Source organism: Rhinatrema bivittatum, chromosome 19 (genome assembly GCF_901001135.1).
Source record: "Rhinatrema bivittatum chromosome 19, aRhiBiv1.1, whole genome shotgun sequence".
In the NCBI taxonomy this organism is placed as follows: domain Eukaryota; kingdom Metazoa; phylum Chordata; class Amphibia; order Gymnophiona; family Rhinatrematidae; genus Rhinatrema; species Rhinatrema bivittatum.
In genome coordinates, this window is record NC_042633.1 from 17926293 (window position 1) to 17998381 (window position 72089).

General features: G+C 45.7%; 1 protein-coding gene across 2 annotated transcripts; it reads right to left on the bottom strand.

Annotated features, from left to right (window-relative positions):
- Positions 1-15209: 15209 nt before the first annotated feature.
- Positions 15210-48984, bottom strand: LOC115081185 (vomeronasal type-2 receptor 116-like). Of its 2 annotated transcripts, XM_029585709.1 has the most exons (5): positions 48825-48984; positions 33322-34125; positions 22408-22635; positions 19781-19907; positions 15210-16483 (listed from the first exon to the last, which is right to left on the bottom strand). In XM_029585709.1, the coding sequence occupies exons 2-5, from the start codon at positions 34096-34098 to the stop codon at positions 15588-15590; spliced, it is 2028 nt and encodes a 675-aa protein (XP_029441569.1). In that variant the 5' UTR covers positions 34099-34125; positions 48825-48984; the 3' UTR covers positions 15210-15587. The 2 variants fall into 2 exon arrangements, with proteins under 2 accessions (XP_029441569.1, XP_029441570.1); XM_029585710.1 differs by lacking the exon at positions 22408-22635.
- Positions 48985-72089: the final 23105 nt, after the last annotated feature.

A 72089-nucleotide genomic window follows, 5' to 3' on the forward strand; every position in this document is an offset into this window, starting at 1 on the left:
ATTAAAAAAAAAAAACAAAAAAAGAAAAAAACAGGGATGGGTTCATGGGCTATAGGTATTACCAATTATTAGGCTTTTCAATATTTGATGATAGTTAATGTGACTTTCAAGGCATGCTTCACTTTCGGTGCATGTCCGGCATGACTCCCTGCTTCAATGACAGGGGAAAAGAAAAACTGATACTTCACACATTTCCAGCATTGCCCTCTGCTTCATGGCAGAGAGCTATGCTGCCGCTTACCCAACTAATCAAACTTAATATTTCACTTGGAAGCAGCTCCATCACTGCTCTCTACATTAATAGTGGGGGTGAAAAGGGAATTAGAACATAAAGTTACTAAGAGCCAAGAGAAACAGATAAGTATAAGTGTGAAGCTTGCTGGGCAGACTGGATGGACCAATTGGTCTTCTTCTGCCGTCATTTCTATGTTTCTATGTTTCTATATCTCTTCTCCAAGCTGAACAGCCATAACCTGTTTAGCCTATCCTCATCATGGTGTTGTTCCATTTTGTTTATCATTTTGGTTTTCCTTCTCTGTAACTTTTCCAATGCAGCTATAACTTTTTTGAAATGCAGAGACCAGAACTGCACACTACTCCAAGTGTGGCCTCACCATTGTGCTATAAATAGGCTTTATGACATTGACCGTATTATGCTCCATTCCTTTCCTAATAATTACTAGCATTCTGTTTGCTTTGTTGACTGCTAGGGATGTGCAGAGGGTACAGATTTGTCCGATTCGGTATTCGTCGGCGGGCAAATTCGTTGCATTCGTCCAATGGCGCCCCTGATACATTGATACGTGCATTCGTTTTCAGGTTCCCATTAAAGTCAATGGGGGAAGTATTTGCGGCCTATTTTTGGCTGCAGAATTGGGATTTTCTTATCAATTTTGATGAAACTTCTGTGGAGCAATCATCAGAACAACAAAAGAGTTCCAAGGTACTTAGACTGTGGCAAAGTGGCACCAAAGTGGCATGAATAGTCTAAGGCACTGTAAAGGAGCAAAGGGGTACCAGGAGTGGCAAGAGTGCTTTAACAGAGCCACAAAGCAGTAGCGAGAGTGTCAAAAAAAAGGGACCATATCACCCCGATCCTCCAGCATCTCCATTGGCTGCCCATCAAATACAGGATTCAGTTCAAAACTTGCATGATGATTCATAAGGCCCTACATAACATCTCTCCACTCAACTTAACCTTCCAGCTTCAACTACACTCTTCTAAAAAACCAACCAGAAGGGCATACCAGAACAGAATGATCACCCAACCTGCAAAATCTACCCTGAGGAAACGCGCTCTATCCACAGCGGGCCCGTCTCTCTGGAACTCCCTACCACCGGACCTCCGCCTTGAGCAGTGCCATACTACTTTTAAAGTGAAACTCAAGACTTGGCTCTTCCGTCAAGCTTTCCCAGAGAGCTAAAAGCTTCTTACAGCAATAATCTAATGTTTATATTGCGTCAGTTATATGTTCCAAGTTGTTTTCTAAGTTGATCTTAGTTGTTTCATAATAGTTTGTACTTTACTATAGATTATCCGTTTTTATTCGATATGTTCCATGTAAACCGCCTCCCCGGCGATAGTTATCTCTGTTAAATGTGAACCGGAGTGATATGTATTGTATACAGGAACTTCCGGTATATAAAAACCAAAAATAAATAAATAAATAAATAAAAACACATCACAGCTTCAAAAGAGAGCACCGATAACAGATGCATGAACCCTCAAAGGCAGCACGACAGGCAAAGCGGCAAGATAAGTGGCATCAACATCCTACAGCACAGTGAAGAGGGAACATAGCAAGCAGAAAGACTAGCACCAACACACTGAGGAAGCATGATAGTGGCAAGGACACCACAAGGAGTTGAGTGAGTCATCTGGTATATGGCAGCAAGGCAGAGTGACAGAAAGTAGATAGGGGCAAGACAGGCTGGCAGAACTGAGGTAGTCAGGTCGCTGTGGTGTTGATAAGGGAAAGACAAGGAGACAAGACAAGATGAGGCTCAGCATGTGGCGGGACTGTCAACTGGATGTACTGTGCACCCGACCCATCATGAAACAGGGACCAGGGAGTCTAACACGAGTGCTAGGGCCTGAAACATGATGAACTATGCCTGGGTGGGGTGGAGCATCTGCAGATTTTGGTGGTAGTAGCAAATATTCAAACAAGAGCCCCGGGGTGAGTTTCCTTTATTTTGCGCAGGAAAGGGCTCCCTAGAATGGGTTCGCCCCTAGAGTGGGGTGCTTCCATTGGCGTCTAGAGAGCTCTCGCTGGTCTTTTAAAATCTGGTGGACGTAGCAGATATACAAACGAGAATTTTCAAGGCCGAGGCGGAGGAGGTTACCATGTAAACAGCGGTTCAACATGAGTCAGAGGGTAGATACAGGCTGGCTACACCCGGGGAGAGTTCCCTTTCCTTTGCGCAGGAAAGGGCTCCCTAGAATGGGTTCGCCCCTAGAGTGGGGTATTTCCGTTGGTGTCTAGTGAGCTCTTGCTGGTCTTTTAAAATCTGGTGGACGTAGCAGATATACAAACGAGAATTTTCAAGGCCGAGGCGGAGGAGGGTACATGTGAACAGAGGTTCAACATGGGTCAGAGGGTAGATACAGGCTGGCTACACCCGGGGGAGTTCCCTTTCCTTTGAGCCGGGAAGGACTCCCCGGAATGGGTTGGCCCCTAGAGTGGAGCACGAGCCTTCAAAGCGTGGCAACGTGGAGGAGGTCTCACTGTGAACAGCGGTTCAACATGGGTCAACAGGTACTAAGAGAGAGGCTGCAACACCGGGGACAGTTCCCTTTCCTTTGAGGAGGAAAGGGCTCCGTGGAATGGGTTGGCCCCTAGAGTGTATAATGGTACAAATTGTTAGGATTTAAGCATTTGAAAACAGCTCATGACTTCATAAGCAAGACGGAGGAAGTTATCTTCTCTGCCCTGAAACTAAAGAAAACTGTTTTATTTAAGGTTCCATTCTGTGAAGGATTACTAGTTTTAATTGCCAGAGACTGAGGTTTCCCTTTGCAACGAGGGTTCAGCCATTAGGACTGGACATAAGGCCTGGATGAACAGGCACAGCAGTCAAGGACAGAGGTCAAGCCCACATAGGGACATAAGGCCTGGATGAACAGGCAAAACAATCGAGGTCAAATCCTTGAAGGGACATAAGGCCTGGACGAACAGGCACAACAATACAGGACAGAGTCTAGCCCACATATGGACATAAGGCCTGGATGGACAGGCACAGCAATCGAGGACAGAGGTCAAGCCCACATAGGGACATAGGACTCTGGTGCCAGCCTTGAGCGGTGAGAGCGTATGATATCCCCTGTCATTGAAAAGACACATTCATTGGGTACACTGGTTGGTGGACATGACAGATATCGCTGAGCCACTTTGGCTAGGTGTGGCCAGACAGTGGACTTGTGTGCCCAATATGCCAGCGAATCTGTCTGCATGTTCTCTGTCGGCTCAGAGTGCTGGTGTCTCCTTTGCTTGGGTGGGCTGAGAGTCACTCATGCCAGCTGCTTTCTCTCTCGCCCATCGCACAACAGATGAATCTTTATGGGCAACATACCTTTGGCGAACATAAAAAGCTAGCACAACTCTCTGAAGTGCCTGCTGTTTCCACCTCTGCTTCTCGCCTAATCTGTCTTTGCCTATGAGCTCCTGTTCACAGACTTTTGCTAACAGCAGGTCCTTCACCAATAAGACACAATTGTACTGTAGGGTGAGTTTCCCTTTCACATGGGGATCACAGACTGTGGCGAGCATGTATGTATTCTGTTCTGTTAAAGGCCTTAATCTCTCTTCCACCTGCTGCTGCAAAACGTCCAGACAATGCAGCACCTCAACTGTCATTCCCTCTTCCTGTTTAAAGGCCTCCAAATGTTCATCCAGGAAATTAACTATAGGGATGATGTCAGCCAAGGTGGCACTTCTGGAACTCAGCTCTTCCGTGACATCCTTGAAGGGCTGCAGGATTTTTACCAGCTGACTCATGACTAACCAATCATGATGCCCTAGAGGATTCTGCACACCTATGTCCATTGTACCAAAAAGTTCATGAAGGGGTGTCTGCAGCTCCACTAACCTCTCGAGCATCATAAAGGTGGAATTCCACCGGGTGGCAATGTCTTGAATGAGACGCTTGTGAGGCATCTCCAAATCAGTCTGCTTTTGTCGGAGAACCTGCCCCGCCTTCACACTTCTGTGGAAGTGCGCTGCTATGTTCCTGCACTTCTGTATTAACCTATGCAGGCATTCATTCTCTTTGTCATTGGAATCCAACCCCAGAACTGACTTCACTACCAGGTGCAGAGTGTGTGCAAAACATTGGATGTTCTTAAAGCGCCTGTCGTTTATTGCCTTAGCCATGTTTGTACCATTGTCTGTGACAAAGAACCCTGCCTGAGGATTCCTGTCTCGCTGGTGTAGTTGCCAGCCCTCCAGATCTGTCTGATGCATGCTAGTATATTGGCTGATGTATGGGCCTCGTCCGTCAGGTGGGTGTGCAGTAAAGCCCACCTCCACCCTGATACTTGTTCATTAATAGAGCTGCTGCCTGCCCCTGCCTCAGCCAGGTCCCACCAATGTGCTGTCAGGGAGAGGTAAGAGTGTGCAGCATTCATGGCGGTCCAGGTATCACAGGTGAAATGCACTCTCCCCTCTGCCTTAGCTAGCAGTGCTTGCATGTGACTGTGACACTGCTTGTACAGGCTGGGGATGACCTTTCTGCAAATGTGGTTCTGGAGGGGACTTTGTAATTTGGAACTACGACCTTCAGAAAACACTTGAAACCCACATTCTCCACTAACTGCAAGGGCTGCTCATCAAGGGCAATCATTTCCCCAATGCTCCTCCTTACAACTTTTGAGGCTGCCTGCCTCCTACCCCGGGATAGCGTTACTGCACTCCACCCCATTTCCTCCATGGTGGGTTGTCGCTTCTGCCACATGTCAGGGTGTTGCTGGCCTGCCACCTGACTGCTAGAAGGTGATGAGGACGTGGGCTGACACTGTTACAGTTCTGGCCGCGAGCACCGCGACCATACCCTTGCCTCCGAGTTCCTGGACCTGTTCCCGCTTCTGCTAGCGTGGTTTGCGGCCTATTCGGCAGCGTCCCCGCGGGGACCGTGCCGCCGGGAAGCCGCCCGTGGACGCCCTGCCTCTAGGCGCGCACGCGCGCTACTTGGGTGCTTATCTAGGCCACTTTCCGCCAGTGGTGACTCCGCCCAAATCCTGACGTCAGACGCTGTGGCCTTGATAAGCCGGCCGCGGACCTTCAGTCCTTGACTTGCAATGGGGTTACCATCCGGTTCCAAGTTGCTCCGTGTCCCGGAGTGGGTTGCCTTGGAACTCGCTCCATTCCTGCCTGCTTGCTGCAGTACCTGCCTGGTTCCTGCCTGCTTGCCACAGTACCTGCTTGGTTCCTGCTTGCCTGCTACAGTATCTGCCTGGTTCCTGCCTGCTTGCTACAGTACCTGCCTGGATCCTGCTTGCTTGCTACAATTCCTGCCTGGTTCCAGTACCCGAGCCTTGCTACAGTTCCTGCCTGGTTCCTGTACCCGAGTCTTGCTACAGTTCCTGCCTGGTTCCAGTACCCGAGTCTTGCTACAGTTCTTGCCTGGTTCCAGTTCCCGTCCCTTGCTACAGCGTTGTTCGCTGTTCTTGTCTGGTTCCAGTTCCAGTCCAGTTCTCCAGTCTACTTGCCTAAGTCCCAGCGGCTGGGCCCCTAAGGGCTCCTCCCGGGGGGGGGCTTCAGCTTCCAGGGGTGAAGCCTCACCTAAGTCCCAGCGGCTGGGCTCCTACGGGCTTCTCCCGGGAGAACACCAGCTTCCAGGGTGAAAAGCACCATCCACGTCCTGCCTGACATCTGCCTCCTGACCTGTGGATTACTAGAGACACTGAACACCTTCTCCCAGTCTCTTACAGGTCGGCCCAAGGGTCCACTAAACTGAGACTCCACAACAGACTCTGCTGCTTTTGAACCACTTTACGCTGCTTGGAAGGGGTCCCTTGAATGGTACTGCCATCTTCCCCAGATGGCAATACTGTTGTTGGTTGTTGCCTCTTCATATGATGCGTCATGCCAAAATTAGATAGATGTCCCATTGGCTTGCCTTTGGTAATAGCCCTGCCACAGTTATTACACCGAGCAAAACGTGGGTCATCCGTCACTTTATAGTGGCTCCAGATTGCATATATCTTTTGTGATCCTCCCTTCTCTAAAGCCTTGGGGGTGGATGCTGGCACTGGAGCTGAAGTAGTGGGTGCACCCTGAGAAGCAATGCCAGGGACCTCAGTCACCCTCTGTGCCTGCGCTGACTGCTCTTCCTCCTCATCATCAGTTTCATCTCTCCCCTGCTGCACTGAAGTGGAGGCTAAGACAGGACTAACTGATTCTCCTAAAGCTTCATCAGCTATTACTTCTTCCGTTTCTAATGAGAATCCCACACAAGATGATTCTTCATCTGAATCAGAAGCAAACAGTGACTGCGCTACATTGTCAATGCTAAGTCTCAGTCGAGACTTCTGTCCCCCTGCTGCTTTTGGGTGTCAACATTTTGTCTGGCATGACTCAGCCTCCCCTTCCCTCACCTCCAAAACTACAGGGTCAGAAACAGGTAGTGGCGATGGCGATGCATCATGATCAGATTTCATTTTTTTCTGGATGGAACTGCCTGCCTCTCCAGAGAGTTTAGATTGCAACAGGTCCCTTTTTAACTTTAATGGGGGACTGGCACTAGTGCCTTTTGAAGTGCCTCCTCTGCCAGTCCCAATCACTCGACCACATCTAGCTTTCCCTAACATTATGGATTTAATGTCACTGCCTAGTGCCTCCTGGCTGCCCGTTGTCACAGTGCCTTGCTATGCACTAATGTAATGTGTGTGGTGTGCACACACACACACAGCTTGCTTATAAGCAGAAAAGAGGCAGACTGGAGATTTCACTGCACAGACTGTCCCAATAATAAAGTTCAGTCTGTTAAACTACCCACTGCGGGGAGACTAAGATGGCCGCCGTGCTGTGAGGAGGGGAAAGCAGCAGCTCTCGGGGGGTTGAGATTTTCTTCTAGTTTTTCATTTGAAATATTACCTGTTTAAATGCCTTACACGAAAAGAAAAGCTCATGTGAGAGAACCCTTATTATCATCTGGAATGGATCAGCGGCAGCTGGGGATAGAGGCTGCTTTCGCCAAAATGCCGACAATACCGCCTGGAACCGGGGTTGCTGGGGATGGCAAGGAGCAGCTACCGAGCCCCCTGACCTTTGAAATATCCTTAAGCCCGGGTGCTCCAACAATACCGGACCCACCAATGGGGGCAGGAGTGGAAAGTTCATCCTTTGGAAAGGTTTCAATGGATACCTACCTGAAAGTCCCTGGCATCCAGAGAGGAGTGGAAGGATTACCCGTTGCCTTGGAGAACCCAGAAGAGCCAGGTTCCAGGAGCCAGGGCCAAATGGCACAACAAAGCCCGGATCAACGAGCAGAAGGCCATGAGGAGGTAGGAACTGAGAATGGACATTTTTCTCTTGTGTGTTCCACTCGGCGCACCGTCATTATAAGAAATATTTTGATTTCCATTCAATACCTTGACTAGGGGGGTCATTTTCCAAGGAGTTACCGCAGGAGATAATTCCGCAAATCGCACTAACAGCCGTTAACACGATTTGCAAATTTTTTATTCAGGGGGTGGAGTATATGTTAAGTAGGAAAGAGTTATTGTGTGCCGTGAAACAGCTGCAGTGTTAGCGTGGCCAATAGCTACACCTCTTTCATTTGTGGTATGTTGTGTGCTAGAGGCTGGTAAAGGTTTATCACGGTTCACGATGTTTCCAGCCAGCCTGTTTCAAGAGAGAGAGAGAGAGAGAGAGAGAGAGAGAGAGAGAGAGAGAGAGAGAGAGAGAGAGAGAGAGACTGCCTTGCTATAGTGTCTCTTCCCTAGACAGGTATTTGTATCCCTATGAGAGGCTCACCTAGTAACTTGAGGTGGGGATTAGGTATGAGTGTAGGGGGTTGGGGGCCACTTTCACATTCAACGTGAGACGTACGAACAGAACAGTGGTCTCTTGTGAAGATTTGATGGCCTTCGGAGTGAGGAAACTCACTCCAAGATGAGATTTGGGCAATGTTCTCTCAAACTAGCTTGATGGACACTCTACCTGGGCAACAACAAGCTAGTTTGAGAGAACATTGCCCAAATCTCATCTTGGAGTGAGTTTTCTCACTCCGAAGGCCAGCAAATCTTCACAAGAGACCACTGTTCTGTTCGTACATCTCACGTTGAATGTGAAAGTGGCCCCCAACCCCCTACACTCATACCTAATCCCCACCTCGAGTTACTAGGTGAGCCTCTCATAGGGATACAAATACCTGTCTAGGGAAGAGACACTATAGCAAGGCAGTCTCTCTCTCTCTCTCTCTCTCTCTCTCTCTCTCTCTCTCTCTCTCTCTCTCTCTCTCTCTCTCTCTCTCTCTCTCTCTCTCTCTCTCTCTCAACATCTGCAATATACACTCACATTGTAGCCCAAATTGGGTTGATAGTGCTAAGAGCATGTTGTAAGCTGTTATTGCGATATGCATGCTTATTAGCATAAGGTAACACCCCTTTTTGGTATCCCATGCGATATTGGAAAATGAGGCCCTAGGATTGTACAAGAGGCTTTAACTAAGACAAAAAATACTGAAGAAAATATGGAAAAACACTTAAATGTAATGGAAGAGAAAATAAATGGTTTTGAGAAGGTTCAAACAAATTTAATAAAATCAGAAGGAATACATGAAAATAAATTGGAGATAATGGAAAATTAAATGAAGAGGGCAAACCTCAGAATACTGAATTTTCCTAAAACGAAAATGTTAACTGCAAATGATTTGTTTAAAAGCTATTTGTCCAATATTTTGAAGTATCCAGAGAAAGCTATGCCAGCTATCTCTAGAATTTATTATTTACCTCAACAATTTTCTTCAGAACAAAGTGTTCCACAACAAGATAATCAGATGGACATAAATTTGAACCTGACAAATCTCTTGGAGAAATCCTACGACATGGATATTAACACAAGATCAGCCTTGCTTGTCCAGTTTGTATTTGTATCGGAGAGAGACGCTGTTCTAAGATCTTATTTCAGATATCAAAAGTTGAATTTTTATGGTCACACTATACAAATATTTCCAGACATTGCAAGAGACACCCAGATAAAAAGGAAAAAATGTGTAGCAATGAGGGAGGAGGTAATTGCTAGAGGGGCAAAATTCATATTGCGATTTCCGTACAAATGTATGCTTTTTCATAAAGATTCAAAATATGCATTTAACGACCCCAAAAAATAATGTTTATATTTAGATTCGCACTCTCAGTCCTAATAAACTCCATTAAGGAAGTTGGACAAGATAAATGTTTAGGCGAACCAAGCATGGCTAGATATTAGTTCTTTTTACCTTAGATGAAACTGCTTGATTTTTTATTGGTCTCCCCTGTTTACCTTAGTAAATGTTCAATGTGTTATAGACCAGAATGTAATCATATATTTCTTTGTAAAGTATAAAGGAATTATACGGAATTTTCTTTTCTTTAATTATTAGTTATACGGAATTTTCTGTATTGTTACACATTGTATGCAATTTCTCTCTTTTTTTTCAAAAATCCAATAAAAATAAAATAAAATAAAAAACTGCCCACTGTCACAGTGCCTTGCTATGCACTAATGTAATGTGTGTGGTGTGCACACACACACACAGCTTGCTTGTAAGCACAAAAGAGGCAGACTGGGGATTTCACTGCACAGATTGTCCCAATAATAAAGTTCAGTCTGCTAAACTGCCAGCCCACTGAAGCCCAGTGCACAAAGAGACTGAGTGAGTTGAATTAAATAAATTCAGTTTAAAAAAGCTGGAATTATTGGCACAGCAGGAAAATCGATGAAATATATTTTCCAATGGAAATTCTAGCAAACTAGCTAAAAATTGAATATATCTCTCCCAGCCACAACACCCAAATGGTGCCTGCTTGCAGCCTAGCCCAGAGGGTGAATTAAACAAAATGGCGCTGCTAGCAGCTTCTCTCCCTGGCACAGAGAGACCGTCTCAGATCACATAAATAAACTGCTTAAAAAACAATCAGGGCTGCAGCAAAATAAAGAAATATCTTTTTCTCTTAAGTAACTAGCCTAGCTAGCAATTCAATATAGATTTCTGAACTCAGACTACCTCTGAGTGCAGCCACCCACCGCAGAGACCACCTCCCCAGACCACCCCTGCAAAGAAAGTGCTTGGCATGCTGCGTGCTTAAGTATATATAGTGCTGGGTCATCAGGAAAATCATCACCGAGCACTGAATGACAGCACGATTGGCTGCATTCAGTGCATTTCACAAAATGTTATCACTGATACGCTGCATTCCGGTATCCATGCCAACCTGTCCGACCCACTCTGACAGGGCTGTGAGGTCACTGATAACTCACAAGAAAGGGCTGGTTTTTGGCTCTGGATACACCCAAATGGCGTCCTCCGATTGCAAATGGCAGCGAAGGAAAGCATGTGCTGCCAAACTGATGAAACGGATAATACATTATATTCATAGGGAGTCGCGATACGTTTTGCTTCCTCATGAATACAACGAATAGGGACATATACATTGCGGATTGCCAATACGTCGAAAACGAATGCACACCCCTATTGACTGCTCCAGTACACTGAACTGAGGATTTTCAAACTAATGATATGTTTTATCATTTAGTTGTTAGGATTTGTGCATGTGTGGGCCTCTGGGCCGAGGTGAGAAATGGCACCGCCCACGGGAAGGAGCCCCGCAAGCCTCACCGTTGGGGAGGCAAGGTCTCAGCTGTGAGATGCATAGCACAACAGAGGTTGGAGAGAGAGAGAGTGTGTAGACAGAGAGAACAGAGAGAGCTGGAGAGGATGCCCCAAGGGTTGGAGCCAGGGAGCGTCAGTGTAGGGAGCTGACATAGATACAGCTTGGGAGTCCTCGAGTCTCTGTCAAGAAGTGGTACAGCACTCCCCGGGGAGCGGGGAGTGAGGTTTAAGGTCGTACAGACCTATAGATGCCCTGAGGTCTGTGAAGCAGGAACACCGATGAGGGGTCCTCCGTAGATGTTATGGCAAAGGTCTGCAGAGCGGGGTACACCGATGAGGGGTCCTCAGTAAATGGTACGGCAATGGTCCGTGGAGCGGGGTACACCGATGAGCATGCCTCAGTAGAAGGTGCAGCCAGGGTCTGCAGAGTGGGGTGCACTGATGAGGGGTCCTCAGTAGAAGATGCGGCCAGGGTCCACAGAGCGGGGTGCGTTGATGAGAGGTCCTTAGTAGATGATACAGCAAGTTTCCGCAGAGTAGGGTACTCACTGAGAGTAGCGTAGGTTCCAGAGAAAGCCCCGGGGAACAGGGCAGGCAGCAGTCTTAGATGCAGGGCCCTCCGAGGAGTGGATAGCCAGAGACGAGGTAATGGCCCCCGAGGAGCGGGTACCAGAGGCGTCTAACGCCGAGGAAACTGGAACTGGAACAGACGTCCTTAGCGAAGCGGATTCAACAAGAGGGAACTCGTTGCCAAGTTGTAGACAGAGAGAGCTAGCTGGCTTAAATGTCCCAATAGATTGAAGTCATCTGAGGGGGATGCCCCCGAGGTTCCGCCATGATGTGGATAAAGCTGGCCCGAGCGCGCACACGGCTAATAAGTTCTGAAGGCAAGATGGCGGTCGGCAGCATCCGGGCCGGCCCGGGAACAGGAGTAGACAGGCCAGTGATGACTGCCAGAGGCCGCAAGTCTTCCCAAGGCAGTGGTGCCATGAGGCATGAGGTGAGCAAGAGTGGTGGCAGCCATCTGCAACCGACAGGCTAACATTAATTACTTTCTCTTAGTCTATTTTATTGTTTTTATGATTTTTATGTATGTGTAACTATGAGCCGCAACTCATACATTGTGTTCTATGGTCCATACATTGTGTTCTATGTTAATTGTGTAACTTTGTTTTTCTTTGTAAAAGTTACACAATTAACATAGAAAACAATGTATCAATCACAGTTCATTGAACATTGTTTCACTTATAACCCACTGAGACAATATATAACAAATGAAAAGCAGATTTTCTAAAGTGTTATTGACATTGTATTGTATTATTATTGAATGATATTTGTATTGCAGAAATGGTAACCTTCTTGGTAGTGGTGGGGTGTGTGTGTGTGTGTGTGTGTGTGTGTGTGTGAGAGAGAGAGAGAGAGAATGCAAGAGTGAGAGCCTGTGTGTGGGTGGGAAGGAGTGAATGGGTGTGTTGGAGTGGGAGCCTATGTGTGAGAATGAGAACCTGTGTGTGTGTATGTATGTATGCGAGTGGGAGCCTGCATGTGAGAGCATGTGAGAGCCTGTGTGTTTGTGTGACAATATGAAGCTGTGTGAGAGAGATTGTGTCACTATAGGGGGAGGAGGGGAATGGAAGCCTGAGTGTGAGACAGCATGTGAGAGTGTCATCCTGTGTGTATGTGAGAAATTGGCAGCCTGCATGTGAGAGTGAGAGCCTGTATGTGTGTGTACATATGTATGGGAGTGGGAGCCTGCATGTGAAAGCCTGTGTGTGATAGAGCCTGTGTGTCTGAGGGGAATGGGAGCCTGTGCATGTGTGTGTGGTAATGAGGTCAGTGTGTGTTTGAAAGCATGTAAGAGTGAGAGCTTGTGTGTGTGTGGGAATGGGAGTTTGCATGTGACAGATTGTATGTGAGAGAGAGCATATGAGAGTGGAAGCCTGTGTGTATGCGAGAGAGAGCATGCAAGAATGGGTTCCTGTGCGAGCGAAAGCTTGTGTATGAGAGCGCACATTTCTACTGGAGTCAGACAGAGACTGGATTCTGACAATGTTTTTTTCGCCATCGTTTGGAAAGTGTTCTAAACTTAAAAGTTAGAGTTTATCCGGACCTTGCCAGACAGACTCAGAAAAAATGGAGGCAGCTTCTGTTAATGAGGCTTAGGGTTCTTGAACTGGGTGCCTTTTTTCTTCTTAAGTTTCCTTGTAAATGCCTTATTAAGTGCCTCTTATGCCTTTTTTCAACCTTCCCACCTCTCAGCTTTTTTGAGGATAAGCTTTCTCCTACTATAGTCTCCTCTGCTTTTACTGCCACTTGAGTTTCTGATGCCCAGATATGAGTCTGTTCAATATTTGTCTATTGGCTCCCCTTTCATCTAGCTATTTCCTTATTATAAATGATGTAATATGTTCCTAGCTTGTGTTAGGATTCCCCGACAGTGTGAGTGCGCGCGTAAATCCTTCCGGATTTACGCTTGCAGGGCCCTCGCGTGCAGGTGGCGCGCCTATTTTGCATAGGCCGCCGGCGCACGTAAAGCCCCGGGATGCGCATAAGTCCCGGGGCTTTCGAAAATGGGCAGGAGGGAGCGTGTCCGGGGGCATTCCCGAAATAACGCGGCGTTTCGGGGGCGTGCCGTGGCATTTCGGGAGCGGTCCCAGGGGCGTGGCGCCGGCCCGGGGGCGTGGTCGAGGCCTCCGGACCAGCCCCCGGGACAGGAGGACGGAGCGGGGCTGCCGGCCGACGCGCGCAAAGGTAGGGGGGGATTTAGATAGGGCCGGAGGGGGGGGTGGGTTAGGTAGGGGAAGGGAGGGCGGAGGGAACAGGCAGCACGCGCTGGGCTCGGCGCGTGCAGGTTGCACAAATGTGCACCCCCTTGCGAGCGTCGACCCGGATTTTATAAGATACGCGCGGCTACGCGCGTATCTTATAAAATCCAGCATACTTTTGTTCGCACCTGGTGCGCGAACAAAAGTATGCGATTGCGCAAGTATTTAAAATCTACCCCTAATATTTTTTAGGATGTAAAAGGTGGGGTGGCTGGCTGGTAGGTTATATATCACAGAATACACAACACACTTAATTACAAGTATCGAAGATATAAATCTGAGAATAAGCAATCAAAGCATAGAGTTTTCATTAAAGAATATGTATACAAAATACTTTCCCCAATTCCCAATGAGATGTATTTTGGAAAATCCAGGACAACGCATTGGGAAATCAGCAAAAACTAATTGGTTACTTCATTAACCACTGGTAATGTCCAAAAAGCTTTTCCTCTGAGCTGTTGGTTCTCTGAGTTCAAACAACCTGTCTCATTTTGCTCTTTTCAAGTTAATTCTTCTGACCTTTGTCCTAGTTTCTTTCTCTGGACCACTCCCCATGTGCTCGCTGAGGCCCCAACTGTCCGTTATTGAATAAGCAACAAACTGATGGGTGTGGCCCAGAGACTAAGTCCTGTTCTGTTCAGATATCTGCAATTAGCCTTTCTGTATAACAGCTCTCCAATAAATCTGATCTCAGGACTTGTTTTGTTACAAACAGTTTTTTGTTACAAGCAGGCTAAGAAAAATGACATATGTATTCTCAGACCTTATAGGCCCTTATATTAAATAATTACACTAATAATATCAGTGATTTTCTCTGCTTCATTCCTGTCTTTCGTAGCACAATACTCTTCCACATGCTAACTTCCTCCTTAAAATAATCTCCCACATAGGATCAGACTCCACCCTCTGGAAGTCTCAGCTATTAGAAGTGTGGCTTGCCCTAAACTGTCTCACCTTTAGGAAGTGATGGAAATCTGGCTCTCTGTGGTGACTCTTGACCCCTAGCCAGAATCATGAATGCCTGACCGGATCCCCAAACTAGAGTTTTGTTTTCCAATGGCTGATATAAAATGCCCAACACACCTACAAATTACTACTCTTTCTCATCAAGTCACCACCACATCATTTCCCTCAAATGTACCTGACTTAAATCCCTTTATGTCTATCACAGGCGAATATAATTTATACTTGTGGACTCTCATTTTATCAAAGATATCTAAACTTAATTTACAGCCTACAATTCCTGTAATCATAGTGTGTTGTTTTTGTGTTTATAATTGTATTTGTGTCTATAATATCTATTGCCTGTGACTTGTAACTTATACCTACTGGATTGCATTTGCAGATATCCTCTACATGTGTAATAAAGCAAGAAATAAATAAATAAATGATGATGATGATGATTACTGACTTTAATTCCTAGGACTGGTGATTATAACTAAAGAATGATTCATCTTTAACATGATAGCCACATTCACTCCAGCAAGTGTCCTTTGAACCAGATTAAAGGGAATGATGTGTTTATTGCAGGATTGGAAAATAACACATATTTTTCAAGTCAAGGCAGAGTTGGTTTTTTTTCTCCATAGAAGTTTTACTCACACTCACAGCAGGTACAAAATTCATGAGCACATTTTACCCATCACAGTTATCAAGAAAGCAAGACTGTGGCGCATTACTTGACTCTGAGAGCTAGGTACACACTCTATGGATATAAAGTAAAGCAAATGGAAAACTTCCCCTTTCAGTACTGTGGTCCTAGAGGAATATGCAGAGACTAACCCATGTACTATAGCTCTCCTTTCACCATCTATATCTGTATTCTTCACAGTATTGTTTCAGAATTTTTTTTTATTAACAACATTTCAAATGAAAACAGCCTTAATTACAAAACCTTAGACTGTCACAGTAAAAACCTTGCCATTATTTGTAGAAGTAGGGGTAATTTCAGTTGCTTGTCAGGTACTTCCTATGGTTCCTATCAGGCCTCATTATAATAATGTAGCACTTGGGGATAAAGATACAGCCCAGCAGTCCAGCACTGGAGGCCAGGATAGCAAATATCTCCACCGCCACCATGTACTTGCCCCTGGTGCTCAGGTAGGTTGGGATGAAGGACACCCAAACACTGCAGAACACCAGCATGCTGAAGGTGATGTACTTGGCCTCATTGAAACCTTCAGGCAGATTTCTTGCTAGGAAAGCTATGAAGAAGCTGACACCAGCCAGAAGTCCCAGATAACCCAGAACACAGTAAAATGCAGTTATTGACCCTTCGTTACATTCAATTAGTATTGCTCCAGTTTCTGATTGCATGTTAAGATATGAGAAAGGAGGAGCAGTGCCCAACCAGACAAGGCATAGAACAGCTTGAAGAAAGGAACAGGAAAGGACTATAGAGTTTGAAACCCTGGAGCCCATCCATTTCTGGAGCTTGCTTCCTGGTTTGGAAGCTTGGAAGGCCATGACCACAATAACTGTTTTTGCCAGAATGCAGGAGAGACAGATAGAGAATATAATCCCAAAGGCAGTCTGTCTGAGTATGCAGGTCACCTCATCAGGATGGCCAATAAATAACAAGGAGCAGAGGAAGCAGAACATCAGGGAGAAAAGGAGAATATAACTGAGGCTCTTATTGTTGGCTTTCACTATAGGAGTGTCCCGATAATTAATGAAGATTCCCAGAATGAAAGCAGTGATAAGGAAGAAGAAAATGCTGATAACTGTCAAAGCTATCCCCAAAGGTTCATCATAGGACAAGTACTGAATTGTTTTTGGGATGCAGGATGTTCTCTCCCTATTGGGCCATTGATCCTCTGGGCATCTTGAACAGCTGTCCATATCTGTTAAGAAAAAATGTGTTCTTAATATATTACAAAGACACCAAAGTTTAGAATTCTCAACATATTTACTTCTCAAATTTTTAAGGATATTGGTATGTTTCAATTACAATTCAGATTAGATAATTAAAACATTTTTTAACAAATAGTCAAAAAGATCTTTCTGCCTATTTCTGGATTTAGATGTCAATATCCCCAGTTTCTCCTTACAGAGAGGATTCATATAGATGAAAGATTTTATCTTCAAAATCTGTCCCTTTCTCTCTGAGCATGCTTCCACACCTCTCATCCACTCACTTATCATCTTCAATTTACACTACGGTAACTTGATTTTCTCAGACTTCTCACTGAACCATCTTTCCTCACTGAAATCTATTCAAAATTTGGCTTATATGACTGTTACATCATTGGGAAAAGATGCTGTGGTCTGCGTTAAAGAGAGCACCACAAGGCCACCAATCCTGAGCCTTACCTGTCTTCATTGCTGTCTTGCATGCTGTACTTTACTAGTATTAAAAGCACATTATTGCTGGAATTGCTGCTACAGCAACCTTGAGAGCCAGTTGATTGCTAGAAGACCTGAGTCATATGACTGTGATATCATCAGAAAAGATGCTGAGGCCTTCATTAAAGGGAGTACTGCAAGGTGGGCATCCACCAAATATGCTTCCCCTTTGTGGGCCCTTTAGTGGGACCTGGGACCCTGGCCCATTGAGTCTGCCTCCTGCCTAGAGTCATGGGATTTGGGCTATGATGGAAAGCAGATTATTTGACACGTGGTTGTTATCTGTTTTATTGATCACAATGATACCAGTCACTACAGGAAGGGGTTGTTATGCAGGTCTCTCTAAAAGCCAAGGTAAGCATTTAACGCGCCATACCCTCAACTAACTAAAATCATGGATGATCCTTGTTTTAATGTATGTAGTGAATTCCTTCATATTGATTACATTAATGCTCACTCCATAAGAAATAAGGGAGAGCATTTGATTGATTGATATAACCCAGCATGGTATTGACATGCTATGTTTTTTAGAATCACGGCACCATGAGTTTGCTGAATAGTGCAGGCCTCAGGATATACATAAAACCATCAGGCTCATGGTTATAAGCAGGCTGAGGGGGGGGGGGGGGGCGCTTAATGATTATTTATAAGGAAGTCTTGCAACTGTGAAGACGGCCCCTGGAAGTTGAACTGCAAATCGAGGCAATCTTAGGAGTCATTCATAATTGGAATATTTGTATCTTATATTGGCCCCAGGCCAGACGATGGAAAATTTGAAATCCTTTTATGAATCTTTGAGAAATTTAGCTCTATGATTTAAAAATCTAATTTTGTTGGGTGATTTTAATTTATACTATGAAAACTGCAACTCTTTTGAACTGCAAGAATTTATTGACGGCCATTTCCTTTGTACAATTTCTAAAGGGGGAAACACATAAGGCAGGACCTTATTTTATGTGCTGAAGGTGATGTAAATCAAAACGTAAATGTTAATAAATCTGAGGTGGGATTGTCTGACCATCATTTATAATTGGGCTTGAGTTAGATCTTGATATAAGAAAGAAACAAGTTCAACTCTAAACATTCCTCGAACCCCAAAGAATACCCCAATGAACAACACAAATAATACCCCAAAGAACTCATCAATTCAATTCAAATCCTTGGCAGTCCTTGTGCCTATGTTTTTATGCCTTTGCCTACATTAGGCTATATATTGTATCTATGTTATAATCCCCATATATTTATTTCCAAGTTATTTCTTCCTGTTCATTGTAAGACAATTACTTGTCACTGTTAAAGTTTAAAATGTAAACCGAATTGATCAGTAATTCTGTTATTGGAAAGTCGGTATAGAAAAGCTATAAATAAATAAATAAATAAATATGAAGGGAAGGACTCGGGGAGCATTAATTAAGACATGAAATAGGAGACCTCCAGTAGGTTATGAGCAGTGTAAAAGGTTCTGGGTCAATAAAATGGATTTAGAAATCTGAGATGGCAAGTTGATGGAATTCATCCCTGCAGCAAACTTATGAACAAGCAGTTCCTGTTATTGAGGTAAAAGTGAGAGACAGGGCCAATGTGCCCTGTGGTTCTCGGTTAATGTTGCAGCAGTTAAGAGAGAGGTCTGGAAAGCTGAGAGGAAATGGAGAGAGAGAGAAAAGACGATAGTTCCTTATTGACTTACAAGAAGCCTTTAGATGATTATCATAAAACTAACTCAGTATGGTCCATGTTTCGGATAAAGATACCACCATTTTGTCCATAGAATGCATTTTAATTAGAATGTGTGAAACATGGACCATGTTGAGTTAGTTTTATGATTCATGGTGATTTTGACTGTGAACAATTTTTCGGATGTCCAGCTTGTTCAAATTTAACCCAAGCTAAGTATAAAACATTTTTTGAATATTTATAAACTGAATAAAATGTTTTCATAATTATGACTATGTTAGATTATAAAGAGCTGTGGAACATGATTTGACAATGGCGGTGCCAGGCGGATCCTGTTTGTAGAGCTTTGTATGCAAGAGACAGTGGATTACATTTTCACTTTTATAATCTCTGCTACCGGCTCTCTAATTCATTTTCTTTGAGATTTTTTTTATTGTTAGGCTGACATTATTGTCCCGACACCTCTTGTTTTATGTTATTCTGTTTTTTGGAAGACATTTGCTCTTTTTGTGCTATACTGAACGGATATTAACAGGTCTCCCTAGAAGAGAGCATAATACATCAGCATTGAGAGACCTTCACTGGCTGCCCGAGAAGTGGAGGATAAACTTTAAGTTATTGGTAATTGCTTTTAATTTTCTTACAGCTGCACAGCCAAGCATACTGAGAAACACAATTGAATGGTACACTCCAGCAAGATCATTGTGATCAGAAGGTAGTCGACAGCTTGAAATCCCTCCAGCTAGCAGTTACAAGCTGCTGCAAACCAGGTCCAGAGCTTTCTCGTTTGCTGCAGTAGTTGCATGGAATGAATTACCAAAACGAATGAGAGAGTTTCAGGAGATGAAGTTTTTTTTTGAAAGGGCACTGAAGCTCTGCTTTTTACTGAAGCATATGGGTAATATCCTTCTACATTACCATAAACATCCAGTAGGACCTTAGCTGTAATAATTTTTCTAAGTTTAATACAAAAATGATGGCCCACCCATGGAATAACTGAGCATGCATTATGGAAACCTGTGCCTCTTCATAATCTGTTGAAACCTTTGAGATTTATAGCAGTGGTCAAAGTGAATAATTTGCAGCCATGATCACTCCAAATATTACATCATATCACCTACCAGTTTGGTTGGAGACTTCTCCATTTGGACAGGGAATACAATCATAGCAGCAGACAGGCTTTTCTTTACTGGTTAATTTTCTGAATCCTGGAAGGCAACTCTGACTGCATTTGGACTGTGGAGGTACCTAAGTATTGAGAAAAAGGTCCAGTAAGTTGTGATGTAGTTTTCTAAATGAAGTGTTCCCTTTCTGTCCATATATTGGCCAACTCAAACCATTTATTCTGAACTCTTCGCCACTCATATACTCAGCAGCATACGTATGGTGGTGTGGTATCAGGACTTTTTGATAAAATATAAAAACTGTTCCTCTCTGGAATCAGAGGATTACATTTAACTGGGAATGAATCAATATGTAATTTTCTCATGTTAATGTAATTTATTTTGATTTTCTGATACATATTTAATGAAGATATAAAGTATTGGGGTAGATTTAAAAACATTATGGGGTAGACTTTAAAAAACTGCGCCAGTGCGTACTTTTGTTCGCGCAACCAACGCAAACAAAAGTACGCCGGATTTTAATAGATACGTGCATAGCCACGCGTATCTTTTAAAATCCGGGGTCGGCGCGCACAAGGCTGCGCAAAATCGGCAGCCTGCGCGGCCTCGGAGGGAACTTTCGTTCCACCCCCCGCACCTTCCCTTCCCTTGCCCACCCCCCCCCCAGCCCTATCTAACCCCCCCTACCTTTGTTGGTAAAGTTACGCAACTTGTGCGCACCGGGCCGGGAGCAGTTTCGGAGGCCTCGGCCATGCCCCCAAAATGCCCCCGGGCCGGAACCACACCCACGGCCCCGTCCCCGGATGGCGCGCCACCGCAACACACACACACACACCCCCCCCCCCCCCGACACGCCACCCAGGAAAGCCCCGGGATTTACGCACGTCGCCGAGCCTATTCAACATAGGCTCGGTGTGCGCAGGGGGAGCTTGGGGCAGGTTTTCGGGGGGTACGCACATGCCCCTGTGCGCGCACGTCCATGTGCATGAGCTACCCAGCGCGCACACATGGATGCACGATTTTATAACATGCGCACGCCGGCGCGCACACATGGATGCACGATTTTATAACATGCGCACGCCGGCGCGCGCACATGGATGCACGATTTTATAACATGCGCACGCCGGCGCGCACACATGGATGCACAATTTTATAACATGCGCACGCCGGCGCGCGCATGTTATAAAATGCCAAGTCGGCACGTGCAAAGGGGAGGACAATATATGCACTTATGCGCAGCGACGTATCGGGGCCTTCCCCAGTTCACTCCCAGTCGACTCCAATTAAGGAATGGACTGGGAGGGAACTTCCCAACCCCCTAGCCTAACCTCTCTTCCCCTTCCCCTATCCCTATCCTAAATCCCCCCAAATTCTTTATCCTACCTTTTGCACCTGCTTCTGAGCAGAAGCAATTTGCGTGTGCCAGCAGGGTGCTGGCACGTGATCCCCCGGCACAGCAGCAAATGGCCGCTGTGCCGGTTGCCTCTAGCCCCGCCCTGCCCCTAAGATTGCTCCGTCCCAGGGGTTTACATGCGTCGCCGGGCCTTGAAAATTGGCCCGGCGTGTGTAAGGCCCTGCCAAGCGCTTAAATCCCAGGGTTTCATGCGCGTAATTTTTAAAATCCGGCCTTTTATGTATATTGATGTATTATATACTTTTCTTGCTCTTTTTTGAAAAATGCATTCAGTTTAGTTTTTAAGCAGTGCAAATCCTTCTGCAGTTTCTTGTGATTTTAGGCAAATCACTTCACGGTCTGTTGCCTCAGTATAAACATAGACTTTTGAGCCCTCTGGGGACAGAGAATACCTCCAGTACCTGCATGTAATCTGCTTTGAAGTGCTAGGAAAAGCAGAATACAAATCAAATAAATAAATAAATACAACCAATTATTGTGAATGAAAATTAAAGGTGACCTTCAAAATTAATAATAGGAACTAGCAGCATAGAATAATAATTCTGCTTCCTCCATTAACCTTCAAATGTCCATTTTCTGGCCAGAGTAAAGCTGTAAATAAAGAACTCTCAGTTGATGCCTTTGTTGGCTACTTTGTGACGTCAGAGTTGACGTTTGCCTCCTGAAGCTGACTTTACTGTTCATTCAGTTTTCTCTCTGCAGTAACCGAGAGCAGGAAACAGAGATGTTAACCAGTAGAATGAGTGATGGAGACCTGGAAATCACAGAGCAGGAGTCCTCTGGCAGCCTAATGGGCACATTTCTATAGGATGGACTTCTTACATTGCAGCTCCCAGTGAACATATTTAAAAGACTAACATGAACATAGTAAGTTGTGATACTTTCAATTAGAACAACACAAAAAGTAGTGGACATCACAGAAGTTGTGGATGTTTGTGGCATTCTTGAGGGCCTGTTTAAGAGAATGCTCAACTTCAGTCTAATGCAATCTCCCGCTGAAGCTTCTTAATATTCTCTAGGTCTGAATTCTCCCCTCCTTTATTGAGTCCAACCATATTGGCAAGGACTATTGCTCTGTTATGTCAGGATGGGTCATCATTTATGGCAGAGAACCATATAGCAGTTTATCTAACAATTTTATAATATAATGAATAGGTTAGGCATGGTTCAGTGATTTCCATCAGACTACATAATGTGACTTAATTCTGACCTGGGTGAATGTGCTCTCCCACATGATTGCCTTCTCATTGATAGTGAAATCCTGTCCCAGGGGAGCATTTGGATTATATTGTCCAACGATTTCATTAATCTGCATCCCATTGGGTGAAAAGAAGAGACTTATAATATAAAATCCCATGGAGAGGTCTCTATTCTCATCAAAAGAGACATCTTCACCCAGAATGTTCTTAAAGTGGACGTTCCTGAGATAATGATGGAGCTGAGGAATGAAGGGTAACTTGTCAGTGGTGCCCCGAAATGCAGAGTCGCTCGCATCTTTTCAAGCATATATAAAACCAACCTGATTTTCTCCTTTTGGAACATCATTAGAGAATATTGTGCTCAATGAATTATGCAACTATTACATCAGTGATTTATAAACTGAGCTCAAATGCATATCCTAGATTGCACAGTCATATAAAACAAGGGAATGAGTGAGAAAATGGTAGAGAAGAACCAAAATGGACCATAGAGGGTAATGTTTAGTCATCGGTGAAACTCAGCACTCACTTGTATATAATCACAAGTCTAAATTCCCAGCAGTGCTTTACATAGTGCATAACTCTGCCCAGAGTAACTCCTCCCACTACTGCAGACAACATTAGAGCTGATGCAATAAATCTGTGCGGAAAACTTTCCTAATGCATGCCCAGCCATCTCTCCTGTGCTCGCGCTCAAATATTTAAATGAGGGGGTTTCGTTGCCAAGGAGGCACTAGGGGAAAATGTGCACCCCCTAGCTCCTCCTCGGCAGCAGGCGCCCAGGAGAGGTGACTCTCAGCGGGTTAGGAAAACAGATGCTCAGTTTTCCTAACCTGGGCAGAGCCACGGGTTAGAAAAATGAACGCTCGTTAATTGAGCATCCCTTTTCCTAACCGCCAGCACACTTTAAAAAAGAATATTTTTATTAAGCATTCTGATCCTTTGGCTTCCTTCAACTTAATATCGCCATGATATTAAGTCAGAGGAAGTACAGAAAGGCAGTATTTTTTGCTTTTCTGTACACTTTTTTGGGCTGTTCAGAAATGAACGCCTGCTCTGGGCAGGCGTTAATTTCTGAGGGTAAAAATGTGCGTGTCGGGTGCACATTTTTTTTTTTTTTAATTGGGAAGAGTAGCTAATAGCCTCATCAACATGCATTTGCATGTGAAGAGTGCTATTAGTTTCATGAGGCTTTTTCCACCGGATTACCTGGAGCTCTGGTTCCCTCACTCCAGCACGCCACAACGCTCCTCCCCCTTGTGAGCAGACTCCGCCCGGTGACGTTGGTAAGGGGCGACGAGGGGGGTCTTAAAGGGCAGCGCAGGGAACCGGAGGGTGACTCTCTCCTTGCCTAAACTCTCCTTGCCTGCTTTGCTTCGCCTCTTGAACCAATGAGGCGTTTTCCACCGGATTACCTGCTGTATTGCCTGGCGCTCTGGTTCCCTCACTCCAGCATGCCACAATGCTCCTCCCCCTCGCGATCCGACTCTGCCCGGTGACGTTGGTAAGGGGAGACGAGGGGGGCCTTAAAAGGGCGGCACAGTGAACCGGAGGCGTCACGTGCCGGGCGTCATGCTCCGAAGGGGCGCAACACGTGGCTTAAAAAAAACTGACGCGGTGGTCTTAAACCAATTAGCAAATGAGCAATATAAAATTGATTCTATTCCAAGATTACAACAGAGGGGCGGAGGTTTATTACTTATAAGTAAGATGAGCTTAAATTTGAAAAGAATATCTTTTGAACCATCTATGAAACATGAAATTGCTATTTTTGATTCCCTGAATTTATAGATATGTTTACTATATTGCCCCCCGGGACTTTAGACCCCTGTACATATCTTTTCCCTATGTTTTCCATTTTCACCCCTCCCCCTCCCCTTCCTTTTGTCTCGTATATCCCTACCCTTCCCTCCCCTACTTATTTATCTAGTTAATTGCCATGTTACTGCATTTATGTTACAAACTGTTCCTTGTAAAGGCTTTGCCTATATATTATTTGTTATAAGTTATCTGTAAACCGGCACGATGTGCAAACGGTTGTCGGTATATAAAATCAAATAAATAAATAAATAAATAATATATCCCCAATTATTGAGAGTCTTATAACAATTTTTAAACCTACTAAACCCGCTATATTACTAGGCGATTTTAATTTGCTTATGGATAGCATACCCCTCTCCCCAGTAGCTAGGATGCTGATAGAGGCTTTGCAAGCCATAGGATATGAATTATTAAATACAAACGCTACTCATGCCTTGGATTTGATATTTACAAATTCAGAATTAGTGAAGGCAGTAAATATTCAAATAGACCCAGTCCCTTGGTCAGATCATTTTTTAATACAAGCAGATATTACTTTTACTAAAGCAAGTAATAAAGGAGGCAGATAGAACAATTAATTTTCAATATAGACCGCCGTTTAATTTAGAAGTATTGCAAAAAGTATTATTAGATCATCTCCCAAATTTAAAGATGCACCCAAGCTTGGAAGCAACTGTAGAGTGGTATAAAACATCTCAAGATATAGTGCAGAAAATTAACCCATTGCAAATTAAACATATAAATGAAACAAAAAAAAAACCCTTGGTATAACAATACATTAAGACAAACAAAGAAAGCAGACAGAAAGAAAGAGAATGGAGAAAACCAAAATCCATAATAGCATTGACTAATTATCGTATCTATATGGCGTACTATAGGAATCTCATTAATAAAACCAAGAAAGAATACTATGATTCTAAAATCAAACGTTTTCACATAATCCAAGAGTATTATTTGATAGTGTCAGGAAATTAACTAATGATCCTTCAGCAGATACTCAAACACTAACCGAAAATCAGTGTAATGAAATGGCTCAATTTTTTAAGAATAAAGTAGATAGGTTAATAGAGTCATTGAAACAGAGTCCAAATCAAACTATAACGTTAACAAAAAAAGAGATTCCTCAATGGTCATATTTTGAAGATACTGTCACGGTCAGCTTCAAAGGCCTCGCATACTGTTATGGTCGGCCTTGCATACTGTTGCAACTTTGAAGGCCTTGCATTCTGTTATGGCCTCGAAGGCCTGGCATTCTGTTGCGGGATGGGTTTAGTGTGACCTTGGGCCTCAGCTCAACCCCAGGCGCACCCAGGGCCGACCCGAGGGTTGACGGCGTATTTCAGTGTGGCTAGCGGGCTGACCCTCTGCCAGGCCTGCAAGCTCCCAAGGCCAACATCCAAGGATGTTGGGAGTTGAATGGTCCTCCGACCATTCCGAGCCCTTTCGGACCTGCTGCGAACAGCATGGAACAGCATGGTTGTTTTGTCAGGCATATGAAAGTGAAGTCAAGGAAGGAGTTTGAGAGCCATATATTTTTATTATATTAGGTTGATTTGAATTTTCGTTTTAGAGTTTTTAAGATTTTATAATTGTTTGTAATATGTTTATGTTAATATTTTGAATTGAGCTTTAAATTTTATATCTCTTATTTATGTTAACCGTAGCGATGGAACTATACTGTGAACAGTATACAAAAATTGTATAAATAAAATGTGCTAATTCCTTTATAGAATAAGGGGTTGTGGACGCATGTCAAAAACCCATGGCCAACCATGGGTTAAACACTGCGCTCGGCTGAGCGTACTGTATTGCATCAGTCTCATTATGCACACAGTGGTATTGTGTTCCGTGGTCATGGCAGACCACGACCGGGGCCCCCTACATTGTCCGTGACGTTCCTTCGCCGGGGGAGGGCTCTGACTCAGGCCGTCACTCCCGCGCGGCCCCCAGAGCTGCTCGCTGCAGGGGGAGCCGTCGTGCTCCCCCCTCGCGGCGTCCAGCAGCGTCTCTCCTCCGCGGGGGAAAATCAAAGATGGCCGCCGCCATCCTTAGGCGCGAGGCCATGCCTAATCCCTTTAACTAGCTTCACCTGTTCCTGATCAGCCTGAGCAGGGGAAGTATAAAGGGAAGCTTCCTCTGCTCATTCAGTGACTTGGCAACGTCCTCCAGCGCTGTCTAGTCTGCTTGCTTCGGTGAGTTCCTTGAGCTTTGGATCTTGTTCCTGTTTCATCTTGGTGTTCCCGGTTCCTGACTTCGGATTGGCTTACGGTGATTCTCTGGTGTGCGACTTCGGATTTGCAAGCGGTGATTCTCTGGTGTGTGACTTCGGACTGGCAAGTGGTGATCTCTCTGTGTGTGACGTCGGACTGGTGAGCGACGACCCTCTGGCACTCTACCTAGGACTCCTTCTAGACCACCATCTTCAAGGGCCCGCCTAAGTCCCAGCAGTCCGGGTCCCTACAGGCTTCTCCAAGGGGAGACTGTGGGCTTCCAGAGCGAAGCTCCAGTCAGCCCTTGCACTGATTCCTTGACCTCTCAGTCCACCTAAGTCCCAGCGGTATGGGTCCCTATGGGCTCCTCCTGGGGGGACCACAGACTTCCAGTGGTGAAGACACAGCTCCTCTTCCCGTCTCTTCATCCGCCTCCGCAGCCATCTCAGTCTCCAGTGCCGAGGGTCAGCTGGTCCTGTCTTCCACTCTCCCTCGCCACCCGACGAGAGAACCTACGGATCTTCCGAAAGGTATTCCATCCTCCCGGCCAAGGGTTCACAAGCCTGAGCATAACAGATTGCCAAGTCTATGGACCCGGCAGAGGCATCTGCCCGCCAGGCCATTCCGGGAATGGCCCAGCGCCTGGTGGACCAACAGAAAACCCTGGACGCCCTGGTTTCCTCAGTGCAGAGCTTAAACCAGTGTTTTGATGCGTTGGGCCCCATGAATCCTACACTGCCTTCCCCGTCTATGACTTCTGGGGGTCGGGGAACTTTGGGCCTGAAGGGGTTTTATGAACCAGTGCAACATGCACTTCCGCCTGCAGGCCTCTCTCTTTCCAGATGACGCCACAAGGCTGCCCAAAATCGGCAGCCTGCGCGCGCCGAGCCGCGCAGCCTGGCTCCATTCTATTCGAGGCCGCTCCAAAATTGGAGCGGTCTCGGAGGGAACTTTCCTTTGGCCTCCCCCCACCTTCCCCACCCCCCCGGCCCTATCTAAACCCCCCCCCCACCTTTGTTGTACAAGTTGTGCTTTGAGCAGGCGTAACTTGCGCATGTTGGGCCGGCCGCCGGCGTGTCATGTTCCGGTCTGGGGGCTGGTCCGGAGGCCGCGGCCATGCCCCCCGGAATGCCCCCGATGACGTGCCGGCCGTGACACGCCCCCGACACCCCCCCCCGAGGAAAACCCCAGGACTTACGCACGTCCCGGGGCTTGCGCGTGCCGCCGAGCTTACTCAACGTAGGCTCAGCGCGTGCAGGGGGAGTTTGGGCCAGGTTTTCGGGGGGGGGGGGGGGGGTACGCGCTTGTCTTACGCGCGTACCCCTTTGAAAATCTGGCCCTGAGTGTGAGAAAGAAAAATAAAAGAAAGAAAGAGACTATGTGTCTGGTGAAATAGTCCACTTTAAGACTCAAAAAGTGGTATCCACCACATTCTTTCCTTCCTGGCAGGACCCTATACTTAAACACAAAGTAAAATTCATACAGAATTTTTCATACTCAGAGACAGCTCACAATAAATACCGGGATAGCAGTTTATTATTAATGCTAAGCTATGTTCAAGAAAGTTAGGCAGAATACACAGAAATAGCAAAGGCAATAGTTGCAATGATAATAATCTAGTGCAAACACTTTTCTTGGGTAGCTGAATGACTTCGGTAAGTGAGGACCCTTTCTCTCTGTCTGTCCTCTGCCATTTCGCTCCCCCTGCTTCTGTTAGTTATAGTCTTTCCATCTGCATTTCTGAAAATATCTTTTCACAAACACAGGTGGATTCCCCAAAACACAGTCCAGGCCTTCTCTTGCAATTCCAACTCCCTCAATACAATTCTCCACACCTGGTGTTTACTTCTTCCGTTCTCACAGTTTTTATAGTGACATGTGATATATGTTTGAGACCTCAGAGTTCACTACAGACCTATTTTCAGATTGAGGCTAAGTAATTCAAAAACACATAATATCATATTAAATTATGGCAAATAAAGACCAAAAGGGCCAATCTAATCTGTCCATCAATGATTTTGTTCATCCGAGCAAAGCAGATCAAATTCCCACATGGAACCCAACCCTCATTAGAGTTGTGATTGCTGCGCAGTGTAGGATACCCTATGACTTCCATTATTCTCATAATAAAGATATGCCTGCATTTTAGGCTGCAGAAATCTAGAAGTTGCACACCTGCTTGACTTGAACATAGGGACGGTAACTTTCAAACTGGCACACGGGTGCACATTTGCGCATGTGTGTCGGCCCATGCCCATGGATACGGCTATTTTATATCTTGCGTGCATGTTCTAAAATAACCTGCACTAAATTTTAAGTGGACACAATCCCCACTACTATAACATAAGTTAGGGGATTTTAAAATGGGCAAACATTGATGCCATTCCCATTTTACCAGTTTGTCACCCAGTTCACAGGTAGATCCTACAATCCCCCTCTGATTTGATAGAATCCCCATCCCCCAGTTACCACAGACCCATTAAACCACTCCGAAAAGTCACAGTCCTCTTATTTTATGACTTACACATCATCTGTTACAGAAGTAAGGTTACGTGGCAGGGAATGCTGGCATGCGCTGGGGCGCCTAAGCATTTATAGGTGCATCGCTTGGCCAGGTCCTGAAATGCCCACACCCCACCCTTTTGGGATTTTTTTGTAGATTTGCACGCCACAGCATTTACATGCATATCTGGATGCTTTTTAAGGTATGGTCAGTGAAACTTAGTTTTCAGTTTAGTTGGAAAGGTTCTTGGAGGAGAAGTCCATTAAGGGCTATTAATCAAGTTTACTTAGGGAATAGCCACTGTTATTAATTGCATCAGTAGCATGGGATCTTCTTGGTGTTTGGGTAATTGCAGGTTCTTGTGGCCTGGTTTGGCCTCTGTTGGAAACAGGATGCTGGGCTTGATGGACCCTTGGTCTGACCCAGCATGGCAATTTCTTATGTTCTTATCTTTTTTAAAATGCTTCAGGATATGTGTAGCCTGATTCCTTCAAATGTTAAGGAGAGGGAGAATGATTTTCTAACTGTGAAGGTGAGATAAAATCTATAAGGATAATTTTCAAACAACTGTGTACCATGGCGTATATGTGCATAGATCATCGCGTGTAATCTAAAATTGTATTTTATAACCTGAGTGTAGCATATACATGTGTATGTTAAAATGTGTATCTTTAGCACAAAATATATGTGTATGTATGTTTACGCTAGAGATGTTCATTCTTTTTAACCAAGTTTGCAAAATACAATGAATAAGGGTTCATTTCTTTCAATAAGGAGGCCCCAAAATGAATTAAGTGGCACCCTGAATTAAACAAATGTTATTCGTTTAATTTGGTTAAAATGAGCCTCGCCTAGGGCATAGGCCAAGGGCCAAAGAAGGGGCCATGGGCTAGGCCTGAGCGCAATGCCAAGATCTCGGCCTAAGCTGGGCCAACGCCTGGGCGAATGCCAGGGCCTCGGCCATGACACGAGCAAGAACAGGGCCCTCCAAAAAACTTTTTCACCACTTACCTGATTTGTCGGGTATCCATAATCACAGCCAGGCTAGATCCCGATGCCTGGGCTTGGCAGAGGCCCAGGACCAATGCTGGGGCATGGCCCAAAGACCGTGTCCTGATGCCTGGGCCTCAGCCGAGGCTGGAGCCCGGACCAAGGCCTGATGCCGGGTTTAGTCCAGAGGCCAGGTCCCAAATTGTTGACCTCAGCCTAGTCCAGGGCCTGGGCCCAAGTGTGACATTGTCAACTGGCCCAGAGGCCAAGTCCTGGACCTGGGTCCAAGCCAAAACTCTGGTATCAGGATCCGGCCTCTAGGTTGGGCTGCAGCATCAGGCCTGGGCCAGGCCTTAGCACTGGCCTAGGACAAATCCCAGGCAATGTGACCTGGCCTCTGGATCTGGCCCTAGCCTCAGGATTTGACTTCCATGCCAGGCTGCGGTGTTGGGCTGGGCCCAGGCCCTGGCCCTGGCCCAGGACAAGGCTCAGGTGTCGGGACATAATATTAAGCGCCAAGCCCTGGCATTGGATTTATGTCTGTTCTCAATGTCTAGGCCAGGGCCCTGGCATCAGGACTAGTCTAAATACAAGATCCCTGTGTTAGGCTAGGGCCTGAGCCAAAGCCCTGGTGTCAGGCCCTGATCTCCAGACTGGGCCCCAGCATCAGGCTTTGGCCCAGTCTCCAGGCCAAGCCCCAGCATTGGGCCTGGGTTTAGGTTAAGACCTTGGTGTTGGGACCCAGCCTCCGAACCGGGCTTCAGCTTAGAGCCCAGGTTCTGATCTAGGCCAAGTGTAAGGCTCCTGCATCTGGCTTAAGTTCAAGTGTTGGGCCTCAATGAGGCATTGGGACCAAGCCTCCAACACCCTGCCCTGCACAGATCCTAGGCCAAGGTTGGGCGACCTACCACGGCCTCTGCCTATGCAAGGTCGAGCTTTGGCCTAAGTGTAGGCCTTGCCAGAGGGTCCTCACCAGACCAGGTAAGTGGCGGCTGGAAGGATCCTGGCCCCCAGCAAGTTTTATTGGTGGCAGGGATGGGTGGTGAGTGAGTTTGAGATGCCCAGTTTCCTATTTTTTCCTTTTTCTAAATGTTTGATTCATGGTTTTTAAACAAAAGAAATGATTCAAACATTTAACAAATCAAAGTTAGTGGGGGAAAAAAATCTCCTGAAAACGAACCAACAAACAAAACATTTTTTGTACCAGAAAATCCCTAGTTTACCCATGAATATATACAATCCACTGAAAGTTAGAAGTTCAATGCATTAAACATTAACATTTCCTATTTGTTTTAAAAAAACACATGCATATATTTTAAGAGTGAAAATAAACCAGGACTTATATAAAACCTGATTTGTGTGTATAAGTGAGAGTATTTTAAAACATGCACGTGTAAATGAAGTTACCAGTTTACTCAGTCCTTCTCCAAGTCATCGAGACCTTCCTGGTTCTTTTGCATGAATGCCCCCTTTTTAACTCAGACCTCCCGCTGAACTTATACTATACAATAAAATTGTTTATTTATCACTTATGCAAGCTAATTAGCCAAACGTATGCAAATAAGTAGGTTTTGAAATAGCAACCCATCCACGTAGTTGTTGTCCCAACTCTGGGACATGCCTAGCCTACCTCTTTTCTATGCCTATATAAGTGCAAACAAAAAGGTGTGTATATGCTAATTTTTAAAGAACAATACAGCAAAAAGAGAGGAAAAAGGATACAAATCCCATATATTGAAAATTCTATATAATAAACAACTTATATGCTAGCAGATGATAATATCATCTGCTAGCATATAAGCATATAGCATCTGCTAGCAACTTATATGCTAGCAGATGATAATATCATCAATTTGAGGCAATCAATGATTGCCTCAAAGTTTCACTCTGCAGCCTCTCGCCACTCAATGGGCCGCAAGCCGTAATCGGTCACTGAAGCATTTTGTTATTTGTAATCATTTATTGTCATCATGCTGCGAAGTCATTACTTTAATTACTTTATTTTAATATATGAAAAAAAGGTCAGGATGATGGGGGTTTAGGTAGGGCTAGGGGGGCAGCGGAGGGAACTGGGAAAGCCATCGGAGTTCCCTTAGGGCTTGGCGCGCCCAGGGTGCACAAGTGCGCAACCCCTTGCACACACCAACCCCAGATTTTGTAGCGTGCGCGCACGTTATGAAATTGGGTGTAGATTTGTTTGCGCAAACAAATCTACGCTCGCGCCTATCTTTTAAGATCTGGCCCACAATATAATGTAATGTATGCACGCACTTCCAAGGTCTATAAAATATGGATTATGTGAGAGCTTGCTACTATTGTGTACATATGCTAATTTTTACACAGTTAAGGTCGAATTTTAAAAGGGCCACGCGCGTAAACATCGGGACTTACACGCGTGCCTGGGCCCTGTATGCATTTTCTAAAGGGCCCGGCCATGCGTGTAAGTCCTGATACATGAACAAGTGCTGGGTCTTAAAAAAGGGATGGGGGCAGGACGGAGGCCGGCCAAGGCGAGACGAAGGCTGGCCGGCGCACAGAAATTGTTTCTGCTCCAATGGAGCACTAAGTAAACAAAAACAAAAAAGATGGTGTTAGTTAGGATTAGGTTAGGGGTTCTGCCTGCTCCTGACCCCGCAGAAGACCTCACTCCTGACCTGCCTGCTCCTGACCCCGCAGAAGACCTCACTCCTGACCAGCCTGCTCCTGAATCCATTTAACTCTGCATCTCTTTTGAAAAGGGGAGTGATACTGCCTCAGAGTAGCTCTGATCAACAAAGTCTTCCTGTGTGGGAATCCTTTGATTGCAAATTGAGTGGGATTGGTGTGTGCTTGAAGTTGTAGGCATTACTTTGCAATTATATTTCTAGAGGGCAGAGGGTTAGGACTAATTATCATGAAGGTAGTCTTCAGGATGCTTTTTCTCATTCTAGAAATCATATTGTCACTCCCTTCAAAGGTGAAGATCTTCTCATCTGTTTATAAAACAAGACACATCTAGAATCAGATTCAGGATTTCTTGTCTACTGCATGGAGAGATTTCTTTTTGATTTAGATGGGTGGAGATCCAGGATGTGTTCTCCTCCTTAAAACCCACAGTCTTTCATTTCCTGACCCTACTGGGTGCTCTCAATCATTTACCTCCCTTTTCTCCATAGAGAGGCGCATTCACTTCTTAAATACGGCCGACTGACAGTCCCTTCAATTACTGCTCTCCTAACAACATCACCTTCACTTCTGGTAAATTATCCCCGGCTTAGCTGCCCTCTGTGACCATGGGCTCTGAGCATCAGTGTGAGGATTAGATTCCCTGACTCCTCTTCCTATTAAGGCTTCCTCTTCACACTGTGCCATTTATATATCCCTTCTTATCTTATAAACATAACGTTAACAAATGATGCTACCTTCCATGGCAAATAATCCACAAAGCTCCGATTTTCTCCAGTCCACATGGTGTTTCCAGCAGTTGACGTAACCATGTTATGCAGTGCATGTGCCAGGGCATAGACAGCATTGTATACATTATAGCTGCTCCCTAAGAACTTGTTGGTACAGTGTGTGTAGTAGGCCGGAGTTTCGTTACTGCTGCAGGATCTTTTGATGCTTTTAGGGCACTCGCTGTCACACAGACCCTTCCACCATAGCTCAGTAAAAAAGTCACTTGGAAGCCAGGTAGGATCCATCTCCTGGAGAAATTTTGAAAAGCTTGGAATATTCTTCTTTACAGGCATGAATGCCAGGGTTTTGCTCTTTATCTCAGCAAAGTTAGATTCTCTGATTCTGCCTGAAGGAAAATCCATGTCACGTGTGACGATCCAGACCTTGCCAGGTACCCGAGACAGATCTATCCTTTGTAGTAGAGAAAGTGCATTGTCTCCATTACAATAGTATATAATCACATTACTTGATGACGCATAGATGCTCTCATTAATTTGAAGTACTTTTGCTTCTGTCAGTTCATCGACACGACTGAAGGTTTCTGTGAATTCGATGCAGCCGCCGTTCTGCTCAATCCCTTCTTTGAGGATCTGGACAGCCCTGACACTGCTGTCATCATCAAATGCAATGATACCCACCCAGGTCCAGTTAAAATGCTTCAGTAACTTTATTATTCCCTTGCAGAGGTGCAGCTCGCTGGGGACGGTCCGGTAGAAATAAGGAAACTCTACAGCATCGCTCATTAAAAGATTGGCTGAGGCATAGCTGATCTGTTAAGAACAAAAACAATTGCCAAATTTAAACAAACATAAAATCTTTTTTTTCCATCTTTTATAGTTCTACCTTTCATTCCTCCACCACTTAGAAAACCATGTTTATTGTCTTTTCTATGTGTAGACAGTCTCTATACCTCATGCAGGCTTTTATCCCTTGTATGTGCTCCTTATGGTTTCCTTCTATCTAGTTCTTCCATATTAACATAGTCTTCCTTTTTAAAGTTTTATCAGTAGTTTTCTTTATTATTTTCCCGCCAGAGATAATCTCATATTGGATTGCACTATTACAATTGCCAAGCAGTTTAACCACCTTTACCCCTGGCACCACACAATCTTAAAGTTGCTCCTCACCTCCTCCAAGGTTCTAGGACCATTTTCTTCATGAAAAAGTCATTTATGAGTTGTCCCCCTGGGTCACGAAATGAAACTCCAGGGGGCATGACTCAGAACCAAAGTCAGGAAATATTTGTTCACAGAGAGGGTGCTGGATGCCTGGAATGCCCTTCTAGAGGAAGTGGTGAAGAAGAAAACAGTCAAAGAATTCAAAGGGGCATGGGATAAACACTGTGAATCTCTAAAGTACAGAGAACGGAAATGAGATAAGCATGCAGGGGGTAACTTGCTAGTACAGCGGTTTCTACCCTTAGCAGAAGGCAGGGAGATTACTACCTTTAACCAATATGATTTGATGCTTTCAATGCAACTGCAACATTGTTTCCCCACTTAAACAGCAGGGGATAAGATGAATTTGATTCAGATGACAACAGAGGGTCCTGACTTCCATAGTCTGGGATACTGTTATGCAGACAAAAGGGAAAAAGCATAGGACTGCTTCTATGACCAAGTCCTAAAGGAAACAAAGAAAGTGTGCATGGGGGTAATTTGCTGATGTGGCTGTTACTACTCTTAACCAAATAAACCTTGATATTTTTGATGCAACTCCAACATTGATTTCTGCTTCAGTGGCAGGGAAAAAGGGGAATTGGATTTAAGAGCATAAGAAATTGCCATGCTGGGTCAGACCAAGGGTCCATCAAGCCCAGCATCCTGTTTCCAACAGAGGCCAAACCACCAGGCCACAAGAACCTGGCAACTACCCAAACACTAAGAAGATCCCATGCTACTGATGCAATTAATAGCAGTGGCTATTCCCTAAGTAAACTTGATTAATAGTCGTTAATGGACTTCTCCTCCAAGAACTTATCCAAACCTATTTGAACCCAGGTACACTAAGGGGTAGATTTTAAAAGCCCTGCGCGCGTAAATCCTGCCGCTCTGATTTCGGAGCAGTCTCGGAGGGAACGGAGGCAGGCTGTGCGGCTCGGCGCGTGCAGGCTACCGATTTTGCGCAGCCTTGCACGCACCAACCCTGGATTTTAAAAGATACGCGCGGCTACACGCGTATCTTTTAAAATCCGGCGTACTTTTGTTCGTGCCAGTTGCGCGAACAAAAGTGCGTGCGCATTTTTTTTTAAAACTCTGTCCCATACTGTACTAAACACATCCTCTGGCAACAAATTCCAGAGCTTTATTGTGTGTTGAGTGAAAAAGAATTTTCTCCGATTAGTCTTAAATGTGCTACTTGCTAACTTCATGGAGTGCCCCCTAGTCCTTCTATTATTCGAAAGTGTAAATAACCGAGTCACATCTACTCGTTCAAGACCTCTCATGATCTTAAAGACCTCTATCATATCCCCCCTCAGCAGTCTCTTCTCCAAGCTGAACAGCCCTAACCTCTTCAACAACAATCGAGGGCCATGACTTTTACGGTCTGCAGAATTGATGAGCATGGGGTTACCAGTTAGGGATGTGCAGAAGGAAAAGATACATTGCTATTCAGTATTCGTTGCGCAGGGACCCAAATCCATTGCATCCGTTTTCATAGGGAGAAACCCGATTCGTCCATTAGTTGCATTCGGTATTCGTTTTCCATTAAAGTTGGAAAAACAAAAAAAAACCAAACCCATCCCAACCCTTTAAATTTAAATTGACTACAACCCCCCACCCTCCTGACCCCCCACCCCCCCAAGACTTGCCAAAAGTCCCTGGTGGTCCAGCGGGGGTCCGGGAGCGATCTCCTGCACGTGGGCCGTCGGCTGCCAGTAATCAAAATGGCACAGATGGCCCTTTGCCATTACTATGTCATAGGGGCCAACCAATGGCACCGGTAGCCCCTGTGACATAGGTCAGCCCCTGTCACATGGTAGGAGCAATGGATGACCGGTGCCATTTTGAATACTGGCAGCTGACGTGCAGGAGATCGCTCCCGGACCCCCGCTGGACCACCAGGGACTTTTGGCAAGTCTTGGGGGGGGGGGGGGTAAATTTGGTAATGATACGTTGCATTCGTGGGGGGTTGCCATGCGTTTCGCAAACCCACGAATGCAACGAATAGGGATCTATCCGTTGCGGATTGCACATACGTTCAAAACAAATGCACATCCCTATTACCAGCATAGTGCAGCAGTTACTGCCCTTAACAGAAGGCATGGGATTACTACCCTTAACCAATAAGCCTTGATGCTTTTGATGCAACTGCAACATTGGTCTCTGCTTCGAAGGAGAGGGTGGGAGATGAAAAGAAAGAGAAATTTGCATTCAGGGACAACCAACATGAGCCATGACTTTTTTTTTATAGTCTGGGGTACTGATGCTCAGACATTAAGAAAAAAAACACAGGACTTTCTACGGCCAAGTCCATAAGCAAAGCACATCAAGCAAAACTGACTGATACATGGGGGTAACCTGCACAACGCAGCATATACTACCATGGGAAGCTTGCTGGGCAGACTGGATGGACCATCTGTCCTTTTCTGCCAACATTTCTATGAGAAATGTACCGTCCCTGATATGCCCCAAAGAGATATTCACTCAATCAGTATTAAGATAATTGAAATCTCACATTTTTATTCAAATCTTCAGATGATCAAATTTGAACTAATAACCGGAAGGGGGACAATATGTAAATCTACAGCTCTAACACTGTTAGGGCCGCCGGCCGCAGCCTCCCGCACCCGGTCGCCCCTCCTTACCGGTGCGGCATCCTCTCCTCCAGCCTCGCTCGGGGCGCCGCCTCTCCCTCCTCGGCCAGCAGGCCAGTCCGCTTTGGTCCTCCTGACGCGCCGCCGTTCCTGACGCTGGCCCTGCCTCCTCTGGGCCTTCCTAGGCCCGCCTGCGCATTCCTACTTCTAATTTAAAGGGACCACGGCAGGAAATTGCCATGGCTCCTCCCCTGTACCCTGCCCAGCCTTTTTCTATTTATTTATTTACTTTTTTATACCGATATTAGTGGTTACATCATATCAGTTTACATCGAACTGAAGGTAGAAAATCCATAGAAGAGGGAAGGGGAGGGGGGACTGCAATTAAACAAAAAATAAAGGGAAAGAAAGGAACTGGAGAGAGAAACATGTTAACTTAAAAAATGAAACAATTAATAACTTAGAGGCAGTAATGAAGCGATGGGATTAGTGCGCAGGGGACCTAATCTGGGTATGCCTGTTTGAAGAGCCAGGTCTTTAGCTTTTTCTTGTATTTGATGGCGCAAGGCTCGAGGCGGAGATCCATGGGTAGTGAGTTCCAACGGGTGGGGCCTGCAATGGAAAGGGCTCGATCCCTAGTGGAGGGGAGGTGAGCAATCTTAAGGGATGGGATGTGGAGAGTACCTTTCAGGGTTGCTCTGGTGGGGCGGTTGGAGGGGATGAAACAGAGAGGCTCGTCAAGCCAGTTGGAGTTGTGATTGTAGATGGATTTGTGTATAATAAGGGTTTTGTAGAGGATGCGTGAGAGGATCGGGAGCCAATGGAGATCTTTAAGGATGGGGGTTATGTGGTCGGATTTGCGGGTATTAGTAAGGATTCTAGCAACAGCATTCTGCAGCATTTGAAGCAGTTTTATGGTAGAGTAGGAGCGGCCTAGAAAAAGGGAGTTGCAGTACTCCATTTTAGTTGAGAGGGTCGCCTGTATGATTGTACGGAAATCATGGGTATGGAGTAAGGGGTTCAGTTTTTTCATGACATTGAGCTTATAGTAGCCTTCCTTTAGGACAGTATTGATTTGTTTTTTCAGGTTTAGTTGCTGGTCAATCAGAACACCAAGATCTTGTACGAAGAGCTGTGAGGAAATAGAACTGTATGCCAAGTCGCTAGAGAGGGAGGGCTTGAGAAATTGTTGGTTGGATATGAAGAGCAGTTCTGTCTTATTGGTATTAAGGTCAAGGTGGAGATTTGTAAGGTGTTTATGGAAGTGAGACATTTCTCCCAGAATTTTAGTGATTTGGAGATAGATTCTTGTATAAGTATGATGATTTGAACATCGTCCGTGTAAATGTAAAATTTGAGGCCGAGGTCGGATAGGAGCGAGGTATATATTAAATAGGGTGGAGGAGAGAGAGGAGCCTTGAGGCACACCTTGGGTGAGGCAGAAGTGTGTGGATTTGGAGTTGCCTATTTTGACAGAGAATTGTCTATTGGCCAGGTAGGATTTAAACCAAAGGAGGGCTGAACCTGAAATGCCAATGTCAGATAGGTGAGAGAGGAGGAGGCTGTGACTTATTGTATCAAACGCTGAGGAGATGTCGAGGAGGGCAAGAATATATCAGTGACCTTGATCTAGGCCTTTGAGGAGGGAGTCAGTGAGGGTGAGTAAGAGGGTTTCCATGTTGAAGTACTTACGAAAACTAAATTGTGATGGGTGAAGAATATTATTGCTGTGTAGGTAATCCATGAGTTGGGAGTTGACCACCTTTTCCATGATTTTAGTGATAAAAGGGAGGTTAGATATGGGACAATAATTGGCTGGGTCATTGGGGTCAAGTGAAGGTTTTTTGAGGAGGGGTTTGACAACTGCATGCTTAAGGGTGTCTGGGACTGTGCCAAAAGAGAGGGAGCAATTGATGATCTCCGCTAGGGGTTTGGCGATGGTATTAGGAATGGTTAGTAGTGCTTTGGTGGGGATGGTGTCCATAGGGTGGGATGCTGGTTTGATCTTTTTAAGAATAGATTCACTTTCCTTGGACGAGGTAAGGTCGAGGTAGTCAAGGTTAGCCTTAGCGATGGGGAATCTGAGGAGGATGTTCGCTATTTTATTGTTGAAGAAGAAGGCAAGTTCTTCACTTTTAATACTGGCTTCGTTGTCAGAGATGGAGGGTGGGGATGATTTAGTGAGATCTGCCACATAGGAGAATAGAGCTTTGGGGTTCATGTATTTTGGAAGCATAGTAGTCACATTTAGTCTTAAGTGTGGTGAGTCTGTAGGAGTGCAGGGCGGATTTCTAAATGGAGGCTTGTTGCGGGGTGGGGTCTTTCTGCCAGGTTCTCTCTCTCCGTCTGAGGTTGTTTTTCATTCTTTTTAATTCAGGGGTGTACCATGGTTTTTTATTTTTTTGCGCTGGGGGTAAGTCTCAGCTAGTGAGTGGACATAGTTCATTTGCAATGTCAAGGGTGAGGTTGTTCCATGATGTGAGTGCCATAGACTAGTTTGGTAAGGGAGTTGGCGAGGGTGGAGATAAGATCCTCGGTAGGGCAGGATTTTCTGAAGACAATGGTGTTGCTATGAGAGGGATTGAGAGAGGTGGGTGCATTGATAGAGAGGAGAGTGATAAGGAAGTGGTCTGACCAGGGTACCGGCGTGCATGAGGGAGTATGGGGTGAGTGGATGCAGGAGTTAATGAGGTCTAGAGTGCCGGGCTTTATGAGTGGGAGAAGAGATGAGCTGTCTAAAGCCGATGGCATGGAGTGAGTTAAGAAAGATTTCACAGGAAGAAGAAAGGGGGTGGAGTCTACATGGAGATCGAAGTCTCCTAGTATGATGGCTGGGATTTCAATGTTGATGTTGTCAGAAATTAATTCTATAAGTGGAGATGGGTTGTGTTCTAGGAGGCCAGAGGGGTGTAAACTAGGCAGATTTGAACAGGCCAATTTCAAATCTGGGGGGGGGGGTGTCAACGTTCAGTGGTAAGAGTTTGAGGTGCTTTTTAACTGCTAGGAGGCGGCCTCCACCTCTTTTTTTAGGTCTAGGGATGGGGAATATATTGTAAGTGAGCGTGGGGAGTTGATTAAGGAGGAAAATGTCAGAATCCTTGAGCCAGGTTTCTGTGACAGTATAAATTTCAGGTTTGCAGTCTAGCAGTAGATCGTTAAGGATAGGAGTTTTTTTGGAGAGGGATTGGGCATTGAAAAGAACTATGGAGAGAGAGTTGTGAGTCCTAGTAGCTGTGTCAAGGGGGAGATAAGGATGGGGAGGAGGGATTTGCGCTGTGCTGGTGGGTTGGCAAAAGGGGGGAAAGAGAGTCTGTGGGAAGGGTAGGGAATGCGAGGGATGGGGTAGGTTGTCATGTTAGGGTCCGGGAGAGGGGACATGGCTAAAGGCTGGGGGCAGAGATTGATATACAGAGTAATAGAGAGTGTTCTCGGTAGGAATACAGTTTGCAATTGTTAGATGAATTACAATAGGAAGGCGAAAAACAGTAATACAGTGAGTAATAATACAATAGTAGAGCTGTGCTCCAATGAGCAATACTTCAAGGTGGTTGTCGTCAATAGTGCAGGCACGTGTATCAGCATGCTCTGTGAGACAGTTAGAGGGTGAGCTGTATTTAGTGTCAGTGTCTAGCCAGAGCAGATGTACAAGTAAGAATTCCAGGGGGTTGGAGGAACTCAGCGTAAAGGCTATCGAGGGCTGGGGGATAGTGGAAAGTGTTCTAAACAACAAAATCACAGAACATATAGAAAGACATGGTTTAATGGAACAAAGTCAGCATGGCTTTACCCAACATAAGACATTGCGATGCTGGGTCAGACCAAGGGTCCATCAAGCCCAGCATCCTGTTTCCAACAGAGGCGAAACGAGGCCACAAGAACCTGGCAATTACCCAAACACTAAGAAGATCCCATGCTACTGATGCAATTAATAGCAGTGGCTATTCCCTAAGTAAACTTAATTTGGGACCCTTACTTTTCAATATATTTATAAATGATCTGGAAAGAAATACGACGAGTGAGAATCAAATTTGCAGATGATACAAAATTGTTCAGAGTAGTTAAATCACAAGCAGAAAGACCTTGTGAGACTGGAAAATTGGGCATCAAAATGGCAGATGAAATTTAATGTGGATAAGTGCAAGGTTACGTATATAGGGAAAAATAACATTGTGTAACTATAGCATGGGTTATGTTCCATATTAGGTGCTACAACCCAAGAAAGAGATCTAGGCATCATAGTGGATAACACATTGAAATCGTCGGTTCAGTGTGCTGCGGCAGTCAAAAAAGCAAACAGAATGTTGGGAATTATTAGAAAGGGAATGGTGAATAAAAACGGAAAATGTCATAATGCCTCTGTATCGCTCCATGATGAGACCGCACCTTGAATACTGTGTACAATTCTGGTCGCCGCATCTCAAAAAAGATATAATTGCGATGGAGAAGGTACAGAGAAGGGCTACCTCATAGGGGAATGGAACAGCTCCCCTATGAGGAACGACTAAAGAGGTTAGGACTTTTCAGCTTGGAGAAGAGATGGCTGAGGGGGGGATATGATAAAGATGTTTAAAATCATGAGAGGTCTAGAACGGGTAGATGTGAATCAGTTATTTACTCTTTCGGATAATAGAAAGACTAGGGGGCACTCCATGAAGTTAGCATGGGGCACATTTAAAACTAATCGGAGAAAGTTCTTTTTCACTCAATGCACAATTAAACTCTGGAATTTGTTGCCAGAGGATGTGGTTAGTGCAGTTAGTATAGCTGTGGATAAGTTTGGATTGGATAAGTTCTTAGAGGAGAAGTCCATTACCTGCTATTAGTTAAGTTGACTTAGAAAATAGCCACTGCTATTACTAGCAACGGTAACATGGAATAGACGTAGTTTTTGGGTACTTGCCAGGTTCTTATGGCCTGGATTGGCCACTTTTGGAAACAGGATGCTGGGCTTGATGGACCCTGGTCTGACCCAGTATGGCATGTTCTCATGGGAGTGTGCTCAGAGGGAGCACTAGATGCACACGAAGGTGCTCAAAAAGGGGCAGGCCCCTTTGTCACGCTCCTTCAGCATGCGACGCCCGGCGCGTGACACCTAGGGTCGCGGCCTTACTTTTAAAGCAAAGGTAGTTCGCCTCGATGATGTCACCTGCAGAGTGGTCCTCGGGAGGAGGGAGGCATGGCCTGGCTCGGGCTCGTTGCAGTGGCTCTCGGCGTTGACAGTGTGCTCCTGACCCCGATTGGTCTCACGCCGATTGCGGGGAGCAGAAGGTGATTCCAGACGGAGGGCCTGAGCGAAAAGGGAGCTCCGGCGGTCACGGCCTTACTTTTAAGGTGAAGGTAGGTCGTCCCAATGATGTCATCTGTGAGGTGGTCCTTGGGATGAGGGAGGCATGGCCTGGCTCGGGCTCGTTGTGGTGGCTCTCGGCGTCAATGCCATGCTCCTGACCCCGATGGGTCTCATGCCGATCGGCTCCCAGACCTTGCCTTGGCTTCTGCTCTAGCTCCTGTTTTCGCTTCCTCCACAGAGCATTGTTCTGGCTCCTGAAGTTCTGTCTGTCTGTCTTCCGGATCCCGTCCTCAGACTGGCTATCGATGTCTCCCTGGCTCGCGACGACTCTCCGGCTTCTGACTTCGGACTGGCTATCAGCGACACTTGGGCTTTTGATCTTGGACAATTCCGCCGACACTTCCACTCTCTTCACAGGGGCCCACCTAAGAATAGCCGACCCCCGAACCCAAGGGCTCAACCTGCGGAGAATGGGGTTGGTATTGGCGAAGCTCCAGCCAGCCCTCTGCACCAGCCCGGCCTTGCCTTCCGACGGTGGGGTCCTACAGGGGTTCACCCTTGCAGGTAGTGCCAACTCCACCAGCCTTGTCACAACAGTAAGCCAAGGCCATGGACTCGGCGGAGGCCTCCGCCCTGCAAGCCATTCCAGGGTTAGCTCAAAAAATTGTGGAACAACAACGGGCACTGGAGACGCTAGCTTCCTCCATCGAACGTCTCAACGCTCATCTGGACTCAGTGACCACTTCTAGTGCTGCCCCTTCCCTAGCAGTAGGTGCCCCCATGGCGCAGATACCCTCTCTCCAGGCAATCTTGCTTCCTGCTCCTCCTCGTTATGCCGGTGATCCACACCAATGTCGGGGGTTCCTTAATCAGTGCAGTATGCACTTCTGTCTCCAGTCCTCACTATTTCCAGACAATGTAACCACGACAACATACATCTTGTCCCTGTTGGAGGGTAAGGCTCTGGCCTGGGCCTCTCCTATTTGGGAACGTGCAGATCCAGTATTGCAGGATCTTTCCTGCTTCTTAGAGTTGTTCCAGGCAGTATTTGAAGACCCGGGGTGACAGACGGCTGCCGGTTCCCGACTCCTGCACATCCATCAAGGAAGCCGCTCACTCTCGGATTACACAATTGAATTCAGGACCTTAGGTTCAGAACTCCACTGGGAGGAGAACTGCCTGTGATCTATTTTTTTTAGATGGTTTATCCACGAAAATCAAGGACGAGTTGGCGGCCCGGGACCTTCCTCTCTCTCTGGACTCCCTCATTGAACTAGCGAGCCAGATTGATCAACGCCTGCTGTGTTTGTGGCATAATGTGGACTCTTGGTCGAAGTGGCGATGACTCCTCCCACGGGGAGGGGCCCCATGGGGAACCACAATGATAGGCTAGACTCAATAGAAGCGGACACAGAGGAAAGGAAGCTTTATTATACTGCTGTGATGAGAAAGATACTGTCCAAGGAATGAAAAGTGCCTGTAGTTCTGCAGTCTTACAGCAGGGCTCCAGATGATCTCTGCAGTTGATGATCTCACCCAGTGATAGTGAGTTTCGGTAGTATTCCACAGCACGGGATAGGCTGTGAACCTGAAGAGGTGAAGCAGAGGAGAGCTTGAGCGTAGCAGTACTCACAAGGTAGCAGCGATGGTAGCTTCCTTTGGTAGTGGAGTGAAGAGAGGGACCCGAGGTCCAAGGTGCAGGATACCCAGAGCTGGATAGGTCCTTGAGGAGCAAGTACCTGGAAAGAAGCAGACAAGACCCCCCTGGGTCTTGTCTGCTTCAAGACACACCCCCCCCCCCCCCGGGTGTCTTTAAGGTTAAGCTAAGCAGTCCCGGAGGGAGAGTAGAAGCGAGAGGAGCGGGTACCCAGAGCTTTCATAGGTAGCGACTTGCCCTGGAGGGCCGAGAGGAATCCAAGCGAGCAGCTTAGAACGGTCAGAGTAGCAAAACCGAAGTCCTTGCTAACTCGTTGAAGTGGAGTGGAAGTTAAAATACCCGGAGGTACTGACGTCATGCGGTGGGGCCGCCCCCACCGCATGACCAGTTGCGCATTCCTACTCGTCCATGCCCTAGACCATTGTCCCTCTCCTCCATCCGCGGAGATCCACTTCCAGGTAGAATCAAACACATCATGATCCTGCTGGAGTGCCGCATCAATCCTAGTCACTCGGAGTTTCTCGCCTTCTATGTAATTCCAAAAGCCATCCACCCGGTGGTTCTCTGTATACCCTGGCTCCAGATGCATAACCCTCAATTCAACTGGGCTTCCCTCCAGTTGTCCTGATTGGGACCCACCGAGAACCACCGGGTGGATGGCTTTCGGAATTACATAGAAGGCGAGAAACTCCGAGTAATTAGGATTGATGCGGTACTCCAGCAGGATCGTGATGTGTGTGATTCTACCTGGAAGTGGATCTCCGCGGATGGAGGAGAGGGACAACGGTCTAGGGCATGGACGAGTAGGGATGTGCAACTGGTCCACAATCTCCCTCATGATAAAGTTTCCTCCTGCCCCAGAGTCCACTAAGGCTAGTGTAGAGAATTTGCATTCCTCCAGGGAGAGGGTCACTTGCAGTGTGAGCGGGGGAACAGTACTCCATGAGGATTATTTTTCCTTCGGGTAGCATGTGCTGCTGATCTGGGTAGCCCCTTTTGCTTCAGCCGAGCCATGTCTCCGGCCACCTGACCTCTGTACAAAAATAGTCTTTCTGCCCTGGGACTGCTTGGCTTCCAGTCCAGCACAGTTCCCCCCAGATAAGACACCAAACAACAGCGTAGAATCAATATGTAACGAGATGGCCGCCACATAGCGAGACTCAGGTCCCTCAGCTCCTGGAAGATTTCATGATTTAAACTTTCTATTTGGATATATTTCCTCAAAAATGCTGCACAGGGCCAGATTTTAAAAGGGTTATGCACATAAGGTACGCGCGTAACCCTTTTAAAAAACCCCTGCGCGCACCGAGCCTATTTTGCATAGGCTCGGCGGCGCGTGCAAGCCCCAGGATGCGTGGGGGCATTTAGGGGGCGTGGCCGAAGCCTCTGAAACGGCTCCTGGGCCGGGGAATCGCGCGCCAGCAGCCCGATGTCACGCGCGAGTTACGCCTGCCTCTGGCAGGCATAACTTTTAAGATAAAGGTAGGGAGGGGGTGGATGGAAAGTTCCCTCCGAGGCCGCTCCGATTTCGGAGCGGCCTCGGAGGGAACAGGGCAGCGGGCGCAGGGCTCGGCGCACACAAGGTGCACAAATGTGCGCGTATCTTATAAAATCCCACGTACTTTTTTTTCATGCCTCGTGCGTGAACAAAAGTACGCGCGCGCGTAGATTTATAAAATCTACCCCACAAAGCGCAAAGCAAGGATACGGGAAAATATTACCTCAACTCCTACTGTGTCAGTGAGACAGTCCAGGATCGAGGAGGCCTTCAGAAGATCTATGCCGCTGGAACCGGAGGGAGGGGCCGCTAGAGATTCTCGCGGGGAGCAGCCGCCAGACTTCGGGCCTATTGAAACATCCCTCAGCCCCGGAGCACCAACAACACGGACTCCCCCAACAGGTTCCTCTGTGGAAATGAGGACCAAACAACAAACAACGCTGATGGAACAGCTCCCTCCAAGGACATCGATAGCCCTGAGTACTTCGGAGAGCATGCAGATACCAGGCTCCGAGGGCCAGATCGAGGAAGGGCCGCGTTTGGCTGGGGAGAGACGCCTGACTGAGGTAGAGAGAGAAGAATCTAAAGTCCAAGTTCTCCTGCCGCCGTACTTGGAAATACCTGAAAAGATAACGCTGGAGGTAATTTGGAAGGCTATTATGACTTTATATAAGGCAGTTTCTGATTTGACGAATACTGTTAAAGAAAATTTAACTCAAGTTCAAGATCAAGAAAAAATGATAATACAGATGGAAGAGAATATAAAAGATTTAAGGGCTGAGGTAAAAAGAGTCAAAGAAGTACAGACTGAGTTAATAAAAAAATCGGAATCTAGCATGGGGAAGAAGCTGGATTTCTTTGAGAACGTAATGAGGAGGCCTAATCTCAGGTTTCTAAACTTTCCGAGAACAAAATAGATTCCTTCAAAAGAACTTTTGAAAAGTTATTTCCTCAATATTTTGGGTTTCTTAGTCAGCTATACCCCATCTCTCAAAGCTGTTATATTTACCAACAAAAGCAGACACAGAATCAAGGTGAGAAATTGGTTGACGATTTATCCGACATAATTGAAAAGTCATGTGAGACAAACATTGAGACAAGAGCGACTCTTTTGGTGACTTTTACCCAGGTCTCTGATAGACCTCACAAATCTGCTTCACTTTTTTGAAGGAGTTAATAAACATGTGGATAAAGGTGAACCGGTAGATGTAGTATACTTGGATTTTCAGAAGGCTTTGACAAAGTTCCTCATGAGAGGCTTCTAGGAAAAGTAAAAAGTCATGGGATAGGTGGTGATGTCCTTTCGTGGATTGCAAACTGGCTAAAAGACAGGAAACAGAGAGTAGGATTAAATGGACAATTTTCTCAGTGGAAGGGAGTGGACAGTGGAGTGCCTCAGGGATCTGTATTGGGACCCTTACTGTTCAATATATTTATAAATGACCTGGAAAGAAATACGACAAGTGAGATAATCAAATTTGCAGATGACACAAAATTGTTCAGAGTAGTTAAATCACATGCGGATTGTGATAAATTGCAGGAAGACCTTGTGAGACTGGAAAATTGGGCATCCAAATGGCAGATGAAATTTAATGTGGATAAGTGCAAGGTGATGCATATAGGGAAAAATAACCCATGCTATAATTACACAATGTTGGGTTCCATATTAGGTGCTACAACCCAAGAAAGAGATCTAGGTGTCATAGTGGATAACACATTGAAATCGTCGGTTCAGTGTGCTGCTGCAGTCAAAAAAGCAAACAGAATGTTGGGAATAATTAGAAAGGGAATGGTGAATAAAACGGAAAATGTCATAATGCCTCTGTATCGCTCCATGGTGAGACCGCGCCTTGAATACTGTGTACAATTCTGGTCGCCGCATCTCAAAAAAGATATAATTGCCATGGAGAAGGTACAGAGAAGGGCTACCAAAATGATAAGGGGAATGGAACAACTTCCCTACGAGGAAAGACTAAAGAGGTTAGGACTTTTCAGCTTGGAGAAGAGACGACTGAGGGGGGATATGATAGAGGTGTTTAAAATCATGAGAGATCTAGAACGGGTAGATGTGAATCGGTTATTTACTCTGTCGGATAGTAGAAAGACTAGGGGGCACTCCATGAAGTTAGCATGGGGCACATTTAAAACTAATCGGAGAAAGTTCTTTTTTACTCAACGCACAATTAAACTCTGGAATTTGTTACCAGAGGATGTGGTCAGTGCAGTTAGTATAGCTGTGTTTAAAAAAGGATTGGATAAGTTCTTGGAGGAGAAGTCCATTACCTGCTATTAAGTTCACTTAGAAAATAGCCACTGCCATTAGCAATGGTTACATGGAATAGACTTAGTTTTTGGGTACTTGCCAGGTTCTTATGGCCTGGATTGGCCACTGTTGGAAACATTTTCTTATGTTCTTAGACATAAAATATTACAAGTATATTTTCGTAAACAGAAATTACAATTTTATGGGAAACAAATCAGATATAACTAAGGCTATGCAGGAAAAAAGAAAAAAACTCTTTCTGCAAATGAGAAATGATGTTATCTAGAGGTGCTAAATACTATTTGAGATTTCCATGTCGTTGTATAATTGTATTTCAAAATAATAGATATGTATTTAGTGATATTGAGCAGTTGAGACAGTACTTAGATTCGCATTCCTAAAAGATCTCAGGAAGGAGTTGGTCACTATGTTTAAAGGCACATATAGTTATGTTTATTTTGTTTGAAATTTGTTTAACATCTGCTCTAATGTTTCTTGCCTCTCCAGATTACCTATAAACTTTAGTTGATCATGTTACTAAACACGTAGAGATGTGAATCGGAACCAGAATCGGATCCAATATCAGTTCCGATTCACATCTCTACAAAACAGTCTATAATTTTTGAGATGTAAGAATTATTGTTTCCTTATTTTATGTGATGAATAGTAACATTGTCTTATTGTATAACTTAGAAATTCAATAAAAAATAAATTATTAAAAAAAAATGAATATGTAACAGTTTCCTTTATCAAGTTATTTTCCTAACAGTTTATAACAGCATTGTAGAACACCTTCTTAATACAAGGCCAAAAAAAACTCAGGCTTTCCCAGCCCGATAACAGCCTTACTTGGGAGTAGCACAACTCTCCCTATCTCCCCTCATTGTGCTGCAAGTAGCAGCATTCCCAAACCAAACTAAATAACTAGGCGCATGCCTTTTAACTCAGAGAAAAAAACCCATTACTTTTAGCCTTTAAACAACCCTACCCTCAACCATGTTACTCACTCTGTTTCCATTGCTGATTCCAAGGAGTCTATCTCCATGTCCTCCTCCTGCTCTGAAGAGCAGGGCTATTTAGGCCAGCTTCACCACTCGGGCACAACCTCCTCCTCTATTGTCATCGATTCAGGTGTGTCTAATTTCCCTTTGCTGTGCACAGCTGGCTGTTCTGTTTCCTCCTCGTCCCATGGGTCAAACTGTGCCTCTAAAAACTTGGGAGTTGAAGTTCTTTTCCCCCTCACTAGCACCCCCTGGTGTCTGGCCTGGGTGTTGATTCTGCTTTTCTTATCATTATTGCAGTTTTTCTGCCTCACGGAGGGCTGTACTCCACTACAATATCTAATTATGCCGTTCGGCTTTACCAATGCCCCTGCAGTCTTTCAGAATCTAATGAATGAAGTATTCCGGGACCTTTTGTATAAGTGTGTACTCATCTACCTTGATGACATTCTGATCGATTCTAGCAGTTTGCATACCCCTCGCCAGCACATCTCTCAGGTCCTCCAACGTTTGAGGGAACATCAGCTGTATGCGAAATTAGAGAAATGCATCTTTGTAAAAGAATCCCTGCCTTTTTTGGGGTACATTATTTCCAGTTGAGGATTCCAGATGGACCCGGCTAAGTTAAAGAGTATTCAAGACTGGCCTCAACCCAGCGGGTTGCGAGATCTTCAACGCTTCCTTGGATTCGCGAACTACTATCGCAGTTTCCTCCGCAATTTCTCCAAACTAGCCGCACCTCTCACAGCTCTGACCCGCAAAGGGTCTAATGTTAAGGCATGGTCCGTCAAAGCAAAGGAGGCCTTCCAATCTCTCAAGAGGTCCTTGCTGCAGAAACCTTGACTCAGACACCCAAACCCTCGACTTCCATTCACTATGGAGATGGATGCCTCTTCCGAGGGAGTAGGTGCTGTTCTTAGTCAACACGATTCAGGGGGAACACTATATCCCTGCTCCTTCTTTTCAAAGAAATTATCTGCAGTGGAGCGAATCTATTCTACTGGTGATAAGGAGCTACTAGTCATCAAGCTAGCATTTGAAGAATGGCATCAGTGGCTGGAGGGGGCCCAGCACCGCATTTGTGTGTACATGGACCACAAGAATTTAGTACACTTGCAACAACCTCAACGATTGAACCCCCGCCAAGCTCGGTGGGCTCTCGTTTTCACATGGTTCAATTTCTAACTCCGCTACCGACCCGCCAGTAAGAACGTAAGAGCGGATGCCCTCTTCCATTCCTTCTCCAATGAAGATCAAGAGGAATCTCTGCAAACCATTCTGGACCCAGCCTGCATCATTCTCTCAGTCACCCAGACCATTCCTCCAGGCAAGACTGTAAGTCCCCAAGAGACTCCGCAGTAAGGTCCTAGCCTGGGCACATGGCTCCCATGTCGCCGGCCATCCTGGTCGGGTGAGGACTCAGAACGTTCTGCAACAATTCTACTGGTGGCCAGAGATGGGCAAGGATATCTGTGCATACATCGACTCTTGCCCCACCTGTGCCCAACAAAAAACCCCGGTTGGGAAACCCTGGGGGTTACTGCAACCATTACCAGCTCCTTCGGAACCCTGGACCCACATCTCTACAGATTTCATAGTGGACTTCCCTGTCTCTGAGGGATACACAGTGGTCTGGGTGGTGGTCGACCACTTTTCAAAAATGGCGCACTTCATGCCCCTACATGGTCTTCCATCTGCTCCTCAAATGGCCCAGTTAATCGTAGCCCCTGATGTAGCCCCAGTGTAAGAGGGCGAAACTCGGCCTGAGTTGGGCTTGTTTACATATTCGTGTTACTACTCAATAAAGGAATCCAGATTGGACACCTGGCTGCTAATCCTGTATTTTTGCCCAGTTATTCATATGACATTTTTCGTCTCCACGGCTTACCACAGCACATCACCCCTGACCGAGGTTCCCAGTTTATTGCCAAATACTGGCAGTATCTCTGCAAGAAATTTTGCATTTCCTTAGACTTTACTACTGCCTACTACCCGCAAGCCAATGGTCAGGCTGAAAGAACCAACCGCATCTTAAAACAATTTTTGAGATCGTATGTCAACATACGTCAGGACGACTGGGCCTGTCTCCTTCCCTGGGCTGAGTTTTCACATAACTCTCATTTCTGTACTGTCACGGGGGCTTCTCCCTTTCAAATTGTTTATGGGAAACAGCCCACCCCTCCCCTTCCCCTCCCACTGTCCGTTCCATCACCTGCGGTACAGCTGACAGCGGCGAAGCTCAAGAGACTATGGGTACAGACTCAACAGATGCTGCGGGAGGCGACTCATTCTGCAAAAAAAATTTGCAGATCATCATCATCAACTTTTACAGGGAGAGAGGGTGTGGCTCAGCACTCAGCACATCCGCCTAAGGGTATCATCTATGCGCCTGGCTCCTCGCTATATTGGTCCCTTTGTAGTTCTCAGGCAACTGGGTCCTGTGACTTATCAACCTCGCTTGCCTGCCTCTTTGAAGATACATAATTCTTTGCACATCGCCCTGTTAAAACCGCTGGTTCTCTCCTGGCCTTCTCAAAAAATTTCTGACGCTCCCCCGTTGACAGCCGAAGATGAGACTACATATCAATTCCGAGAGGTTCCTGACGTGAGAAGATGGGGGTCGTAAATGGGGATACCTCCTAGCCTGGGAGGGTTTTGGCCTTGAGGAAAACTCGTGGGAACCCTCCACTAATATTCTCGACAAGGATCTCATTAAGCGATTCCATACTGACCACCCCGGAAAGCCCAGACCTTCAAGGGGGAGGCCTAAAGGAGGGGGGGTACTGTTAGGGCCACCGGCTTCTGCCTCACGCACCCAGTCGCCCCTCCTTACTGGTGAGGCGTGGCATCCTCTACCTCCAGGTCGCCTGCTGCAGCGGCCAGCCATGCTCGGGGAGCCGCATCTCGCTCCTCTCCCCTCCTGGGCCAGCAGGCCCATCCGCTTCGGTCCTCCTGACGCGCTGCCATTCCTGAAGTGGGCCCCGCCTCCTCTGGGCCTTCCTAGGCCCGCGCGCGCGTTCCTACTTGTAATTTAAAGGGACAATGGCAGGAAATTGCCGTGGCTCCTCCCCTGTGCCCTGCCCATCCTTTTACTATTTAAGGCAAGGTCTGGCTCCCAGACCTTGCCTTGGCTTCTGCTCTGGCTCCTGTTTCCGCTTCCTCCACAGAGGATCATTCCGTCTCCTGAAGTTCTGTCTATCTGTCTGTCTTCCGGATCCCGACCTCAGACTGGCTATCGATGTCTCCCTGGCTCTCGACCCTGGATTGGATATTGGCGATTCTCTGGCTTTGGACTCTGGACTGGATATCGACGACTCTCCGGCTTCTGACTTCAGACTGGCTATCAGCAACCCTTAGACTTTTGATCTTGGACTGTTCTTGGACGATTCCGCTGTCACTTCCACTCTCTTCACAGGGGCCCACCTAAGACCAGCCAGCCCCCGAACCCAAGGGCTCAACCTGCGGGGAACGGGGTTGGTATTGGCAAAGCTCCAGCCGGCCCTCTGCACCAGCCCGGCCTCACCTTCCGACGATGGGGACCTACGGGGTTTCGCCCTCGCAGGTAGTGCCAACTCCACCTCCGGCAAGGGGTCCACCAGCCTTGTCACAACAAACACTACATTTTCTAAAGGGAAACTTTGATAAAATGAGGAAAATAGAAAAAAACTGAAAGGTGCAGCTGCAAAGGTTTAAAGTGTTCAGCAGGCTTGGACGTTGTTTAAAAATGCAATCTTAGATGTGCAGTCTGATATGTATTGTTTTCCAGTACAAATTTATTAACAAATATACAGGCACACGAACCAGAATCACTCCTAATACGCTTTCATTAAGTATACTAGAAAGAATCTAAAAATGAGTGGGTGTCCCCACAACAAATCAAAATAAATAGTGCACTTTTATCTACAATTGGCCAAAGAAAATCTTTTACTTGCAAACAACAAAAATTATTATACTTACGTACAGATCTGTTTTTCGCTTACCACTGTGGCGCGAGTGCATCTTCAAATCTCTGCTTTTTCTCTCTTTCTTTCTCTATCTATGTCTCCGGGTATAACTTCTCAATAGTCTGGACTGGATATCGACGACTCTCCGGCTTCCCTTCCCTCTATTGCTCATACCCCCTAGGTGACCGCCCTTTTCCTTATATTAAGGAATCTAATCACAATGTACATTGTTGTCTTCTTGTTATGACCTCTTGTTGATTTCTTGTTGTTTAATCTATTTTCCCTACTGCTCTAGGTTAACCCCCTGCCCAGTTCGCCTCCCCTGTTGAAATGTACTTCTAAATCTTTTGTTAATATGTGAACCGGTATGATGTCCCCACTAATACCGGTATATAAAAGTTTCTAAATAAATAAATAAATAAATAGTCAAACAACCAGAACACTTTATCTGGGTAACTTCCTTCGGACAAGAAGCCAATTGATGTCCAAGTACAGTGTTGGGTCTGAGCCTGTCCAGCAGATTCAGACGCAAGACTACGCAGTGAAAGGTGGCCTCAGCCGCCGCTAAGTCTTGCCGTGGTCTCCAGTTGTTAAGCGCCAAACATACTTAAGGCGCTTCTCCATGGATACAAGGATACCATACCAAATTTGGTAGAAACAAATATTAATTTTTTATTGCATATCAATAAGCAATGCAGATACCCTTGGGAGGTACAAAGTCACAGCAGTTCTCTCTGTCTAGATGCTCAGTGTGGCACTTCTGTTTACCTATATTTCCACTATTGCCTATGGCCAGAACATGTTTTTCAACACCTTTGTAACCTGTCCCACTTTATGCATGCAAAAGACTGTGAATTCTTCTGCTGACTCTTAGTTTGCCTCCTTACGTTCCTGGCTTCTCACACTTTCCTGATTTATTTCTCTTACAGATTGCTGCTAGTTTTCCATTCAGTACTTCTTTTCTCCTGCAATGTAAGCCATAACTTAAGACTAATGTTATGATAATGTAGCTGCACCTACAGCCCAAACACAGAGCTGAATAACTTTCAGTGGAACTCAGTCCTAATGCTGCCATTTTCTAACTGATGAAGGCTTATATATTTTTTTTATTTTATTTTATATACCGGCAGCCGTTTGCACATCGTGCAAACGGCTGCCGGTATATATGTGAGTATCACTTACATTCTCACAGGACAAGCAGGATGGTAGTCCTCACAAATGGGGTGACATCGAGGATGGAGCCCTGTACGGAAAACTTTTCTGTCAAAGTTTCAACAAGCTTTGACTGACACTGGCACACTGGGTGCACTGAGCATGCCCAGCCTGCATCCCTGTGAGCCACAGGTGTCTCCCTCAGTCTTCTTTTTTCCGCTCTGCAGTAAGCATAGCGGTTGGAGCTCTGTGAGGATTTTTTAACTAATTACCTCATGGAAACACTTAACTTTTCACTTCAAAAAACACTTTTCCCTGCACAGGTCTCCCTCCGCGTACGTTTTTACGACGCTCGGTGAGTACTAATTCTTATTTTTCGGTCGGTTCCTGTCACTATCTTAAGGCTGTTAACTGACTGAAGCCTTCCCTTCCCCCATTTTTCAGTTAACTTTAAACAGCTTGCGAGTGTCTCTGTGACACTCTGCTTGCTTATGCTAGTGGGGTAGGGATTTTTTCCTTAACTTTAGGACCTCTGTAGCTTCAAGTCCTTCGTTCCCTGGTACCCTTACGCAGTCGATACCTATCACTACACGGGTACCCTCCTAAACCGCCCTGGGCTTTTATATGTCATCAGCGCCCCTCCCCCCACGGTGCCCTGATGCCTTTATCCATGTTTTTTGCTTTTCAGTGCTACCAGGCTTTTTTCCTCCTACGCACTGTTTTTTTCCCTTGGGCTTCCTCGGTGCCGTCCCTACCCGGATGCATGCCATTGACGCACACGCTGTTAGTCACTGCCATGCATACTCGGGTCGCCGCCACCGTTGCCCGAGACACTTTTTAACGATCCCAGGGTCACTTCATCGATGCCACCCCCTTTTTGGGGATGCCATCGATGCCCCATCCTCCCCACCGATGTCCGGCCCTTTTCCGTCGGTGGGCATCGGTGCCACATCGATTTCGTCGGTGGGCATCGATGCCGGATGGTCCCCATCAGTGGACATCAGTGCCGGATGGTCCCCATCGATGGACATCGGTGCCGGATGGCTTGTCCATCGATGGACATCGGTGCCGGATAATTTGTCCGTCGATGGCATCGGTGCCGGATGGCTTGTCCGTCGGTGGCATCGGTGCCAGGTCCTTTTGCATCGATGGACACCGATGCCCAGGTGTTTCATCCATGGGCATCTATGTTAGAATGCATCCATCGAGGGCAGTCGATACCAGGCTGCTCCCATCGGTGAAATTCGATGCCCGGGTGGGTCCCATCGGTGGGTATCCATGCCGGCTCGATTCCGTGGATGGGCGTTGATGCCAATGCCAGCCTTATGGCTGGCATCGATGCCCATGCCGATTCCAGGACTGGCGTTGATGCCGGGATGGAATTCATCGACTGGGAGATCCATGCCATCGATTCCATACGTGTCCATATCGATGCCAGCGACACACGTGTCTGGGGCACCGATGCCATGTACACTTGGAAATCTGAGTCTGTCCAAATCGATACCGTCAACGTCTGTGGCCCTATAGTTGATGCCCGTGGCCATGCCACAAACGGCATAAATGCCCGCCTCCATGCATCGATGCCCTCGACACCTCCGTTTTCCTTCGGTGTCCTTGACGCCCTATTGATTCGACTTCGACTCAGTCGATGCCGGTATCTTTTTCAATAACGGCAATGTTTTTCGATTATTCGATTCCACATCGTTTCAAAGATACCTATGCCAGTGCTGTCAGTGCCCGTCACTGTCATCATTCTCCTGGCCAGTCATCGACGATTTTTCATACCCATTTTGATGATATCCTCGAAGCCCCTTAGGTTGCCTTCAATATCGTCAATACCGACATAGCACCGCCACATAATACCCTCGCCTCCTCACATTGCTCCACGCTTTGGGTTCTTTTTTAAGCCCCGTATTAGCTTAAGACACTCCATTGTGTCAGGAGCAGAGCAGGCGTGCTGACAGTTCGTCATCGATCGCCTTCCAGGACGACGAGGGCTTCCATCTCGGCGCTGGGGAAAGACCGGGCCGAGCACCGTGGCACCCATCATCGCCGACATTGTGATCGTCCGCCGCTGACGCCATCCAGCACATCGGTGCCATCCTTCTCCAGGCTGGACAACGCTCGGGCAGAGCGACATCACCACTGCCATCAGCACTGTTCCTACAGTTTTGGCAGTCCTTGGTGATCCAGAACTTCCGGATCCAGGTCCGACGGCTTCTGCATTGGCGTCACGACACATCGAGCCGCTGTGACGAGGGAAGGGAACATGAGTTCCGTTAGGGCTCCTCTGTTCCTGGCGTGCCCCACCGTCAAGTGGTGTGGGACTATGGCCATCTGTTACACTTAGCAGTCTAAACGCCACTCACGCCTGGCCTGTCTCCTCTGTACCTGTGCCACCATACCGGGTTTCAGAGCGAGATGGACGTTTACGTCCCCGGCCTTACCCTCGAGGACTCCGGAGACCGTCGGAGTCAACAATCTTCACCGGCTCGTCTTGCGGCGATCCACGTCGGATGGTAAGTACCCGCTTCGGTGGCATTCCCATAGAGTTGTGTTCTCCCATTCGGACCGTGGTTCGAAAAGTTCTGGGTCATGTGCCTTTTAGAACTGTATTAGTGTCACATATCGCTATGTTAGCTATGTTAGCCACAATATCAGGAGAACCCCTCTATCTTCTTGGGATTGCAGCAGGGCTTCTTCTCTTGTCAGTAACAAGTCCCTGTGCCGACCAATGCTCTGACTCTTGGTTCCCTCCCAACCAAGGTCCAGCTGCATTGGCTGATCTGCTAAACATGAGATTCAGCAACCATTGCCCCATGTACAAGTCCACCTTGAGGCCTGGCCACAGGTCTCAGTGTCTCCTTGTACAGCATACAGAAATGCGGGTACCACTTACCGCTCACACACCTGCAGGAGCCTACATGATATCCTCCATTGGGACACCTCCTGGTCTCCCATCTGGTCAGATATCAGAGCGGCCACCCCACCTTGTACCAAAGTCCCGGTACACTCCCCCAGGCGCTACGAAGTGCAGAGGGGAGAAGGGAGGGGGGTTGGGGAGTTTTAATTGCACTATTCTTTCTTTTAACAGAAAATAGTTACTCTCCGCACATCCTGGACCTAAGAAAATCCAACTTTCTTTAGACGTCACAGGTACAATGGTATCTTTGGTTACCATCACTCCATACTGCAGTAAGTACATTATTTTAATGTTTCTATGTGCTTTATGGTGAGTCAACATTACAACCCCAAGCTCTGCCGCTGGCACCAGCTTCGGTAAGTGAACTGTCTCTTGCATCACTGTTGGTGAATGCTGTTTTCTCTGCAGAGTGTAACATCATTCACTTTCCTTGCATAGACTACTGCTAACCACTTTCAGTACATGCAAGGAGCTCTCACTTTTTTCAGGACTCACTATACATTTACTAACTGGGATTACTGTCACTGCCATAAATCCCTTCTGTAACACTTCTGGACACCACAGTCTTAAGACCCTCTTGTCCAGCATGCGCACAGACATTCTGATACATTGTTATATGTCCCTGCGCATATTTTCCATAACCTCAGCCTTTCAACTTTTCATGGTTGGGCTATGGGGTTTCTTCCCACTATGCATTTTTCTCATAATTCAAAACTGCTATGGGTTATATTCAGTGACATTCTATACTCAATGGACCTAAGTGGTTTCATTGCTTTCGTCCCTGATTCTTATCCCAGTTCGAACTAGGACCTAGTCTCCTTCGGCTCATGCTCGCAATTCCTTAGGGTTATAAAGTTTCTCCTGAAAGCTTTCAACCCATTATGCATCTATTGCACTCCAGCATAGTTTCTCATAAACTTCCTGGACGTTGCACCCATGAGTTATGCCCTTATGCCTTCCAATACTGCTTTTGCAACAATTCTTTGTGCATACAGACAGACAGCATAGGGACAATGTGCTTTCCAACTCATAAGCATGCATTACCTCTTAGCTGCTCTGCTAGACAGCTGCGCAGCTCTACCCTTGGCCCTTGTTCACTTCATGCGACCTTGGGCCACATATCTAAGAGATTTAATGAACGCTCTATCAGACCTTCTCCACGTAGGTTCTATCCTCTCGAATGGTCTCAATTACATGTGTACAGGGCAAATCTTTTAACGCTGAGTTTAACTAAACTTTCCTCGGCGTCTGCATCATTCCATACGATGCACAGGTTCTGCTCCCTGCACATGTTTCCTATGCGTTCCCTTAGATGCCTTTTCTTCCATCAAAGGCCTCTTCAATATATCTCTTCTGCTGCCTCTCGTAGCCAGCATTCTTCTAATGTTGAACTGGGATGGGGTTCAGTATTCTTTTCCCCACTCCCTGACTGAGATCAGTATGCTTCCCATACTTCTCAATCCATCATATCAGTAACCTTTTATTCCCTCACCAGTCAGTCCCAAATCATAGACTTACTGATGTTCTTAGGTTCTGGTAGCGTCACATAACCTTCTAAACATAAATCTTGCCGTTTAATATGGCAGGCTTTACCTCCTGACGCTTAAAAAAAAAAAAAAAGAGGTATTACCCCTTTTACTTTTCCACCATTTTTTCTTACTCCCTCGGATTCTGTTCTCCAGACATCCTCCACATAGATACACCTTTCTCTTAGGAGGTGTATCGTTTTGGGAGTTGGGTTCCCGTTTTCGGTAATCCTCTCTGAGTCGGCTTACCATGGATTATCCACTGATCAAGCCGCCTCTATTTCTCTAATCATGGAATGAACATATATATTCTCCTTATAAGTCTCATACATTCTACGTTTGAGCCTTTCCATTCCTCTCTTCCACAGTTTGGCAAGGGAACTTCTTTCCCTCTTAATGTCATTCCTGCCAGCAGGGTCCATGAGTTATGCACTCTTTCCATACTCACCTGACTCCGTTCCTCTGCCACTGAGTAGTTCTACGCATTCAACTTTCTATCCTTTTCAGGTAGATGTTGTATCTCCTTTCCTCAGGAAATACTCTATTAATTTTTCCTAACCTCTCTCTCTCGCCCTAGGGAGAGAGTGGGTTTTCCACATTCCTGGACAGTAATGCTGCGCTTACATTCTATCTACATTGCACTGCATTCCATGTGAATTCCACTTGACTCTTTCCTTCATGCAAGGGTCAAGCTGCTACTTCCAGTGGCCACACAGACCTAATCCTTCTGATTAAGTGGTCTATATTTCCTTTCCTACCAACAAGCAGACATTTCACTACAACACTGTGGGTATCCACATACTGTTGTGTCCGTCTTAGCCTTAACAGCTTCCCTTTGGTTACTGCTGCTTGTACTTTTTTATCAGGTTGCAGCCTGGAGTCCTCTCCATACCTTCGCAGCCTATTATTGCTTACATTTGACTAGCCGGCATGCTCCATGTTTGGCCAGTCCGCCTACTCTTACTTTTTTCAATTCACTACCCAACATCCTTCCACGAACCCATTATGGTGTTGCGGATGCCCTCCGTTCCCATTTCCACCTCAGTCGTTACGCCTTTGCGCATCTGCGGTGTATCTGGTGCATTCCCGGGCATCCTCAGCTCGGTACTCACCCATTTGTGAGGACTACCATCCTGCTTGTCCTGTGAGAAAGCAAATGTTGCTTACCTGATGTAACAGGTGTTCTCACGGGACAGCAGGATGTTAGTCCTCACGAAACCCGCCCGCCACCCCGCGGAGTTGGGTCTGTATACTTTTATTTTAGTTTCGCTTGCGCTTTTTAGCTATAAGACGAGACTGAGGGAGACACCTGTGGCTCACAGGGATAATTGCAGGCTGGGCATGCTCAGTGCACCCAGTGTGCCAGTGTCAGTCAAAGCTTGTTGAAACTTTGACAGAAAAGTTTTCCGTACAGGGCTCCATCCTCGATGTCACCCCATTTGTGAGGACTAACATCCTGCTGTCCCGTGAGAACACCTGTTACATCAGGTAAGCAACATTTGCTTTATTAGGGATCTAGAGGGATACATGTACTGTTCTGTACATCCCCCAATATAAACCAAGGGTTAGTTGCTAGGCTACACATTTAGGCCTACTTGCCATGGACTATCCTCACTGACCTGTTGCCTTCTTTGGTGCTTTGGTGTTCCACTCTTGCCATTTGAAAGTGGCACAAGAGGGAAATGATATGTGTGCCTGAGTTTGAAACTAACATGGAAACTATGACTGACCCAGAAACCTCTGCTGCCTTGGCCTGCTTGCAGTCCTTGAATGCCCTTGAATGTCCTACTGACCCTAATTTGGAGAAATTCCAGGAGACATCTGGACAGTAGCCAGAGCTGTCTAAAACTTGTGATGGAGGGTCATGTGGATCATACAAAAGCAGAAGGACAAGATTAGAATCTCACAGGCTAACGTTTTAATTACAGTGGCACCAGTGAAACCAGAGTCTTGGAAAACTTCCTGACGGTGAAAACCTGATAGGACAAAGGACTAACAGAAGATTAATGTAAACATCAGGCAAGTGTGCCCCAATTTGGGAGGAGGGTCAGGATAACTTAGGTTTAATTCATTTTGTTTTGAGTTAAGAAACTGTGTAAGTGATACTCCCATAGGTCCATGTAACTTAGGGATTATTGTATGTTTTGCCTGTAAAAAGCAGCACTCACCGACATACAGAGTAGTGCTTCTCCTGAGCATCTAGATAGAGAGAACTGCTGTGACTCTGTGCTTCCCAAGGGTACCTGCATTGCTTATTGATATGCAATAAAAATTAATATTTGTTTCTACAAAATTTGGTATGATATCCTTGTGTCTGTGGAGAAGTGCCTTAAGCGTGTTTGGCGCTTAACAAATCCAGATGTATTCCACACATTAAGAAAGGTGGAAGGAAGGCAAAATGATTACCAGCATGGTTAAAAGGTGAGGTGAAAGAGGCTATTTTAGCCAAAAAAAACATCCTTCAAAAAATGGAAGAAGGATCCATCTGAAGAAAATAGGAAAAAGCATACACATTGTCTAGTTAAGATAGGCAAAGAGAGAATTTAAAATGAAGTTGGCCATAGAGGCAAAAACTCATAATAAAAACTTTTAAAAATATATCAGAAGCAAGAAACCTGTGAGGGAGTCAGTTGGACCGTTAGATGACCAAGGGGTTAAAGGGCTCTTAGGGAAGATAAGGCCATTGCAGAAAGACTACATGACTTCTTTGCTTCTGTATTTACTAATGAGGATGTTGAGGAGATAAAAGTTCGGGAAGTAGTTTTCATGGGTAATGATTCAGATGGACTGAACCAAATTACGGTGAACCTAGAAGATGTGGTAGGCCTGATTGACAAGCTGAAGAGTAGTAAATCACCTGGACCGGATGGTATACACCCCAGGGTTCTGAAGGAACTAAAATATGAAATTTCAGACCTATTAGCAAAGATTTGTAACCTATCGTTAAAATCACCCATTGTACCTGAAGACTGAAGGATAGCTAATGTAACCCCAATATTTAAAAAGGGCTCCAGGGGCGATACAGGAAACTACAGACCGGTTAGCCTGACTTCAGTGCCAGGAAAAATAGTGGAAAGTGTTCTAAATATCAAAATCACAGAACATATAGAAAGACATGGTTTAATGGAACAAAGTCAGCATAGCTTTACCCAAGGCAAGTCTTGCCTCACAAATCTGCTTCACCTTTTTGAAGGAGTTAATAAACATGTGGATAAAGGTGAACCAGTAGATGTAGTATACTTGGATTTTCAGAAGGCGTTTGACAAAGTCCCTCATGGGAGGCTTCTAGGAAAAGTAAAAAGTCATGAGATAGGTGGTGATATCCTTTCGTGGATTACAATCTGGCTAAAAGACAGGAAACAGAGAGTAGAATTAAATGGACAATTTTCTCAGTGGAAGGGAGTGGGCAGTGGAGTGCCTCAGGGATCTATATTTGGACCCTTACTTTTCAATATATTTATAAATGATCTGAAAGAAATACGACAAGTGAGGTAATCAAATTTTCAGATGATACAAAATTGTTCAGAGTAGTTAAATCACAAGCAGATTGTGATAAATTGCAAGAAGACCTTGTGAGACTGGAAAATTGGGCATCGAAATGGCAGATGAAATTTAATGTAGATAAGTGCAAGGTGATGCATATAGGGAAAAATAACCCATGCTGTCGTTATTTATTTATTTATTTATTTAACACTTTTCTATACCGACCTTCATAGTTAAAAACCATATCGGATCGGTTTACATCAAACAGGGTAAAAAATGTAGCGACAAATAACGTAAGTCAACAAAGAAGTGGAAGAGGCAAAGTTACATTCAATAGTTACACAATGTTAGGTTCCATATTAGGTGCTATCACTCAAGAAAGAAATCTTGACGTCATAGTGGATAACATATTGAAATCGTCGGTTCAGTGTGCTGCGGCAGTCAAAAAAGCAAACAGAATGTTAGGAATTATTAGGAAGGGAATGGTTAATAAAACGGAAAATGTCATAAAGTCTCTGTATCGCTCCATGGTGAGACCGCACCTTGAGTACTGTGTACAGTTCTGTTCACTGCATCTCAAAAAAGATAAAGTTGCTCTGGAGAAGGTACAGAGAAGGGCAACCAAAATGATAAGGGGAATGGAATAGCTCCCCTATGAGGAAAGACTAAAGAGGTTAGAGATGTTCAGTGTTAGGATCTTACATAGAAACATAGAAACATAGAAATGACGGCAGAAGAAGACCGAATGGCCCATCCAGTCTGCCCAGCAAGCCTCACACATTTTTTCTCTCATTCTTATCTGTTACTCTTAGCTCCTTGTTCTATTCCCCTTCCACCCCCACCATTAATGTAGAGAGCAGTGATGGAGCTGCATGCAAGTGAAATATCTAGCTTGATTAGTTAGGGGTAGTAGGGGCAGTAACCGCTGCGATAAGCAAGCTACACCCATGCTTATTTGTTTTACCTAGACTATGTTGTACAGCTCTTGTTGGTTTTTTTTTTCTTCTCCCCTGCTGTAGAAGCAGAGAGCCATGCTGGATATGCCTTGAAAGTGAAGTATCAGGCACATTTGGTTGGGGTAGTAACCGCCGTAACAAGCCAGCTACTCCTCGCTTTGTGATTGCGAATCCTTTTTTTTTTCTTCACCCCTGTCGTTGAAGCTATGCAGGATATGCGTGAAGCATCAGTTTTTTGTTTTTGTTTTTGTTTTTTTTTTTTTCCCCCTGCCGTTGAAGCAGAGAGCTATGCTGGAAATGCGTGATGTATCAGTCTTTCTCCCATGCCGATGCAGCAGAGAACCATGCTGGATATGCATGGAAAGTGAAGTATCAGGCACATTTGGTTTGGGGTAGTAACTGCCGTAACAAGCCAGCTACTCCCCGCGTTTTGAGTGCGAACCCTTTTTCTTCTCCTTTGCCGTTGTAGCAGAGAGCTCTGCTGGATGTGTGAAGTATCAGTTATTCTTCTCCCCTGTCATTGAAGCAGAGAGCTATGCTGTATATGCATTGAAAGTGAAGTATCAGGCATATTTGGTTTGGGGTAGTAACCGCCGTAACAAGCCAGCTACTCCCCTCTTTATGAGTGCAAATCCTTTTTTCCATTACCTCTTGCTGTTGAAGCTTAGAGCGATGTAGGAGTCACAGTAAGCATGTGTATGTTTATTTAATAAGGGTATTGTGTCAATAGCCATCATTCTGGCGAGTCACCCACTCTTCATTGGCGGCCTCTTGACTTTATGGATCCGCAGTGTTTATCCCACGCCCCTTTGAAGTCTTTCACAGTTCTGGTCTTCACCACTTCCTCCGGAAGGGCATTCCAGGCATCCACCACCCTCTCCGTGAAGAAATACTTCCTGACATTGGTTCTGAATCTTCCTCCCTGGAGCCTCAAATCGTGACCCCTGGTTCTGCTGATTATTTTCCTACGGAAGAGGTTTGTCGTTGTTTTTGGATCATTAAAACCTTTCAAGTATCTGAAAGTCTGTATCATATCACCTCTGCTCCTCCTCTCCTCCAGGGTGTACATATTTAGATTCTTCAATCTCTCCTCGTACGTCATCCTATGAAGATCCTCCACCTTCCTGGTCGCCCTTCTCTGTACCGCTTCCATCTTGTCTTTGTCTTTTTGTAGATACGGTCTCCAGAACTGAACACAGTACTCCAGGTGAGGCCTCACCAAGGACCTGTACAAGGGAATAATCACTTCCCTTTTCTTACTTGATATTCCTCTCTCTATGCAGCCCAGCATTCTTCTGGCTTTTGCTATCGCCTTGTCGCATTGTTTCGCTGTCTTCACATCATTAGACACTATCACCCCAAGGTCCCTCTCCTGCTCCGTGTACATCAGCTTTTCCCCCCCCATCGAGTACAGTTCATTCGGATTTCCACTCCCCATATGCATGACTTTGCACTTCTTGGCATTGAATCTCAGCTGCCATATCTTCGACCACTCTTCCAGTTTCCTTAGATCCCGTCTCATTCTCTCCACTCCTTCTGGCGTGTCCACTCTGTTGCAGATCTTAGTGTCATCCGCAAAAAGACAAACCTTACCTTCTATCCCGTCTGCAATGTCGCTCACAAAGATATTGAACAGGACTGGTCCCAACACCGATCCTTGCGGCACACCACTTAAAACCGCTCTCTCTTCAGAGAAGGCTCCATTTACCATCACACATTGTTTTCTGTCCGTCAACCAATTTGCAATCCAGGTCACCACATCGGCACTCACTCCCAAGCTTCTCGTTTTATTCACCAGTCTCCTGTGCGGAACCGTATCAAAAGCTTTGCTGAAATCCAAGTAGATGACATCTAGTGCTCTTCCTTGATCCAATTCCTTGGTTACCCAGTCAAAAAAGTCAATCAAATTTGTCTGACAGGATCTTCCCCTGGTGAATCCATGCTGCCTCTGGTCCATCAATTCTCCAGACTGTAGATAGTTGACTATTCTCTCTTTCAGCAGTGACTCCATTACTTTTCCCACCACCGAAGTGAGGCTAACCGGTCTGTAGTTGCCTGCCTCTTCCCTGTTCCCACTCTTGTGAAGCGGGACCACCACCGCTCTTCTCCAATCATTCGGCACCACTCCCGTTTCTAGGGATCTATTGAACAGGTCACACAGCGGACCCGCCAGAACATCTCTGAGCTCCCTCAATATCCTTGGATGAATCCCATCAGGCCCCATGGCTTTGTCCACTTTCAGGTTCTTTAGTTCTTCCCACACATTTTCTACTGTAAAAGGATTTTCATCTATTCCCCTTCCCTCCAGTTTCTTGTTGTTTAGAGATGGTCCTTCTCCAGGGTCTTCTTTAGTGAACACAGAGCTGAAGTATTCGTTTAATATTTCTGCCATTTCTTCGTCTCTCTCTACACATTGATCATTACCACCTTTCAATTTCACTATACCACTTTGGACCTTTCTCTTTTCGCTGATGTATCTGAAAAATGTTTTGTCACCATTTTTTATCTCCTTGGCAATCCTCTCTTCCGCTTGACTCTTTGCCAACTTGATTAATTTCTTTGTCTCCCTCAGTTGATACAAATATTCTTCTTTGTGCTCCTCCCTTTGGGATCCTTTATATTTCTTGAATGCTGTTCTTTTAGCTTTAATTTTGTCAGCCACCTCCATTGGGAACCAGATAGGTTTCAGTTTTCTTTTGCTTTTCTTTACATTTCTAACATATAGAGCAGTTGCCTTGGTGATTGCTCCTTTTAGATTGGTCCACTGCTGATCCACATCTCTCTCGTTCTCCCATCCTTTAAGTTCTTCCTCCAGGTAGTTCCCCATTTCCTCAAAGTCTGTGTTTTTGAACTGTAAAACTCGGGTCTTTGTGGTTCTTTTCCCTATTATTTTAGTGATATTAAACCATACCGTTTGATGATCACTGCTGCTGAGGTGGGCGCCCACCTGGACATCTGAGACATTATCTGCATTAGTGAGCACTAAGTCGAGTATAGCTCCTTCTCTCGTGGGTTCCAACACCATTTGTTTGAACAAAGATACTTGCATGGCATCCACTATCGCTCTACTATTTTTAGTTTCTGCAGATGGGATTTTCCAGTCTACATCTGGCATATTAAAGTCACCCACGATCACCACTTCTCCCTTCTTACCTATTTATGGATGTCTTTAACCAGATCTCTGTCCAGCTCTTCCTTTTGGTTTGGAGGCCTGTAAACCACTCCAATATAAATGGACGCTCCGTCATCGTTTTTTAGGTCGACCCATAGAGCTTCTTCAATACCCCAACTTCCTTGTAGCTCAGTTGCTTGGATGTTGTTTCTGACATAAAGAGCCACACCTCCCCCTTTTCTATCCTCTCTGTGTGTAAGTGGACCCTTTAGCCGAGGTGATCGATGGAATAGCCCACGGGGAGGAGCCCCACTGAGCCTCACCGTCGGGGAAGCAAGGTCTCAACTGAGGGATGAGATAGAGCAGGAGAGTTGAGTGAGAGAGAGAGAGCGAGAAAGAGAGCAGCTCCTGGAGGCGGCCCAGGGGATGCCAACACAAAGGTTATCAATGTAGATGACGGCAGTACCCAAGGAGTGGGGAATGCCCGAGTAGATAAAGTCTCTGTGAGGAGCGGAGTCCGTAGGATGGAGGAGTCACTGAGGCTAAGTGGAATCACTGTAATGGTCCACGGAGCGGGGTACACCATAGTGAATCCTCAGTGTAGTCGCAGTAGTGGTCTGAAGGGCAAAGTACACTGCAAATAGTCCTCAGCGTTGTCATGGTAGTGGCCCATGAACAGGGTACACTGGAGAGAGTCCTCAATGTTGTCACGGTAGTGGTCCGCACGGCAGGGTACACCTGGGAGAGTCTTCAGCGTGGTCACGGTAGTGGCCCGTGAACAGGGTACACCAGAGAGAGTCCTCAGTGTAGTCATGGTAGTGGTACGCATAGCGGGGTACACCTGGGAGAGTCCTCAGCGTGGTCACGGTAATGGCCCGCAAGCGGGGTACACCGGAAGAGAGTCCTCAGTGTTGGTAGTACTCACAGGACTGGAGAAACAGAGTAGTTCCAAGAACCAAGGCATGATGAATCCAGGCGAAGGAGGAGCGGATAGCCGAGAGACAGAAGGGGCCCCTGAAGCAGGAGACCCTGGAAGCAGGAACGACATCCAAGAGACGGAGAGGATTCCAAAGAATGAACTCGTTGCCAAGTCATAGGTGCTCAGGAGCTGCAGGTTTAAATACCGAGTTGAATGACATCATCTGAGGGGGCACCCCTGAGGTTCACACCAGGACATGGTTAAAGCTGGCCCGGGAGCGAGCGCGCCTATGGAGCCCCGAGGCCAAGATGGAGGTCGGCACCGTCCATGCTGCCTTGGGATGCCCAGGAACGGAGGGAGGAGGGCCGACGAGGCCTGGCAGTGGCCGCGTGTTCCCCCAATGAACCCAAGGGAGAATAGAAAAAGGTGAGCAACAGGGGTCACAGGCACTGGCAACCACGGGGCATAACATTCAGATTAGAGAAGGGGGCTGAGGGGGAATATGATACAGGTCTTTAAAATCATGAGAGGTCTAGAATGGGTAGTGAATCAGTTATTTACTCTTTCAGATAATAGAAGGGCTAGGGGGCACTCCATGAAGTTAGCAAGTAGCACATTTAAAACTACAGGAGTTTTAAAAAAAGGACTAAAAACTTGCCTTTTTGAGCGAGCTTTTGCAGGCAATTTTTGAGCTATTATTAATCTGATTTTAAGTTTTATTTTCATGATTGTTTTAGTCATTTTAGCTGTTTAATAAGTTTTGTTTTTATGAGTTATACTTTTCCCAGTGTTAGTGTTATCTACCTTGATATTTGAATATGTGAATGTCAAACAGTTCTAAACATATTTTGTACACCGTTGTGATGTGATTACGAACGACTGTATAGAAAGCTTTTAAAGAAAGAAAGAAAGAAAGAAAGAAATAATTGGAGAAAATTCTTTTTCACTCAACGCACAATAAAGCTCTGGAATTTGTTGCCAGAGGATGTGGTTAGTGCAGTTAGTGTAGCTTGGTTTAAAAGATTCGGATAAGTTCTTGAAGGAGAAGTCCATTAATGGCTATTAATCAATTTGACTTAGAGAATAGCCACTGCTATTCTCTAAGTCAAATTGCATCAGTAGCATGGGTTCTTCTTAGTGTTTGGGTAATTGCCAGGTTCTTATGGCCTGGTTTGGCCTCTGTTGGAAACAGGATGCTGGGCTTGATGGACCCTTGGTCTGACCCAGTATGGCATATTCTTATGTTCTTATGTTCTTAGACCAGTCTCTTTCATTTTAACACCAGTCTCTTCCCAACCAGGCTCTCTATCTCAATCTCACACCAGTCACCCTCCTCCCCCAGACCACTCTCTCTCTGTCACACCTGTACCCCTGACAAGTCTCTCTCTCATACCAGTCACACCCCAGATCAATCTCTCACTCCAGCACCCCTAACAAGTTACTCTCTTACACCAGCAGCCCGACCAGTCTCGATCACTTTAAAACCAGTCACCCCCCACCCCCAACCAGTCTCTCTCTTTCACTCCAGCACCATCCAACAAGTCTCTCGCTTACACCAGTCACCCTGACCAGTCTCTCTCATTTTCACACCAGGCACCCCTACAGATCAGTCTTTCTCACTTTCAAACCAGTCACTCCCCAGCCAGACTCTATCTCAGTCTCATATTTATTTATTTATTTATTTATTTATTTAAATTCTTTTACTATACCGATACTCAAGACCAGATCTTATCGTACCAGTTTACAATGGAACTGGGGGAAACCAATTAACAACTATATAGAAGGTAAAGTTACATTAAACAGGGAGCAAAAACATGGGAGATGGAAAACAGGAAAGATTTTAAATGATTACAACTGGAGAGTGATAAAATAGTCAACGAAAAACAATAGAGTAGCGAGATATAAACAGATTGTTGAGTTCGGCTGGAGATTTATCCTAGGCAATTATTAACATAATATATCCTGTGGAAGGAGGAAATATGGGGAGGTAAGCAGGGGGGGGGGGGTGGCAGGGACTGGAGCGAGGAGGGGGGGAGGAGTTAGGGAAGTGGTCGGAGGGTGAGAGTCAATGTTGGTTGATAGAGGTTCCTTCAACGGTAAGCTTGAATATTCATCATATCAGTCACCCTGACCAGTCTGTCTCACTTCACACCAGTCACCACCCCTAACTAATCTCTCTCACTTTCACACCAGTCTCTTCCCCAGACCAGTCTCTCAATTTCACTCCAGTCACCTTCTGACCCATCTTCCTCTCTCACTCCTGTTACCCCTGACCAGTCTCTTTCTTACTCCAGTCACCCCCAAAGAGTGCCTCTCTCTCGTACTCTCACACCAATCACACCCCCACCCCCAACTATACACTTAATCTTTCTAATCCCACATCCCCCTCTCCCCACCTGACCAAGGATCTGGAATATTTGTGTAGTCAGTAATCACGTAGAAAGTGCTTCTGCTCCCTGCTCTATAGAAAGAGACTCAAAACCCAGTGCAGCACATTCCATCATCTTCAGCCTTCTCCCTTGACTCTGAGCACTTGTTAACTCGGCTAAGGTGTGGGGAGGAGCTAGAATCAGCATTTGGCCACATTCAGATCCATGAGTTTGTCCCCGCAGTGCTGCTGCCAAAAAAGGCTGACTCAGCACCTTCTGTTCCCCCCACCTCCAGTCCCTGGTCCATGTGCTCTGAGGCTGCTTCAGCTCTCCAGTCTCCTCAGACCCTGCCCACCTCGGCTGCTTCCCTTCCTGTGAACCACCGTCGTGTGTAGCACATGATGGAGGACCGTAATAATAAGGCTTACTTTGAGATGCAGGGGTGGTAGAGTTCAGTGAAACATGCAGCTGACAGCAGGCAGGCGGTAGGTGTCAAAGAGCAGTTGGGACCAGGACCCCACCATCAGACCTGATGAGCAGGTGCTCTAGAGCATGAGGCAGAGCGAGCAGTTTAGAGAGTGTGAGCCTACGTGCCTTGGTGACATCAAACCCTGAGGTCCAGAGAGCTCTGCTGCATTTTTCCAAATGATTTTGTTTTGGCTCATTAAGTGAAGCAGCCACCACAGGAGCATTTTGGGGGGTGTATTCTGCCACTCCAAAATTTTGCTGCCTAAGGCGGCTACCTCACCCTGTCTAATGAAAGAACTCCCGCCCCCCCCCCCCCCTCCCCTGAGTGAAATGTTGAATCTTGTACCTGAGGGGAGTGGAATATCCTGAATAATTTGGCATAAATCATTGATAACTCTGATGAAAGCCCTTCAAAGAAAGCAGGCAGCACATAATTTGTTCCATGCTGATAATTAATTAAATATTCATCACCCCCTGAAAACAGAGCTATTAACGCTTTAATAGCTATTTCCGGGTGACTGCAAACATTATAAAGGTTAAATCCCAATGTGATGTTGGGTAAGATTTCAGGGATGTTGTTGATCTCCAGCACTGCAGAAATAAAGGCCAGGAAGTTATAGTAATACGAAAAGTTCACTCTGCAATGAATTTAAAAGAAAATTAATGTTAGTATGTAAGGAAGAAGCTCTAGGCATATGATCTCCGAAATATATACATAATGGGGGGTAATTTTCAAAAGGAGTTACATGCGTAAATGTAGCTACTATTGTAGCAATTTTCAAAAGCCATTTACTCAAGTAAAGTGAATTTACTCCAGTAAACCTGGTGTTTACTCGAGTAAATGCTTTTTAAAATCAGGCCCAATGTGTGAGAGAGAGAGCCTCATGGCACTACTTGGCCAGCATATTTACTCTCTCTTCACTGCGTTTTCAAAGCTATTTACCTGGTCAATACTCAGTTGCAAATGACATCAGTAAAATAGATCCAGTGTTAGAATGCACAGAACGTGCCTGCAATCTGATTAAGAACAAACATTTGCACAACTACAGAGAGGCATTCTGGAGGCGAATTTGGGCAGATTTAAGATCTTATTTAATTATGCAGATTTTTATATTTTGCTTTTCAGCACCTCAAAGGGTACATCAAAGCAGATTACTTTTGGGTACTATAGTTATTTTCTCTATCCCCACTGCACTTTTTTGTACCTGAGGCACTGGAGGGTAAAGGGAATTGCCCAAGGTCACAACAGTGGGATTTGAATGGTGGTTGCCCAGGGTTGTAACCTGCTGGTCTAACCACTAGGCTACGCCTCCACTCTTTGCATGCTTCTCAGTTCTAAAAGGTTTTTGCATAAATTACATCAAACGTTACCTGAAGAGCAGGAGTAACTTTGTGCGATGTCATGTGTGTAGATACTCTGCCAATACCCTGTACACCACACATCTCTGTAAACAAAACTCTCCAAATTTTTCATGCATAATATCCATTAAAGAGAGGTTGGCCCCTTGCCCCCTCTTCTGTATATAGTATTTATTCTATTTTATTTCACTTTATTTATATATTTATTGCTCCGTTCACCCCTTCTTTATTTTCCTACTCCAAGTTAAGGCTTCCTTGTTATAATGTAACTGTATGCTCCGTATCTCTTGTTGATTGGTTAATTGTATATTCTGCTTAGTTCATTGTAAACCGAATTGATTTGATTTGTATCAAGAAAGTCGGTATATAAAAGCCTTAATAAATAAATAAAAAAAATAAAAATAAATACCCAAGGATTTTCAAAGTGTAAGTTTGCTTTGAAATTACTCAGTACAATCTGCATGCAGACCTTGCCACTATCAGGGCTTCTTGAAAATTCTGTCCCCACCGTACATGCTAAACCTTTGAAATTGAAATGCTTTCATTTACACTTTACAATGAATTGATTTGACTTTTTGCAATTTTGTAAATGCCAAGTATAAAAAAGAAAAAAACTATAATGTGTAGTTGTAGGAATATTAGTGGGACACATGTCCAAAGGGCATTTTCCCAATAGGCACAAACTGGAATATATATAATGCTAAATGTTTTGTATGTCTCACTGTAAAAGTCCCAGAACCAAACACTACATTTTGGTGTCTGGTGCAATATTTAGAAGCAGAGGTAGATGTCCGATTCTGGTTGTAAATTGATCTCTGGTGTTGCTTTCAGCCATGGACATGTGCATACTGATAAAATCAAGACACTCGGTTACAGGAGCATCATACATCTCTTCTGATTGTACAAGTGACTTGTAAGGCTGGAGATCTTTGCCACATATTGTAACTACCAGCAAAGGGAGAGGAGCCCCACTCTGTGCTGTCTCTTTGAGGGGCTCTGAAATCAGTAGGCAGTGTCCTTTGATTGCCCTTTATGATACTTGAGGTCACAGCTTCTTGAA

Bases quoted from the DNA above. Each gene is read 5' to 3' on its own strand.
- LOC115081185 (XM_029585709.1), bottom strand. From the start codon at position 34,098: ATGAGCGATGCTGTAGAGTTTCCTTATTTCTACCGGACCGTCCCCAGC. The intron at 19,908-22,407 runs GTCAGAATTAAG...CTCAATACTTAG, and splicing joins GGGAGAGCACATTCACCCAG to GTACCTCCACAGTCCAAATG. The intron at 16,484-19,780 runs GTAGGTGATATG...TTTTCTTAACAG, and splicing joins AGAAGTCTCCAACCAAACTG to ATATGGACAGCTGTTCAAGA.